At 43.6% G+C, this 62,282-nt stretch overlaps 2 protein-coding genes and 1 pseudogene across 4 annotated transcripts; all 3 read left to right on the forward strand.

Annotated features, from left to right (window-relative positions):
- Window positions 1-4,841: 4,841 nt before the first annotated feature.
- Window positions 4,842-22,286, forward strand: LOC129835753 (oocyte zinc finger protein XlCOF6-like). 3 transcript variants are annotated; one of them, XM_055901518.1, is made up of 4 exons: window positions 9,706-10,154; window positions 11,147-11,596; window positions 15,559-17,303; window positions 20,800-22,286. In XM_055901518.1, exons 1-3 carry the CDS (start codon window positions 9,989-9,991, stop codon window positions 17,262-17,264), a joined length of 2,322 nt encoding a protein of 773 aa, XP_055757493.1. In that variant the 5' UTR covers window positions 9,706-9,988; the 3' UTR covers window positions 17,265-17,303; window positions 20,800-22,286. The 3 variants fall into 3 exon arrangements, with proteins under 3 accessions (XP_055757491.1, XP_055757493.1, XP_055757490.1); XM_055901516.1 differs by lacking the exons at window positions 9,706-10,154; window positions 20,800-22,286 and adding an exon at window positions 4,842-5,124 and having other exon boundaries at window positions 15,559-17,830; XM_055901515.1 differs by lacking the exon at window positions 20,800-22,286 and having other exon boundaries at window positions 15,559-17,830.
- Window positions 22,287-22,694: 408 nt separating this feature from the next.
- On the forward strand, window positions 22,695-46,581 carry LOC129835783 (oocyte zinc finger protein XlCOF6-like; annotated as a pseudogene).
- A 106-nt stretch (window positions 46,582-46,687) lies between these two features.
- Window positions 46,688-60,268, forward strand: LOC129835755 (oocyte zinc finger protein XlCOF6-like). The gene is made up of 3 exons (XM_055901519.1): window positions 46,688-47,013; window positions 48,056-48,505; window positions 57,969-60,268. Exons 1-3 carry the CDS (start codon window positions 46,848-46,850, stop codon window positions 59,594-59,596), a joined length of 2,244 nt encoding a protein of 747 aa, XP_055757494.1. The 5' UTR covers window positions 46,688-46,847; the 3' UTR covers window positions 59,597-60,268.
- The last annotated feature ends 2,014 nt before the right edge of the window (window positions 60,269-62,282 follow it).

Consider the following 62,282-nt stretch of genomic DNA (forward strand, 5'->3'; position numbering starts at 1 on the left):
AAGGAGCTGCTTCCTGTGCTTGGCCCTCCTATGTTGAACATAATAAACAGCTCTCTATCCACCGGATGTGTACCAAACTCACTAAAAGTGGCAGTGATAAAGCCTCTCTTGAAAAAGCCAAACCTTGACCCGGAAAATATAAAAAACTATCGGCCTATATCGAATCTTCCATTCCTCTCAAAAATTTTACAAAAAGCTGTTGCGCAGCAACTCACTGCCTTTCTGAAGACAAACAATGTATACGAAATGCTTCAGTCTGGTTTTAGACCCCATCATAGCACTGAGACTGCACTTGTGAAGGTGGTAAATGACCTTTTAATGGCGTCAGACCGAGGCTCTGCATCTGTCCTCGTGCTACTAGACCTTAGTGCTGCCTTTGACACCATCGATCACCACATTCTTTTGGAGAGACTGGAAACCCAAATTGGTCTACACGGACAAGTTCTGGCCTGGTTTAGATCTTACCTGTCGGAAAGATATCAGTTTGTCTCTGTGAATGGTCTGTCCTCTGACAAATCAACTGTACATTTTGGTGTTCCTCAAGGTTCCGTTTTAGGACCACTATTGTTTTCACTATATATTTTACCTCTTGGGGATGTTATTCGAAAACATAATGTTAACTTTCACTGCTACGCGGATGACACACAGCTGTATATTTCAATGAAACATGGTGAAGCCCCAAAATTGCCCTCGCTAGAAGCCTGTGTTTCAGACATAAGGAAGTGGATGGCTGAAAACTTTCTACTTTTAAACTCGGACAAAACAGAGATGCTTGTTCTAGGTCCCAAGAAACAAAGAGATCTTCTGTTAAATCTGACAATTCATCTTGATGGTTGTAAAGTCGTCTCAAATAAAACTGTGAAGGACCTCGGCGTTACTCTTGACCCTGATCTCTCTTTTGACGAACATATCAAGACTGTTTCAAGGACAGCTTTTTTCCATCTACGTAACATTGCAAAAATCAGAAATTTTCTGTCCAAAAATGATGCAGAAAAATTAATCCATGCATTTGTTACTTCTAGGTTAGACTACTGCAATGCTCTACTTTCCGGCTACCCGGATAAAGCACTAAATAAACTTCAGTTAGTGCTAAATACGGCTGCTAGAATCCTGACTAGAACCAAGAAATTTGATCATATTACTCCAGTGCTAGCTTCCCTACACTGGCTTCCCGTTAAGGCAAGGGCTGATTTCAAGGTTTTACTGTTAACCTATAAAGCGTTACATGGGCTTGCTCCTACCTATCTTTCCGAGTTGGTCCTGCCGTACATACCTACACGTACGCTACGGTCACAAGACGCAGGCTTCCTAATTGTCCCTAAAATTTCTAAGCAAACAGCTGGAGGCAGGGCTTTCTCCTATAGATCTCCATTTTTATGGAACAGTCTGCCTACCCATGTGAGAGACGCAGACTCGGTCTCAACCTTTAAGTCTTTACTGAAGACTTATCTCTTCAGTAGGTCATATGATTGAGTGTAGTCTGGCCCAGGAGTGTGAAGGTGAACGGAAAGGCTCTGGAGCAACGAACCGCCCTTGCTGTCTCTCCAGGGCCGGTTCCCCTCTCTCCACTGGGATTCTCTGCCTCTAACCCTGTTACTGGGGCTGAGTCACTGGCTTGCTGGTGCTCTTTCATGCCGTCCCTAGGAGGGGTGCGTCACTTGAGTGGGTTGAGTTACTGACGTGAACTTCCTGTCTGGGTTGGCGCCCCCCCTTGGTTGTGCTGTGGTGGAGACCTTTGTGGGCTATACTTGGCCTTGTCTCAGGATTGTAAGTTGGTGGTTGAGGATATCCCTCTAGTGGTGTGGGGGCTGTGCTTTGGCAGAGTGGGTGGGGTTATATCCTTCCTGTTTGGCCCTGTCCGGGGGTTTCTTCGGATGGGGCCACAGTGTCTCCTGACCGCTCCTGTCTCAGCCTCCAGTATTTATGCTGCAGTAGTTTATGTGTCGGGGGGCTAGGGTCAGTTGGTTATACCTGGAGTACTTCTCCTGTCTTATCCAGTGTCCTGTGTGAATTTAAGTATGCTCTCTCTAATTCTCTCGTTCTCTCTTTCTCTCTGAGAACCTGAGCCCTAGGACCATACGTCAGGACTACCGGGCATGCTGACACCTTGCTGTCCCCAGTCCGCCCGGCCTTGCTGCTATTCCAGTTTCAACTGTTTCTGCCTGCGGTTACGAAACCCCTACCTGTCCCAGACCTGCTGTTTTCAACTCTTAATGATCGGCTATGAAAAGCCAACTGAGATTTATTCCTGATTATTATTTGACCATGCTTGTCATTTATGAACATTTTGAAAATCTTGGCTCTCTCTAATTTTCTCCTTCTCTCTTTCTCTCGGAGGACCTGAGCCCTAGGACCATACGTCGGGACTACCGGCCGTGGTGACTCCTTGCTGCCCCCAGTCCGCCTGGCCTTGCTGCTATCCCAGTTTCAACTCTTCTGCCTGCGGTTATGGAACCCCTACCTGTCCCAGACCTGCTGTTTTCAACTCTTAATGATCGGCTATGAAAAGCCAACTGAGATTTATTCCTGATTATTATTTGACCATGCTTGTCATTTATGAACATTTTGAAAATCTTGGCTCTCTCTAATTTTCTCCTTCTCTCTTTCTTTCTCTCGGAGGACCTGGGCCCTAGGACCATGCGTCGGGACTGCCGCCCGTGGTGACTCCTTGCTGTCCCCAGTCCGCCTGGCCTTGCTGCTATTCCAGTTTCAGCTGTTCTGCCTGCGGTTATGGAACCGCCACCTGTCCCAGACCTGTTGTTTTTCAACTCTTAATGATCAGCTATGAAAAGCCAACTGAAAATTATTCATGATTATTATTTGACCATGCTTGTCACTTATGAACATTTTTGAACATCTTGGCATAGTTCTGTTATAATCTCCACCCGGCACAGCCAGAAGAGGACTGGCCACCCCTCATAGCCTGGTTCCTCTCTAGGTTTCTTCCTAGGTTTTGGCCTTTCTAGGGAGTTTTTCCTAGCCACCGTGCTTCTACACCTGCATTCTAGCTGTTTGGGGTTTTAGGCTGGGTTTCTGTACAGCACTTCGAGATATTATCTGATGTACGAAGGGCTATATAAAATAAAATTGATTGATTGATTGAACTGTTGGCGATAGTAGTTGTCCTCCAGTGGAGGACCTACAACCTCTCAGAATTGTGCCATTTATAGATATCCATGAGGCTGAACACAATTTGCCCAGCACCGTCCGGGTTAGGGGAGGGTTTGGCCGGCCGGGATGTCCTTGTCTCATCATGCTCTAGCAACTCCTTGTGGCGGGCTGATGTAATATGCCAGGGAGATGTGTATACTGTGGCTAAGAAAGTAATACTAAGTGTATGTTGTGTAGTAAGCTGTTAGTAGCCCATGTGCCTCAACCTAATAATTTGGTTTATTTTCACCTCTTAATTTCTCCTACTGTTCTGACTTGATGGTGCACATGTAGCCAATAGCCTGTTTTAGAGAAATGTAATCATTGAATATTGTAAGAGCTTTCATTGTGTGCTTATAGGCCCCCTTTATTCATCCTACGGTTCTGACTTGGTGTACATGGAGAATACTGTAAGAACGGCCCGTATTCTGAATTCTGTCGCTGTACATTTCAAAAGTGCTGAACAAATAGTTTTTGACTACGTCCTAGCTCGCTCATTAATGTCTTAATCGAAATTACAGATGGCCTCTTAACCGCTCATCGTTCCCTTATGCCATAGTTTGTACATCTCAATTGTCAGTAGAAACCACATTTATTTAAGCAAGTCAGCCATATCAGCATTGTTTTTTTTAAAGACAGTAAATGAGGCTGAATGAACTGTTTCGCTGCCAGACAAGGCTCCGCTGATAGCCAGGTGTAGCAGTGGTAAGGATTTACTCCATGTTGCTGGGAGGAAAGCTCTGCTGTTGGGACAGCTTTATGTAGGCCCTAACAGTTTGTGGGCTCCGTTATAGTGCAATTAATGTATTGTTTAGTGTTGTGTTGTGGCTTTTCTGGCATACATTAAAAAAAAATAAAAAATGGTTTGCCCCACCAAGATTTCCATGATAAAATCACCACTGTATGCTCAGATTCCCTGTCTGCATTGAATAGTTTATCATCTGGCAAGTCTAGTAGGAGTGACCTACTATTGGAGGTATTAATGTTATTATGAAGAATTGAGAGACTGGGTGTAGTAGTGAGATTCTATTCTGCTGGGTTTCAGACAAATTCGGGTGTGGAAGGGAATGAAATTGTAGACCAGATTGCCAAAATAACGTTAAAACTAGATACAATTGATATTAATGTTCCACAGGGTAAAGGTGAAGCAAAATGTAAGTTCCCGAGCCATTTTGATAGATGTGTGGCAGAAGAGATGGGACTCTGAGCCCAAGGGCCTGCATTTATATGCCCTCCGCAGAAAAGTCGGTAGACCAAGATTCAAAAGTCAGATTAGGAAGGAAGAAGTGGTGTTGTTCGATTGAGTCTAGGACATTTGTATATTGAACTCGTCAATACATCTGGTTGGCAAGCATGTGAATAGTTTGTGTCTGGAGTGTATAGTCAATGAAATGCTGGTGCATGCATTGTTATATTGTTTTAAGTATATTGAAGTGTAGGGTCATTGAGATTGGGGGGTTGGAAGGGATTTGGGGGATGGAGGAGGGTCTATTAGAAGTTAGTAGGGCTCTTTTTTTATTTTCTCAGAAGTACGTACTCAGTACTCAGAAGTTAGGTAGAAATGTGGAGCTAATGTCATTAAACCGTGATTGACCTCACACTCCAGCATAGTAGGTGGCAGGATGGACATTCAACGTTTGTTTGCGGACGCACAGTATATATTTGAAGAAGAAGAAAAATGTAAAAACACGGAAGTAGAATTGGAAACAAGTTTGTTTTGATTTTGAATGTTATTTTTGTGGAGTAAAGAAAGACCTAGCTAGCTGAACTAAACTAAATAGGCTACCCAACTGCCAGTCGTCTGTAATATGTCTAAACTACAGTTGTTTCGTGTGTTTTTAAATGAGCGCTTAACGACGGCTGCTGTGGAGATTTTCGGGGAAGTTGAGAAAACGGTAGTAGAGTACCAGGAGGAGAACGATCGGCTACGGAGACTGCTGCTGATCACACCGGAGATACAACTATGTCGAATAGGTTAGTATGAAGTTTTACCTATATCTAGCTATAGTTGTAGAGAATGAATAAACTGTTTAGGTGATCACCATTTCAACAATGTAATAAGTAGCCTATAACTCAATTTATTGTTGCCGACTTGTGTTCTTTTCATTACTAAATGTGGAAAAAGTCAAGGGGTCTGAATACTTCCCGAATGCTCAGACCCCTTTTTGTTTTTCAACATTTTGTTTTGTTACAGCCTTATTCTAAAACTGATTCATTATTTTTTCCCCTCATCGATCTACACGAAATACCCCGTAATAACAAAGCCAAAATAGGTTTTTAGAAATGTTTGCAAATGTTTTAAATATAAAAAACAGAAATACCTTATTTGCATAAGTATTCAGACCCTTTGCTATGAGACAAGAACTTGAGCTCAGGTGCATCCTGTTTCCATTGATCATCCTTGAGATGTTTCTACAACTTGATTAGAGTCCACCTGTGGTAAATTCAATTGATTGGACATGATTTGGAAAGGCACACACCTGTCTATATAAGGTCCCACAGTTGACAGTGCATTTCAGAGCGAAAACCAAGCCATGAGGTCGAAGGAATTGTCCGTAGAGCTCCGAGACAGGATTGTGTCTGGGGAAGGGTACCAAAAAATGTCTGCAGCATTGAAGGAAGAACACAGTGGCCTCCATCATTCTTAAATGGAAGAAGTTTGGAACCACCAAGACACTTCCTAGAGCTGGCCGCCCGGCCAAACTGAGCAATCGGGGAAGAAGGGCCTTGGTCAGGGAGGTCACCAAGAACCCGATGGTCGCTTTGACAGAGCTGCATTGAATGTGTCGTAGCTGAATCAGTATTAGTTAGGTAACATAGTTAAATAATATGTTTTATTTACTTTCATAATATGCAGAATATCAGAAAGGGAGAAGGGCTCCACTATGTCTGTACGCTAGTCACTCCCTTCTTTTCCCATTGGGGGGAGGAGTATGGCAGTGTCTGGAACCATTGTATTACCCCTCTGATGTGTTGATGAATCTTGAGATAGTATATGACCTAGAGGTTCACTCCCCTTAGTGAGCTTCTCCAGGGTGGGGAGGAGAGGGGGTGTATTTAAGATGGGAGTATCTAGAATTGACAATTGATATATTGCCATTGAATGAGGTAATGTTTTGGTCCTAAGTGGTACCAAGAAAGAGATTAGAATCTCGTCTAAAGAGACCAAACTGAACGATAATTTATAGCTAATGCTATTTGGCTATGGGATACTCCTCTTTCAAGTAAAAGGCCCTTTGTAATGTTCCTAAGATCTGTGGTTCGTCATGTGAGTTGAGAGGGGTGTATCTTGGCTATAAAAGATACTAAGAATTGTTTTGTAAGGACTCTCAGAGAATTCATTTATAGACACAGAATTGATCTGAGAGTCAAAGGGCGATGGTGAAGCTCATATAATTGAAGATGGACTTTAAAATATAACTCTGACTTGTGTGTGGTTTGCTCTTTCATCATTTAGTAATACAGGAAATTACCACGACAAAGGTCCCCAAGAATCAAGTGGCCTCCATCATTCTTAAATGTAAGAAGTTTGAAACCACGACTCTTCATAGAGCTGGACGCCCGGCTAAACTGAGCAATCGGGGGAGAAGGCCCTTGGTGAGGGAGGTGACCAAGAACCCGATGGTCACTCTGACAGAGCTCCAGAGTTCTGCGGTAGAGATGGGAAAACCGTGCAGAAGAACAACCATCTCTCCAGCACTCCACCAATCAGGTCTTTATGGTAGAGTGGCCAGACGGAAGCCCCTCCTCAGTAAAAGGCACATGACAGCCCGCTTGGAGTTTGCCAAAAGGCACCTAAAGGACTCTCAGATCATGAGAAACACGATTCTCTGGTCTGATGAAACCAAGATTGAACTCTTTGGCCTGAATGCCAAGCGTTACGTCTGGAGGAGACTTGGCACCATCCCTACGGTGAAGCATGGTGGTGGCAGCATCATGCTGTGGGGATGTTTTTCAGCGGCAGGGACTGGGAGACTAGTCAGGATCGAGGTAAAGATGAACGGAGTGAAATACAGAGAGATCCTTGATGAAAACCTGCTCCAGAGCTCTCAGGCTCTCGGACTGGGGCGAAGGTACACCTTCCAAAAGGACAATGACCCTAAGTACTCAGCCAAGACAATGCAGGAGTGGCTTCGGAACAAGTCTCTGAATGGCCTTGAGTGGCCCAGCACGAGCCTGGACTTGAACCCGATCGAACATCTCTGGAGAGACCTGAAAATACCTGTGCAGCGACACTCCCCATCCAACCTGACAGGGCTTGATATGATCTGCAGAGAAGAATGAGAGAAACTCCCCAAATACAGGTGTGCCAAGCTTGGAGCGTCATACCCAAGAAGACTCAAGACTGTAATTGCTGCCAAAGGTGCTTCAACAAAGTACTGAGTAAAGGGTCTGAATACTTATGTAAATGCGATATTTCCGTTTAAAAATGTTATACATTTGCCACAAATTCTAAAAACCTGTTTTTCTTTGTCATTTTGGGGTAACGGGTGTAGATTGAGGGGGAAAAAACTATTTAATACATTTTAGAATAAGGTTGTAACGTAACAAAATATGAAAAAAGTCAAGGGGTCTGAATACTTTCTGAAAGCACTGTGTGTGTGTGTGTGTGTGTGTGTGTGTGTGCGCGTGTGTGCGTGCGTGCGTGCGTGCGTGCGTGTTTTACCAGTCAAAAGTTTAGACACCTACTCATTCCAGGGTTGTTCTTAATTGTTACTATTTTCTACATTGTAGAATAATAGTGAAGACATCTAAACTTTGGGCTCCCATGTGGCGCAGCGGTCTAAGGCACTGCATCTCTGTGCTAGAGGTGTCACTACAGACCCTGGTTCGATCCTGGGCTGTATCACAACCGGCCATGATCGGGAGTCCAATAGAACAGCACACAATTGGCACAACGTCGTCCGGGTTTGGCCTGGGGTAGGCCTTCATTGTAAAACAAGAATTTGTTCTTAACTGACTTGCCTAGTTAAATTAAAAGGAAATAGCACATATGGAATCATGTACTAACCAAAAATGTGTTAAACAAATCAAAATGTTATTTTTTTTTTTGAGATTCTTCAAAGTAGCCACCCTTTGCCTTGATGAAAGCTTTGCAAACTCTTGCCATTCTCTCAACCAGCTTCATGAGGTAGTCACCTGGAATGCATTTCAATTAACAGGTGTGCCTTATTAAAAGTTAATTTGTGGAATTTCTTTCCTTAATGCGTTCGAGCCAATCAGTTGTATTGTGACAAGGTGGGGGGGGGGGGGGGGGGGGGGTGGTATAGCCCTATTTGGTGAAAGACCTAGTCCATATTATGGCAAGAACAGCTCAAATAAGCAAAGAGAATTCTTTCTGCTCATTCTGCCTTGTTGGCGCACACTGTTGAGTTTTAGTCACATTATATTTTTATACTATTCAGCTACCATTCTAAAATGTCATAAGAAATTAGGTGGTGTTTTTTGGACTAACAGTAATGGTTATGTTATGTACAATACTAATGAATCATTATGTGATCTTCCAAGACATTGATTCAGCTTTGATCTAACTTTATTAAACGAGCACCATAGTGAGAAGTGATGGAGTACGTCACTCTCGCAGCACCACACCCCTGCAGTCTGCTGCACCAAAACAAATAATTGAAGCGCACCTAGCTTACTCTTTTGCCTGCGCAAACATTTGGTGATGCAGAAACTACAGACCACAAAATCTGGGAATATTTGGCCAAGGAAACATTTGTGGTTGGTCTTAGGGAATGTAAAAAGGCTAATTAGGAAGGGAGACTTTTTAAAACGGGATTGAGTGAAGTAGCAGCAAATGTGTTAATATGAGCAACTAATGAACATGGAGATAGCCTCACGAGTTTGATGAACTTACCTTATATCTTTCAGTCTAATACGGCCATTTACTTACTGTCGTAGATCTTCATCAGAACAACATATTTTGTAATTCGTTAGGCCTACTGTCCTCTTCAAGTTTAGCTGGAGCAAAGATAATGGATATACTGACAAGATACAGTGGGGCAAAAAAGTATTTAGTCAGCCATCAATTGTGCAAGTTCTCCCACTTAAAAAGATGAGAGACCTGTAATTTTCATCATAGGTACACTTCAGCTATGACAGACGAAATGAGGGGGAAAAATCCAGAAAATCACATTGTAGGATTTTGAATGAATTTATTTGCAAATTATGATGATGATGATGAATTGATTATTCGACATCATCCTATACTGATGATAACCACTGTTTGTCTACATGTAGTTATAATTCCCCTTTACTACTGAGGGCAGTGGAGGCTGGTATTATTGAGAAAGCTAAACTTTGATAGGTGTTTTTGGATGGGTCAAACTGACCATGTCCATTTCAAGCTTAAATATATTTTTGTAAGTTAAGAATATTTAAGGACGTTAGCTGGCTAATTCAGGGACATGCTTTGAAGTATCCACCCTTGGTCTGTAGGCTGGCTGCCTTGCACAATAATAAACCCCCATCCATCTGGCGACGCTGTTGTATGTTTCCGGGTTCGAGTAGAACCAAGGAGTTTAAAAACGTTCCTTGACTAGAACACGGAAGTAGAATTGGAGATGAACGTAATGATGAGATGCTCATGTCACTCAGTCCAGACAATGGGAGTCGTTGTCCCAAAAGTGGGAATGCAGGCGACAAGATTAGGTTCGAAATAAACCCATAGAAACCATCGGGTTTATTTTGGCGAGAGTGGAACCTCTCGCTTCGCCTGATCCTCTCTGAGGTGACATTGTTTTGATATTGAACGTTATTTTTTTTGGAGTAAAGAAAGACCTAGCTAGCTACTGACTGAACTAAATAGGCTACCCAACTCCCAGTCGTCTGAAAAATGTCTAAACTACAGTTGTTGCGTGTGTTTTTAAATGAGCGCTTAACGGCGGCTGCTGTGGAGATTTTCGGGGCAGTTGAGAAAACGGTAGTGGAGTACCAGGAGGAGAATGATCGGCTACGGAGACTGTTGGGGATCACACCGGAGATAAAACAATGTAGAATAGGTTCGTATAAAGATCAATTAGTAAACTGCTTAGGTAAATAGAAATCACAATTTCGACCAAATGTTTTTAATTAGATGTTCTACCTACCTAACTACTGTATATATTGGGCTACAGGCCTCCAGCAATCAAGATTTTATCTGCGAATGTGTAATTTACAAGATTAAATAAACCATTGAAGCCATTTACAATTATAATGTAGGCCTATGATTATATAGTTGTCTGCATATTTCATTACTTATCTAAAGCCTTCAAATCTAATTGTATTTGTCACATGCTTCGTAAACAGGGATAAACTAACAGTGAAAAGCTTACTTATGTCCCTCCAACAACGCAGGGATAGAAATATAACACGAATAATAAATACGCAATCAGGGTTCTCCCCAAAGAATGCGAGAGGCGCTGCGCCATCTTGTGGACTGAATGCTCCACTATGTAAAATGTGTTATCATATTAGGACATGTTTTGCTTTAGATTGCAGGACATGGCAGTTACAGGTGTAAGAAAACGCTAAAATCTCTGAGTCCAGAGTGGGGCACCGCCCTCGTACTCAGTAGCACCACCTTGTTAAAAAATCCTGTGGAGAAACCTGACAATGAGTAAGGATACTGTTGTATACACGGGGTACCGGTATGACTATATACACGGGGTACCGGTATGGCTATATACACAGGGTGCCAGTATGACTATATACACGGGGTACCAGTACCGAGTCGATGTGGCATGCTTCTATGAGTAGGAATTTTAGTTTTTTCTGAATATGTGTGTTAAGTTTTGTTTTGTCCTCTACATTTGTGTTTCCATTTAATACTACAGTGAATGTCAATGTTTGTACATCTGTTTTTTTGTATTGGAACATCGTAAACAGATAATAATAAAAAAATATATCTTTTTTTTTGTCTGCGTCAACAAAAGCATTTAGAAATGGCATTGTGCACTCAGGCATGTCTAAAGTCTATATAGGTAACCTCTGCTCCTCCTCTCCTTCCCTCCAGACTCCCTGCAGCTCTCTGTCTCTGAAGAGGAGGTTCCCCCTGAGCAGCAGCACTGTGAGCAGGAGTGGAGCCCCAGTCTGGGGCAGGAGGACCCAGAGACCATACAGATTAAAGAGGAACAGGAGGAAGTCAGAACCAGTCAGGAGGAAGAGCAGCTTCAAGGGCTCTTTGATACCAAAGACTCCTTATCCACTCCTTCCTGTGTGAAAAGTGAATGTGATCAGGAGGACCCACGTCAAGAAGCCGTACTAGCTGAACACCCAACTCTCAGTCCACTGAAAACATCTAAACTACAGTTGTTTCGTGTGTTTTTAAATGAATGTTTAACGGCATCTGCTGCTGTGGAGATTTTTGGTGCGGTTGAGGAAACTGTAGCAGAGTACCAGGAAGAGAATGATCTGCTACGGAGACTGCTGCGGATCACACCAGAGATAAAACTACGTAGAATAGGTTTGTATGTAGATCTACTGATAGTCAGCAATAATTCTAGTAAGTTAATAAACTGTTTAGTCTTTATGATTACCATTTCAACATTTTTATTTTATTTTTTATTTTACTCCCTGCACGATGGAGGATATCCCTACCGGCCATACCCTCCCTAACCCGGACGACGCAAGGCCAATTATGCGTCGCCCCACGGACCTCCCGGGCGCGGCCGGCTGCGACAGAGCATGGGCGCGAACCCAGAATCTCTGGTGGCACAGCTAGCGCTGCGATGCAGTGCCCTAGACCACTGCGCCACCCGGGAGGCCCGCCATTTCAACATTTAGTAGAAGTGGTTTTAGCCCCGACGTGGCTGTGCTTTCTCTTTGCTTGGACAGCAGCTCCACACATTTCTGTTGCCATTCTGACTCCAGTGCCACATTGGTGCTAAACCGTTCCTTTTGATTAGCTGAGGATGAGGATTTGGTCAAGTGTGATACGCTCCGTCTATACTGAACAAAAATGTCAACGCAACATGCAACAGTTTCAAAGATTTTACTGAGTTAAAATTTATATACAGAAATCAGTCAATTGATATAAATTAATTAGGCCCTAATCTATGGATTTCACATGACTGGGAATATAGGCATACATCTGTTGGTCACAGATATCCTTTAAAACTAACTACAGGCGTGGTTTAAAAAACAAGTCAGTATCTGGTGTGACCATTTGCCTCATGCAGTGCGACATATCTCCTTCACATAGAGTTGATCAGGCTGTTGATTGTGGCCTGTGGAATGTTGTCCCACTCCGCTTGAATGGCTCTGTGAAGTCGCTGGATATTTTGGGGGGAACTGGAACACGCTGTCTTACGCGTCGATCCAGAGCATCCCAAACATGCTCAATGGGAGACATGTCTGGTGAGTTTGCAGGCCATGGAAGAACTGGGACATTTTCAGCTTCCAGGAATTGTGTACAGAGCCTTGCAACATGGGGCCGTGCATTATCATGCTGAAACATGAGGTGATGGCGGCAGATGAATGGCACAACAATGGGCCTCAGGATCTCGTCACGGTATTTCTGTGCAATCAAATTGCCATAGATAAAATGCAATTTTGTTTGTTGTCCGTTGCTTATGCCTGCCCATACCATAACCCCACCGCCACCATTGGGCACTCTGTCTCTCCCAACGACACCATACACGTTGTCTGCGGTTGTGAGGCCGGTTGGACGTACTGCCAAATTCTCTAAAATGATGTTGGAGGTGGCTTATGGCAGAGAAATTAGCATTTAATTCTCTGGCAACAGCTCTGGTGGACATTCCTGCAGTCAATATGCCATTTGCATGCTCCCTCAACTTGAGACATCTGTGGCATTGGGTTTGTGTGACACAACTGCACATTTTATAGTGGCCTTTTATTGTCCCCAACACAAGGTGCACCTGTGTAATGATTATGCTGTTTAATCAGCTTCTTGATATAGCACACCTGTCAGGTAGATGGACTATCTTGGCAAAGGAGAAATGCTCACTAACAGGGATGTAAACAAATTTGTGAAAACATTTTGAGAGAAATAAGCTTTTTGTGCATATGGACAATTTCTAGGATCTTTTGTTTCAGCTCATGAAACATGGGACCAACACTTTACATGTTGTGTTTATATTTTGGTTCAGTGTAGGAACAATTGATCTTTGATTGCTATACAGTTTTGGAAACCTTGAACACTAAACTTAATTATCATCCAAAATAACTTTACAAATACCAACCAAAAAAAACTGTTTTTGCTTTGTCATAATGGGATATTATGTGTAGATTGATGAGGAAAATGTAATCAATTTTAGAATAAGGCTGTAATGTAACAATATGTGTAAAAAGTGAAGGGGTCTGAATACTTTCCGAGCAGTCATCCTTCCAGGTCTCTATGCTGCTACCATTATATCTCTCTGGGAAAATGGGGGGTTAGAAAGGAACCATATAAGGAGTAGAGGGGGAGGGGGTTAGAAAGGAACCATATAAGGAGTAGAGGGGGAGGGGGTTAGCAAGGAACCATATAAGGAGTAGAGGGGGAGGGGGTTAGAAAGGAACCATATAAGGAGTAGAGGGGGAGGGGGTTAGCAAGGAACCATATAAGGAGTAGAGGGGGAGGGGGTTAGCAAGGAACCATATAAGGAGTAGAGGGGGAGGGGGTTAGAAAGGAACCATATAAGGAGTAGAGGGGGAGGGGGTTAGCAAGGAACCATATAAGGAGTAGAGGGGGAGGGGGTTAGAAAGGAACCATATAAGGAGAAGAGGGGGAGGGGGTTAGAAAGGAACCATATAAGGAGTAGAGGGGGAGGGGGTTAGAAAGGAACCATATAAGGAGAAGAGGGGGAGGGGGTTAGAAAGGAACCATATAAGGAGTAGAGGGGGGTTGAAAGGAAACATATAAGGAGAAGTGAGGGTTTTGAAAGGTGCAAACTCGAGACCTTTGACTGCGAAAGTAATCTCCACTAAGAAACGATTGGTGACCAATGTTCTAGACGATTCTGTGCTTTCAGTTTGTGGCACTTAACAGGTGTCCACATACTTTTGGTCATGTAGTGTACTCAACAGGTGTCCACATACTTTTGGTCATGTAGTGTACTCAACAGGTGTCCACATACTTTTGGTCATGTAGTGTACCTTGCTAGCATTAGTCATGTTGTGGTGCTGGTTGGCTATTTCAATTGGTGTAAATCGCTCTTGTATATGCTGTTTATGTAATGTAGATGTACCTACACTCTTGTACTGTTCATTTAGTACATTTACCTACATTTAGCATGTCTACGAACCAATTAGCCTGTTTGGTTCACTGGGATGTGACTGGACCAATGCCTGTTGTATTGTATAGCAGGTACCTCACCTGCGCAAGCTTGTACAGTGTTTTTAACGGGGGCATAAAATATAGCAATATCAATCAAATGTATTTATAAAGCCCTTTTTACATCAGAAGATGTCACAAAGTGCTTATACAGAAACCCAGCCTAAAACCCCAAACAGCAAGCAATGCAGATGTAGAAGCACAGTGGCTAGGGAAAACTCCCTAGAAAGGCAGGAACCTAGGAAGAAACCTAGAGAGGAACCAGGCTCTGAGAGGTGACCAGTCCATCTGGCTGTTCTTCAATATGTTAAAACATTCATAGATTACCAGCAGGGTCAAATAATAAGCACAGTGGTTATAGAGGGTGAAACAGGTCAGCACCTCAGGAGTAAATGTCAGTTGTCAGTTGGCAAACCGCAGGTCCGGGGCAAGGTAGCACGTCTGTTGAACAAGTCAGGGTTTATAGCCACAGAAAAAAGAAAAAAAGAAATTGGATCAGCAGCACGACCAGGTGGACTTGAGGACGGGGACAGCCTCATGCCTCTTCCCATCCATTAAACCCTCCTTAACCCGGACATCCGCCTCATCCCTGTTCTAATCAGACATGCTGTAGTGGTTGCTAAGCTTAACCTAAGGTTCTTATGCCAATCATGGTCCTTCGATCCTCTACAACACACTATTTTTCAGTTGTGCAAGGATTGTTAAGGGTTAGACGGTGTCGGGGGAACTTTTGTACACATTAGCTACAGTGTGTTCAATAGTAGGCATGTTAACCCACCACCTATATGGCTTGTGTGAAGGAAAGCAAATACCTAGCTAGCTATCTGCACTCTGGCTGTATAGATCATAGAGATCCATGCTAAGGAAGCAAATACCTAGCTAGCTATCTGCACTCTGGCTGTATAGATCATAGAGATCCATGCTAAGGAAGCAAATACCTAGCTAGCTATCGGCACTCAGGCTGTATAGATCATAGAGATCCATGCTAAGGAAGCAAATACCTAGCTAGCTATCTGCACTCAGGCTGTATAGATCATAGAGATCCATGCTAAGGAAGAACATTGAAATTAAAAGTCATAGAGATCTATAATTCATGATTGATTCCAAATTCTGTTATAAATAACGTCTGCTCCTCCTCTCCGTCCCTTCAGACTCCCTGCAGCTCTCTGTCTCTGAAGAGGAGGTTCCCTCTGAGGAGCAGCACTGTGAGCAGGATTGGAGCCCCAATCTGGGGCAGGAGGACCCAGAGTCCACACAGATTAAAGAGGAACAGGAGGAAGTCAGGACCAGTCAGGAGGAAGAGCAGCTTCAAGGGCTCTTTGATACCAAAGACTCCATATCCACTACTTCCTGTGTGAAAAGTGAATGTGATCAGGAGGACCCACTTCAGTCCTTGAGTCTTCCCCAAACCAAGACTGTGGAGAACAGAGAGAGAGACTCTAACCCAGTGGATCTCAAATCTTTTGTCACTGTGACCCACATTAAGGGTGTCTACATTCCCTGTGACCCTCCAGATAATCAAAACATTGTCTGCAACCACAGTTCAGCTGTAAGCAGTGACCCAGTAGGACTTGACGACAGCCCACCATTGGATCCCAGCGCATTATTTGATCCCAGCCCAACATTGGGGGAACACTGTTCCAAACCCAGCACCACGTCTAGAAAAATTCACCACTGCCGTGACTGTGGTAAAACGATTCCTCTGAAAGCTGACCTGCAGAGGCATATGACTCTCCCCAAGAAGAGACCCAGTGAATGCTGCTTCTGCAATAAACAGAACAATTCCACCTGTAAACTGAAGGCCCATGTCCGACTCTGTCATGGTGGGAAACCCTATATATGCCCTGTTTGTAGCAAGACCTTCAAATACAAAGGAGATCTGTCCAGGCACATGAGGATTCACAAAGGAGAGAAACCCTTTATCTGTGGTGACTGTGGGAAAAGCTTCAATCAGAAGGGGAACCTAACTGAACATGTACTGATTCACACAGGAGAGAAACCATTTAGCTGTGGTGACTGTGGGAAAAGCTTCAGTCAGAAGGGACACCTTACTGTTCATAAACTGACTCACACAGGTGAGAAACCCTTTAGCTGTGGTGACTGTGGGAAAAGTTTTAGTCAGAAGGGGAACCTAAGCATTCATAAACTGACACACACGGGAGAGAAACCATTTAGCTGTGGTGACTGTGGGAAAAGCTTTGGACTCAAGCGGCACCTAACCATGCATAAACTGACTCACACAGGAGAGAAACCATTTAGCTGTGGAGACTGCGGGAAAAGCTTCAGTAAGAAGGGACATCTTACTGTTCATAAACTGACTCACACAGGAGAGAAACCATTTATTTGTGGTGACTGTGGGAAAAGCTTCAGGCATAAAGGGTCCCTTAAGATACATATATTGTCTCACACAGGAGAGAAACTCTTTAGCTGCGGTGACTGTGGGAAAAGCTTCAATAAGAGGGGGAACCTAAACATGCATTTACGGACTCACACAGGAGAGAATTCATTTAGCTGTGGAGACTGTGGGAAAAGCTTCAATCAGAGGGTGAACCTAACCACGCATATACGGACTCACAGCAGAGATAATTCCTTTCTCTGTGGTGACTGTGGGGAAAACTTTGATGAGAAGGGGCACCTAACTGAACATATACGGACTCATACAGGAGAGAAACCATACAGGTGTGGTGACTGTGGGAAAAGCTTTTATCAGAAGGCGGACCTAAGGAGGCATATACTGACTCACACAGGAGAGAAACCTCATGGCTGCTCCGTCTGTGGTAAAGGATTCACTCATAAATCTCATCTGCTGAGGCATGTCGATAAAATCCACAAAGGAAGAAAACAGGACAGAAACTGAAAGAGCAAAGAGCATTAGGACAAAGAGATTGTCTGTCAGGTAAGTGAATAAAAAGGCAGGATGTGGACAAATCTCTTAGGAAGCAACAGTGAGTTATGGCCCTCATCAAATATGCAGACGACATGGCTCTGGTTGCTTGCCTGGAGGTCAAGTCCATCTCCAGCTACTCCCAGTTCATTGACTGCCTCTTGACGTGGTTTGACAATAGCTTCCTTGACCTTAACGTCACCAAGACTAAAAAACTGTGCCTTGGAGGAAAGAAAGCTGGGGAAATGGAAGCCCTTCTCTCGAGGAAAGACGTGGAGCAAGTGACACATTTTAAATACTTGGGAACAATTTTCGGCCACAAACTTAGCTTCCAGTAAAACACTGACCTCATCTACAAAAAGGCAAGGCCATTTCTTTCCCTACTTAAGATAGTATGACGTTTTAATGCCAGCAAACTCACACTGATCGTGGTATACAAATCCCTGATTGAGTGTTCTCAATTACAATTCGTAATTCGTGCCAACGACACATTTGCATTCAGTTTAAACTTAATGGACATTAAAGTTTGTCTTATCCTGCTTATTTTAAAGCTATCTTAACTCTGGATCATTCATGCTTTGGGTTACAGAAATATAGATTTGCGATCAATTGACTTTTGCAAAACATTGTATGTAAATCAAATTTGACAGTAAGTAATTATACACAAAGTCCAAAGGAAATTCGACTTCCACTTTTATGCCAACTCCTCCTAAAAGAGACATATATATATATATATATACAGTGGGGCAAAAAAGCCATAATTTGCAAATAAATTCATAAAAAATCCTACAATGTGATTTTCTGGATTTTTTTCTCCTAATTTTGTCTGTCATAGTTGAAGTGTACCTATGATGACAATTACAGGCCTCTCTCATCTTTTTAAGTGGGAGAACTTGCACAATTGGTGGCTGACTAAATACTTTTTTGCCCCACTGTATATATATACAGTCGTATGAAAAAGTTTGGGCACCCCTGACAATTTCCATGTTTTCCCTTTATAAATAATTGGGTGTTTGGATCAGCAATTTCATTTTGATCTATCAAATAACTGATGGACACAGTAATATTTCAGTAGTGAAATTAGGTTTATTGGATTAACAGAAAATGTGCAATATGCATCAAAACAAAATTAGACAGGTGCATAAATTTGGGCACCCCAATAAAAGAAATCACATCAATATTTGTTACAGCCTCCTTTTGCTAAAATAACAGCCTCTAGATGCTTCCTATAGCCTCTAATGAGTGTCTGGATTCTGGATGAAGGTATTTCGGAACATTCCTCCTTACAAAACATCTCCAGTTCAGTTAGGTTTGATGGTTGCCGAGCATGGACAGCCCGCTTCAAATCATCCCACAGATTCTCAATGATATTCAGGTCTGGAGACTGGGATGGCCATTCCAGAACATTGTACTTGTTCCTCTGCATAAATGCCCGGGTAGATTTTGAGCAGTGTTTTGGGTCGTTGTCTTGTTGAAATATCCAGCGCCGGCGTAACTTCAACTTTGTGACTGATTCTTCAACATTATTCCCAAGAATCTGCTGATATTGAGTGGAATCCATGCGACCCTCAACTTTAACAAGATTCCCAGTACCGGCACTGGCCACACAGCCCCACAGCATGATGGAACACCCACCAAATTTGACTGTGGGTAGCAAGTGTTTTTCTTGGAACGCTGTGTTCTTTTGCCGCCATGCATAACGTCCCTTGTTATGACCAAATAACTCAATCTTTGTTTCATCAGTCCACAGCACCTTATTCCAAAATGAAGCTGGCTTGTCCAAATGTGCGTTTGCATACCTCAAGCGACTCTGTTTGTGGCGTGTGCAGAAAAGGCTTCTTCTGCATCACTCTCCCAAACAGCTTCTCCTTGTGCAAAGTGCGCTGAATTGTTGAACGATGCACAGTGACACCATCTGCAGCAAGATGAGGTTGTAGGTCTTTGGAGGTGGTCTGTGGGCTGTTTTTGACCGTTCTCACCATCCTTCGCCTTTGCCTCTCCGATATTTTACTTGGCCTGCCACTTCTGGCCTTAACAAGAACTGTGCCTGTGGTCTTCCATTTCCTCACTATGTTCCTCACAGTGGACACTGACAGCTTAAATCTCAGCGATAGCTTCTTGTAGCCTTCCTCTAAACCATAATGTTGAACAATCTTTGTTTTCAGGTCATGTGAGAGTTGTTTTGAGGCCCCGATGTTGCCACTCTTCAGAGGAGAGTCAAAGAGAACAACAACTTGCAATTGGCCACCTTAAATACCTTTTCTCATGATTGGATGCACTTGTCTATGAAGTTCAAGGCTGAATGAGCTCACCAAACCAATTGTGTGTTCCAATTAATCAGTGCTAAGTAGTTACAGGTATTCAAATCAACAGAATGACAAGGGTGCCCACATTTTTGCATATCCTATTTTTCACATCTGATTTAATTTCATACAACTTAATATTGCTACACTAAAAATCTTTGTCTGGACAATACCCCAGTACTCAGCTTTTATTAGAAAATGAATGGCATGCCACTGTGATCATTTTCTGTGACGACAGAGTAAATTTATATGCTGCCTCAGAGGGGTGCCCAAACTTTTTCATACGACTGTATATATATGAGGTTGGAGCGGGGGGGCTGCCGTACTACACCACCCTTGGAGCAGTTGTTGTGGGGTGGTTAAGTGCCTTGCTCAAGGGCACAACAGCATCTATGCTTTTTTAAATATTTGCTCTGAAAGCTGACCTGCAGAGGCATATGACTCTCCCCAAGAAGGGACCCAGTGAATGCAGCTTCTGCAAAAAACGCTACAACTCTACCTGTCAACTGAATGTCAATGTCCGTATCTGTCATGGTGGGGATTCCCTGCCCTGTTCGTGGAAAGACCTTCAAAATACAAAGGATATATTTCCAGGCATATGAGGATTCACACAGGAGAGAAAACATTTAGCTGTGGTGACTGTGGGAAAAGCTTCAGTCAGAAGGGCGACCTAGGGAAGCATAAACTGACTCACATAGGAGATAAACAACATGGTTGCTCAGTCTGTGGTAAAATATTCAATTGTATGGCTCATTTGCTAAAGAATGTAAATTACGTCCACAAAGAAAGAAATCAGTACAAAAATATATTTTGTCAGAAGATGGGTGTCCCTGTTTGTATTAGTCCTTGATTAGAAACCAAAAGTGTTTTGTCCCTCCAGGACGGACACAGGCAGTTCTATTAATCTGGCCCGGGTGCCCGTGTAGGTGTTTTACACCGAGTGAAAGTTGATTGTATTGGTTCTGTAACCGGGCTGCCTCCCTTGTGTGACTCAGGTGCCCCGATCAAAGCCCACGGAGAAGTCGGCGCAAAGCAAAGTGATGTAGAAGCACATGGAATAATGATTCTGTGTTTTCATATGCAAAAGTCATTTATTTTAAGCTTTTATCTGCCAATGAATTAAGGTTGATTATTCTAACATTTATTTGATGTTTCTGTTTCTGGACGATGCACCATGCTGCTTTGTTCACAACATGACCGAGCAGCACAGATGACTGTTCCATTTGAGAAGGGATCTCCACCCTCCCCGCTTTCGACCTGATGACGTAACGGCATGTGCCCCGTGGCTCAGCATAACTGAATCCTGCCCATTGAACAGCCCTGGTGTACAGTACACAGTACAATTTTATTTATTTATTTTTTATTTTACCGTTATTTTACCAGGTAAGTTGACTGAGAACACGTTCTCATTTGCAGCAACGACCTGGGGAGTAGTTACAGGGGAGAGGAGGGGGATGAATGAGCCAATTGTAAACTGGGGATTATTAGGTGACCATGATGGTTTGAGGGCCAGATTGGGAATTTAGCCAGGACACCGGGGTTAACACCCCTACTCTTACGATAAGTGCCATGGGATCTTTAATGACCTCAGAGAGTCAGGACACCCGTTTAACGTCCCATCCGAAAGACGGCACCCTACACAGGGCAGTGTCCCCAATCACTGCCCTGGGGCATTAGGATATTTTTTTTAGACCAGAGGAAATAGTGCCTCCTACTGGCCCTCCAACACCACTTCCAGCAGCATCTGATCTCCCATCCAGGGACTGACCAGGACCAACCCTGCTTAGCTTCAGAAGCAAGCCAGCAGTGGTATACAGGGTGGTATGCTGCTGGCAACAATGACATGCTTACCTCTTGGTTTACCTCTTGACAACAACAATATAAAATAAAAAAGTTAGTACAAAAATATATGCTAAATACAGTAACAATGGAATAACAGTAGAATAACAGTCAATTAACAATAGAATAACACCATAATAACAGTAGAATAACAATAGAACAGTAGAATAACAATAGAACAGTATGATAACAATAAATTAACAATAGATTAACAGTAGAACAACAATAGATTAACAGTAGAACAACAATAGAATAACAGTAGAATAACAATAGAAAGGTAGAATAACAATATAATAACAGTAGAATAACAGTAGAGTAACAATGGAACAGTAGAATAACAATAGAATAACAATAGAACAGTATAATAACATTAGAACAGTAGAATAACAATAGAACAGTAGAATAACAATAGAATAACAATAGAACAGTAGAATAACATTAGAACAGTAGAATAACAATAGAACAGTAGAATAACAGTAGAACAGTAGAATAACAATAGAACAGTAGAATAACATTAGAACAATAGAACAGTATAATAACAATAGAACAGTAGAATAACAATAGAACAGTAGAATAACAAGGCCGTGATGCAGCCGATCAGAATGTTCTCAATTGTGCAGAAGTTGAAGTGGCTGTTGCTCCTTCTTGACCATGTGGTGGTGTTGTGGTTCCGTGTCAGGTTCTCAGTGATGTGAACGCCAAGAACCTTGAAACTAAGGCGGGATGTGGACAACAGTCTTAGGAAAGCAAATCAACTCTGGATCATTCATGCAGTTGGGTAGAGATAAATAAATGTGTGATGGATTTACTTTTTGTGTAAACGTTCTATGTAAATAAAGTTTGATTTGAATGACGAGGTACTGGTCAAAAAGTAGTTCACTGTTTTATGAGAATCTTACAGATTTGCTTTTCAACGTCTGTTGATTTTCATGTTGTTAGAAAGGGGAATATCTGGTCATTTGTTTTGGAATGTCTCTCAGGGTATTGAGATCATGTTTGACGGATGTTATTGATTCATTAAAAATGGTAGTGATACTTTCCAGAAAATGTATTTCTAATCATTTCCCCTGAGGTGCCTTATTGCTATTATAAACTGGTTACCAACGTAATTAGAGCAATAAAAATAAATGTTTTGTCATACCGGTGGTTTACGGTCTGATATACCACGGCTGTTAGCCAATCATCATTCAGGGCTCGAATCACCCAGTTTATATTACAAAGTAGGTTCAATAACTTTGATAAACAACCAAAAATAATGACTGATAATCAGGTCGATTGAGAAAGCTAAAGTTTGATATGTGTTTTTGGTTTAGTCAAATTGACCAAGCCCATTTCAAGCTTATATTGTCTTTTAAGCAAGTTAGCTGGCTAACTCGGGGACATGCTTTGTAGTATACACCTCTGGTCTGTAGGCTGGCTGCCTTGCACAATAGTAAACCCCCATCCAGCTGGCGACGCTGTTGTGCGTTTCCGGGTTCCAGAAGAACCAAGGAGTTTAAAAACGTTCCTCGACTAGAACACGGAAGTAGAATTGGAGATGAACGTAATGATGAGATGCTCATGTCACTCAGTCCAGACAATAGAAGTCGTTGTCCCAAAAGTGGGAATGCAGGCGACAAGATTAGGTTCGAAATAAACCCATAGAAACCATCGGGTTTATTTTGGCGAGAGTGGAACCTCTCGCTTCGCCTGATCCTCTCTGAGGTGACATTGTTTTGATTTTGAACGTTATTTTTGTGGAGTAAAGAAAGACCTAGCTAGCTACTGACTGAACTAAATAGGCTACCCTACTCCCAGTCGTCTGAAATATGTCTAAACTACAGTTGTTGCGTGTGTTTTTAAATGAGCGCTTAACGGCGGCTGCTGTGGAGATTTTCGGGGCAGTTGAGAAAACGGTAGTGGAATACCAGGAGGAGAATGATCGGCTACGGAGACTGTTGGGAATCACACCGGAGATAAAACTATGTAGAATAGGTTCGTATATAGATCTACTGATAGTTAGCTATAGTTCTACTCAATTAGTAAACTGCTTAGGTAAATAGGCAAATTATGAAATAGTTGTCTGCATATTTGATTACTTATCTAAAGCCTTCACATTTGATTGTATTTGTCACATGCTTCATAAACTAACAGTGAAATGGTTACTTATGTCCCTCCAACAACGCAAAGAGAAAAATGTATAAAGATAACACGAATAATAAATACGCAATCAGGGTTCTTCCCAAAGAATGCGAGAGGCGCTGCGCCATCTTGTGGACTGAATGCTCCACTATGTAAAATGTGTTATCATATTAGGACATGTTTTGCTTTAGATTGCAGGACATGGCAGTTACAGGTGTAAGAAAACGCTAAAATCTCTGAGTCCAGAGTGGGGCACCGCCCTCGTACTCAGTAGCACCACCTTGTTAAAAAATCCTGTGGAGAAACCTGACAATGAGTAAGGATACTGTTGTATACACGGGGTACCGGTATGACTATATACACGGGGTACCGGTATGGCTATATACACAGGGTGCCAGTATAACTATATACACAGGGTGCCAGTATAACTATATACACAGGGTATCAGTATGACTATATACACAGGGTACCAGTATAGCTATATACACAGGGTACCAGTATAGCTATATACACAGGGTACCAGTATAGCTATATACACAGGGTACCAGTATAGCTATATACACAGGGTACCAGTATAGCTATATACACAGGGTACCAGTATAACTGTATACACAGGGTACCAGTACCGAGTCGATGTGGCATGCTTATGACTTTCCACTGACTGTTCATAATATTTTAGTTTTTTCTGACTATGAAAGTTACGTTTGTCCTCTACATTTGTGTTTCCATTCAACACTGCAGTGAATGTCAATGTTTGTATATCTGTTTTTTCGTATTGGAACAAATATAAAATGTTTTTTGTCTGAGTCAACAAAAGCATTTTGAAATGGCATTGTGCACTCAGGCATGTCTAAAGTCTATAGGTAACCTCTGCTCCTCCTCTCCTTCCCTCCAGACTCCCTGCAGCTCTCTGTCTCTGAAGAGGAGGTTCCCCCTGAGCAGCAGCACTGTGAGCAGGAGTGGAGCCCCAGTCTGGGGCAGAAGGACCCAGAGACCACACAGATTAAAGAGGAACAGGAGGAAGTCAGGACCAGTCAGGAGGAAGAGCAGCTTCAAGGGCGCTTTGATACCAAAGACTCCATATCCACTACTTCCTGTGTGAAAAGTGAATGTGATCAGGAGGACCCATGTCAAGAAGCCGTACTAGCTGAATACCCAACTCTCAGTCCACTGAAAACATCTAAACTACAGTTGTTTCGTGTGTTTTTAAATGAGCGTTTAACGGCATCTGCTGCTGTGGAGATTTTTGGTGCGGTTGAGGAAACTGTAGCAGAGTACCAGGAAGAGAATGATCTGCTACGGAGACTGCTGCGGATCACACCAGAGATACAACTATGTAGAATAGGTTTGTATGTAGATCTACTGATAGTTTGCAATAGTTCTAGTAAATGAATAAACTGTTTAGGCTTTGTGATCACCATTTCAACATTTAAAAAAAATATTTTTTATTTTTTTATTTTACGCAACATGCAACAGTTTCAAAGATTTTACTGAGTTAAAATATATATACAGAAATCAGTCAATTGATATAAATTAATTAGGCCCTAATCTATGGATTTCACATGACTGGGAATATAGATATGCATCTGTTGGTCACAGATATCCTTTAAAACAAACTACAGGCGTGGTTTAAAAAAACAAGTCAGTATCTGGTGTGACCATTTGCCTCATGCAGTGCGACACATCTCCTTCACATAGAGTTGATCAGGCTGTTGATTGTGGCCTGTGGAATGTTGTCCCACTCCGCTTGAATGGCTCTGTGAAGTCGCTGGATATTGGCGGTGTAGTATCCTTAAAGGCTTCTTAGAATTACGACTCATGAGACTTACATACGGTTTAGTATTTAATTGTAACTTAGATTTACATCATTTTATGCACCTGGCTTAAAACTTTTCCTGAAGCTTTCTTAATCATGGTAATATAGGCAGACATAGGAAATAGCTACGGATAGCGGAATGCAAACCCCCGTCTTGAGTCAATACTGCCATCTATTGGTAAACATAATATACCAGGTTACTACATTCCCCCCCTTTAAAGCTAATAACCCAATTTCATTCCTTTCTGAGCTATGCTATATTCTTATTTACATTTTTACAAAAATGATCTCTTTTAGGATCTGAAAAAGTCTGGCGGACGTCTCTCTCTAATGGAGCGTCTCAGAGGTGGTGTAGCTTGTGCCACCAGATCTTCACCCCTTGATGGTGAAACAAAGTCCTTTTGTGGAGACTTCACAGGAGGAGGTCGTCCAGGACTGGTGGTCTCAGGAAGTTGAGCATTGTTGGTCTCAGGTGGTTTGTCCAACTGCAACTCTGGGGAACGTTCCAATGTCCTGTCCTGCTCGTTTAAGAATTGATCCAGATCTCCGGATGGAACTGGAATTCGAGCTCGGATCTGATCCACATGTCTCCTTAGTCTTTGTCCACTTCCGATAATCACAGTATAAGATACTGGTCCTGAGCAATCCTCAATGGTAGCTGGAATCCATTTAGGACCAAACCCATAGTTTCTTGTATAGACATCATCTCCAGGTGAGAAACTTCTGAGTTTGGCTCTGGTGTCATGATTACATTTTTGATTCCATTGCTTTTGTTGTATTTTCATTTTCAGCTCTGGTCTGATGAGATCCAAGGTTGACCTTAACCTCCTTGACATCAACATTTCTGCAGGTGACAACCCAGTCGTAGCTTGAGGAGTAATCCTGTAGCTAAACAAGAATCTTGACACCTTTGTTTCAATGCTGGGCCCTTGCATCTTCCTCATCCCCTCCAAGGTCTGAACTGCACGTTCTGCTAATCCGTTTGAAGATGGGTGAAAAGGGGCCGACGTTACATGCTGAATACCATTTTGTTTCATGAAACTTGTGAATTCAGTGCTTGTAAAACAAGTAGCATTGTCACTAACCAACATTTGAGGCAATCCCATAACACTGAAGCTTTGTCTCAACTTCTCAATCGTGGCGTACGTTGTTGACGTGTTCATGGGGTAAACATCCATCCACTTTGAATGAGAATCAATCAGCACAAGGAACATTTTTCCTAGGAAAGGTCCAGCGTAGTCCACATGTAATCGTGTCCATGGTTTTTCTGGCCATTCCCAAGGATGTAATGGCGCGGTGGGGGGTGACTTCCTGTTACTCTGACAATCCTCACACCGGCTAACCTCATTTTCCACATCGTGGTCCATCTTTGGCCACCAGACATATGACCTCGCTAGGCCTTTCATCCTCGACATACCTGGATGCGACTGATGCAACAACTTCAGTAGCAACCCCCGCCCTTGTGGTGGGATAACTACTCTTGAACCCCACAGAACACATCCATCTCGAACACTCAATGCCAAGCGGCGAGTGTAGTAAGGCATGATCTGAGGCTCTGTCACTGTAGGCCATCCTTTCAGGATAAATTCATGCACTTGTGATAACGTCACATCCTTTGAAGTCCATTGCCTGATTTGTGCTGTGTTCACCGGTGCATCATCCAACACGTCGATCATCAAAACCTGGTCATTTTCTTCTTCCTGAATGATGATTTCTGGAACGGGCAGCCTACTCAGAGCATCAGCATTCCCATGGTATCTACCTGGTTTGTAAATGATTCTGTACTCGTAGGCCCTGAGCCACACATTCCAACGTTGAACTCTTGGAGAGACCATTTGTGGTACTGGCTTTTGTTCATGGAACAGAGAGATCAGAGGCTTATGATCCGTCACAATAGTGAATGTTCTCCCGTACAAGTACTTGTGGAATCTCTGTATTCCGAATATGACAGCCAGTCCTTCCTTGTCCAGCTGAGAGTACTTTTTCTCCGCTGGCGACAACGTTCTTGACATGAACCCGATAGGTTTCTCTGCACCATTCTCCATCCGGTGGGATAGCACCGCCCCCACACCATACGCTGAGGCATCACACGATAAGATCTCTGTCTGATGAGTAATGCACTAGCACTTCAGCTGATTGCAGTAACACCTTTGACTTTGCAAAAGCTTCTTCCTGACTTTCTGACCATTTCCAGGCCACATCCTTCCTTAACAGTTGATGTAGAGGAGCTAAGAGGGTAGAGAGGTTCGGGAGGAAGCGATTGTAATAGTTCAGTAAGCCTAGATAGGCTTTCAGCTCTGTAACGTTTGTCGGAGCTGGAGCTTCCACAACAGCCCTCACTTTAGCTTTGACAGTGTGTAACCCCTTGGCATCCACCTTGTGACCCAGGTACTGCACTTCATCAGCTAACAGTGTACATTTGCTCCTCTTCAACCGGAGACCGGCGTCCTCCATCCTCCTCAAAACTTCACCTAAGTTTCTGAGATGTTCCTCCTTCGTGACTCCCGTGACAAGAATGTCGTCGAGGTAAACTGCTACCTTGGGTATCCCCTGCAGAATTCCCTCCATAGTTCTTTGGAAGATAGCTGGTGCAGAAGACACCCCGAAAGGCAAGCGTTTATAGGTAAACATCCCTCGTGGGTGTTTATGGTCAAGTACTTCTGTGAAGCTTTATCCATTAGCACTTGCTGATATGCGTGACTCATGTCCAGTTTTGTAAACTGTTGCCCTCCGGTTAACGTTGAAAGCAAATCCTCCACTTTGGGTATGGGGTACTGCTCCAGAGAAGAAACTCTATTTACAGTCAGCTTGTAGTCACCGCATAATCTGATTGAACCATCTGGTTTTAGTATGGGAACAACTGGTGCTGCCCACTCAGAAAACTTGACAGGTACAATTATATCCTCTGCTAAGAGTCTGTCAATTTCCACATCCACTTTAGGCTTCATGGCATATGGAACTGATCTTGGCCTATAGAATCTGGGAGTAGCATCAGCAGCAACATGAATGGTAGCTTGGACCCCTTTTAATGTCCCTAGCTCTTCTTTGAAAACACCCTCATGCTTTGAAAGCACCTGCTGTAATGTCAATGTCTCTGTGGTGACATGTTTGATTTCATCCCAGTTCAATTTTATTTCCTCCAACCACCCTCTTCCTAGTAAGCTGGGGCCAGTACCTTCCACTACTAAGAGAGGCAGATTTCTCTTTTGTCCATGATATTCCACTTGAACATCCGCCACTCCAATCACAGTGATCTTCTCCCCTGTGTACGTTTTGAGTTTAATGGGGGTGTCTCTCAGTTTAGGCACTTCAACGGTTTTCCACTTGCTATAGAATTGGGACCTGTTCATCAGAGTGACACTACATCCTGTGTCTAGTTCAAACGGTACCTTCAATCCATTTATTCCCATTTCCACAATGAAAGGCTCCACCTTTTTCATATTCGCCCCCTGTACACTGTACATTGAGAATGCTTGCTCTGCGTCTGCGCACTCACTTTCACTTTCTCTCACTTGATTAGAGCGGTAGCTAGAACGTCTGGAGGTATTCGGTTTTCTATCCGTCCTCTTTTCTGCATCCCGTGGCTTTTTTTTATTGCGGCACGCCCTCGCAATGTGACCTATTATCCCACATGCATAACACTTTTCGTTTTTGAATTTACAGTCAAACGCTGCGTGTTTGCCTTTGCAACGATAACAGTCTCTATTGGCTGCTGCACCACGGCTTTCTGTTCTTTGAAATTCTACCCGCTCAGCGCTGCTCTCTTTTATTGTGTGGCACGCAGTTGCGCCCCTTGCCTGCAAATCCAGTGCATTTCTATTTGCGGACTCCATGGCCTGGGCCAGTTTGAGTGCATTCTCAAATGTGAGATTAGGCTCTGATAACAATCGTATTTGTATCCTGTCATCATTAATCCCACACACCAGCCGATCGCGTAGCATTTGCGATAGTGTATTCCCATAGTTACAGTCCAATGCTAGTTTTCTCAACTCAGCCACATATTCCCCCACTGATTCGATAGGTTTTCTCATGCGTGAATCAAACTTGAATCTTTGTACTATTTCACTGGGTTTGGGGTTGAAGTGATTTTTTAATAACTCGACTAAATCTATGAATGACTTTTCTCCTGGTTTATCTGGGCTCAACAGGTTTCTCATTAAGCTGTACGTCTGTGCACCGACAACGCTTATGAGTATGGATTTCTGTTTAGCGGCATCAGTTATTTCATTAGCAGCAAAGAAATGTTCCATTATTTCACAGTACTCCTCCCATTCCTGATTTTTAGGATCAAATGGTGGTAGCGAGCCTATTGTTGCCAAAGCCATCTTTTCCGATTCGTTCTCCCCTCACACAGTCAATAATTTGTCCTACCGGTATCCAGGGAATCAATCCTTCAGAATCTTCCACCGTTCACTTGAGTCTCACCTCCCGCGTCGCACGCCAAACACTCCGTTAACTTCGTGGCAAAAAAAATCCAACGCAGTTTTCCATAGTTATCCTCATCGCCAAATATGTAGTATCCTTAAAGGCTTCTTAGAATTACGACTCATGAGACTTACATACGGTTTAGTATTTAATTGTAACTTAGATTTACATCATTTTATGCACCTGGCTTAAAACTTTTCCTGAAGCTTTCTTAATCATGGTAATATAGGCAGACATAGGAAATAGCGGAATGCAAACCCCCGTCTTGAGTCAATACTGCCATCTATTGGTAAACATAATATACCAGGTTACTACAGGCGGGAACTGGAACACGCTGTCGTACGCGTCGATCCAGAGCATCCCAAACATGCTCAATGGGAGACATGTCTGGTGAGTTTGCAGGCCATGGAAGAACTGGGACATTTTCAGCTTCCAGGAATTGTGTACAGATCCTTGCAACATGGGGCCGTGCATTATCATGCTGAAACATGAGGTGATGGCGGCGGATGAATGGCACAACAATGGGCCTCAGGATCTCGTCACGGTATTTCTGTGCATTCAAATTGCCAAAGATAAAATGCAATTTTGTTTGTTGTCCGTTGCTTATGCCTGCCCATACCATAACCACACCGCCGCCATTGGGCACTCTGTTCACAATGTTGACATCAGCAAACCACTCTCCCAACGACACCATACACGTTGTCTGCGGTTGTGAGGCCGGTTGGACGTACTGCCAAATTCTCTAAAATTATGTTGGAGGTGGCTTATGGCAGAGAAATTAGCATTTAATTCTCTGGCAACAGCTCTGGTGGACATTCCTGCAGTCAGCATGCCATTTGCATGCTCCCTCAACTTGAGACATCTGTGGCATTGGATTCGTGTGACACAACTGCACATTTTATAGTGGCCTTTTATTGTCCCCAACACAAGGTGCACCTGTGTAATGATTATGCTGTTTAATCAGCTTCTTGATATAGCACACCTGTTGGATGGATGGACTATCTTGGCAAAGGAGAAATGCTCACTAACAGGGATGTAAACAAATTTGTGAAAACATTTTGAGAGAAATAAGCTTTTTGTGCATATGGACAATTTCTGGGATCTTTTATTTCAGCTCATGAAACATGGGACCAACACTTTACATGTTGCGTTTATATTTTTGTTCAGTGTAGGAACAATTGATCTTTGATTGCTATACAGATTTGGAAACCTTGAACACTAAACTTAATTATCATCCAAAATAACTTTACAAATACCAACCAAAAAAACCTGTTTTTGCTTTGTCATAATGGGATATTATGTGTAGATTGATGAGGAAAATGTAATCAATTTTAGAATAAGGCTGTAATGTAACAATATGTGTAAAAAGTGAAGGGGTCTGAATACTTTCCAAGCAGTCATCCTTCCAGGTCTCTATGCTGCTACCATTATATCTCTCTGGGAAAATGGGGGGTTAGAAAGGAACCATATAAGGAGAAGTGGGGGGTTAGAAAGGAACCATATAAGGAGTAGAGGGGGAGGGGGTTAGAAAGGAACCATATAAGGAGAAGAGGGGGAGGGGGTTAGAAAGGAACCATATAAGGAGTAGAGGGGGAGGGGGTTAGAAAGGAACCATATAAGGAGAAGTGGGGGGTTAGAAAGGAACCATATAAGGAGTAGAGGGGGAGGGGGTTAGAAAGGAACCATATAAGGAGTAGAGGGGGAGGGGGTTAGAAAGGAACCATATAAGGAGTAGAGGGGGAGGGGGTTAGAAAGGAACCATATAAGGAGTAGAGGGGGAGGGGGTTAGAAAGGAACCATATAAGGAGAAGAGGGGGAGGGGGTTAGAAAGGAACCATATAAGGAGTAGAGGGGGGGGGGTTAGAAAGGAACCATATAAGGAGAAGTGAGGGTTAGAAAGGAACCATATAAGGAGTAGAGGGGGGGGGGGGGTTGAAAGGTACCATATAAGGAGAAGAGGGGGGGTTTTGAAAGGAACCATAAAAAGAGAATTGGGGGGGGGGGGGGGGGGGGGGGGTTGAAAGGAACCATATAAGGAGAAGTGAGGGTTTTGAAAGGTGCAAACTCGAGACCTTTGACTGCGAAAGTGATCTCCACTAAGAAACGATTGGTGACCACTGTTCTAGACGATTCTGTGCTTCCAGTTTGTGGCAACAGTTTGGGGACGGATGTTTCGTGCTTCTGCAGGACAATTCCCTAGAGCACAAGTGAGGTCCGTACAGAAATGGTTTGTCAAGATCAGTGTGGAAGAACTTCCCTGGCCTGCACAGAGCCCTGACCTCAACCACATCGAACAATTTTGGGATGAATTGGGACGCCAACCGTGAGCCAGGCCTAATCGCCCAACATCAGTGCCCAACCTCACTAATGCACCTGTGGCTGAATGAAGGCAAATCCCACCATCAATGTTCCAACATCTAGTGGAAAGCCTTCCCAGAAAAGTGCAGGCTGTTACAGCAGCAAAGTGCAGGCTGTTACAGCAGCAAAGTGCAGGCTGTTACAGCAGCAAAGGGAACCAACTACAGCAGTAGTGCTCAGTAGTACTCACCAGTAGTGTACCTTTGCTGTTCTGATGGTTTATTGAGCATGTAGCTAAACTATAGGCTGTTACAGCAGCAAAGGGGGGACCAACTACATATTAATGCTCATGATTTTAGAATGAGATGTTCGACAAGCAGGTGTCCACATACTTTTGGTCATGTAGTGTACTCAACAGGTGTCCACATACTTTTGGTCATGTAGTGTACCTTGCTGTTCTGATGGTTTATTGAGCGTGCAGCTAAACTAAAGTTCCAAGAGATCTTTGTCTTGTGAATTTGTCAAGTAGCGTCTGTTGTAAATAATTGTGTTGAGCTTGTTAGCTAACTCATACACTTCCGCTAGTGTTTAGCGTTAGCATTTGCATTAAGAATGAATGGGCATTTAGCATGCTAGCTAGCGATATTAGCCTTGTTAGCATTAGTCATTTTGTGGTGCTGGTTGGCTATTTCAATTGATGTAAATCGCTCTTGTATATGCTGTTTATGTAATTTAGATGTACCTACACTCTTGTACTGTTCATTTAGTACATTTACCTACATTTAGCATGTCTACGAACCAATTAACCTGTTTGGTTCACTGGAATGTGACTGGACCAATGCCTGTTGTATTGTATAGCAGGTACCTCACCTGCGCAAGCTTGTACAGTGTTTTTAACGGGGGCATAAAATATAGCAATATCAATCAAATGTATTTATAAAGCCCTTTTTACATCAGAAGATGTCACAAAGTGCTTATACAGAAACCCAGCCTAAAACCCCAAACAGCAAGCAATGCAGATGTAGAAGCACAGTGGCTAGGGAAAACTCCCTAGAAAGGCCAAAACCTAGGAAGAAACCTAGAGAGGAACCAGGCTCTGAGAGGTGGCCAGTCCATCTGGCTGTTCTTCAATATGTTAAAACATTCATAGATTACCAGCAGGGTCAAATAATAAGCACAGTGGTTATAGAGGGTGAAACAGGTCAGCACCTCAGGAGTAAATGTCAGTTGTCAGTTGGCAAACCGCAGGTCCGGGGCAAGGTAGCACGTCTGTTGAACAAGTCAGGGTTTATAGCCACAGAAAAAAACAACAGAAATTGGATCAGCAGCACGACCAGGTGGACTTGAGGACGGGGACAGCCTCATCCCTCTTCCCATCAATTAAACCCTCCTTAACCCGGACATCCGCCTCATCCCTGTTCTAATCAGACATGCTGTAGTGGTTGCTAAGCTTAACCTAAGGTTCTTATGCCAATCATGGTCCTTCGATCCTCTACAACACACTCTTTTTCAGTTGTGCAAGGATTGTTAAGGGTTAGACGGTGTCGGTGGAACTTTTGTACACATTAGCTACAGTGTGTTCAATAGTAGGCATGTTAACCCACCACCTATATGGCTTGTGTGAAGGAAAGCAAATACCTAGCTAGCTATCTGCACTCTGGCTGTATAGATCATAGAGATCCATGCTAAGGAAGCAAATACCTAGCTAGCTATCTGCACTCTGGCTGTATAGATCATAGAGATCCATGCTAAGGAAGCAAATACCTAGCTAGCTATCTGCACTCAGGCTGTATAGATCATAGAGATCCATGCTAAGGAAGCAAATACCTAGCTAGCTATCTGCACTCAGGCTGTATAGATCATAGAGATCCATGCTAAGGAAGAACATTGAAATTAAAAGTCATAGAGATCTATAATTCATGATTGATTCCAAATTCTGTTATAAATAACGTCTGCTCCTCCTCTCCGTCCCTTCAGACTCCCTGCAGCTCTCTGTCTCTGAAGAGGAGGTTCCCTCTGAGGAGCAGCACTGTGAGCAGGATTGGAGCCCCAATCTGGGGCAGGAGGACCCAGAGTCCACACATATTAAAGAGGAACAGGAGGAAGTCAGGACCAGTCAGGAGGAAGAGCAGCTTCAAGGGCTCTTTGATACCAAAGACTCCATATCCACTACTTCCTGTGTGAAAAGTGAATGTGATCAGGAGGACCCACTTCAGTCCTTGAGTCTTCCCCAAACCAAGACTGTGGAGAACAGAGAGAGAGACTCTAAACCAGTGGATCTCAAATCTTTTGTCACTGTGACCCACATTAAGGGTGTCTACATTCCCTGTGACCCTCCAGATAATCAAAACATTGTCTGCAACCACAGTTCAGCTGTAAGCAGTGACCCAGTAGGACTTGACGACAGCCCACCATTGGATCCCAGCGCATTATTTGATCCCAGCCCAACATTGGGGGAACACTGTTCCAAACCCAGCACCACGTCTAGAAAAATTCACCAGTGCCGTGACTGTGGTAAAACGATTCCTCTGAAAGCTGACCTGCAGAGGCATATGACTCTCCCCAAGAAGAGACCCAGTGAATGCTGCTTCTGCAATAAACAGAACAATTCCACCTGTAAACTGAAGGCCCATGTCAGACTCTGTCATGGTGGGAAACCCTATATATGCCCTGTTTGTAGCAAGACCTTCAAATACAAAGGAGATCTGTCCAGGCACATGAGGATTCACAAAGGAGAGAAACCCTTTATCTGTGGTGACTGTGGGAAAAGCTTCAATCAGAAGGGGAACCTAACTGAACATGTACTGATTCACACAGGAGAGAAACCATTTAGCTGTGGTGACTGTGGGAAAAGCTTCAGTCAGAAGGGACACCTTACTGTTCATAAACTGACTCACACAGGTGAGAAACCCTTTAGCTGTGGTGACTGTGGGAAAAGTTTTAGTCAGAAGGGGAACCTAAGCATTCATAAACTGACACACACGGGAGAGAAACCTTTTAGCTGTGGTGACTGTGGGAAAAGCTTTGGACTCAAGCGGCACCTAACCATGCATAAACTGACTCACACAGGAGAGAAACCATTTAGCTGTGGAGACTGCGGGAAAAGCTTCAGTAAGAAGGGACATCTTACTGTTCATAAACTGACTCACACAGGAGAGAAACCATTTATTTGTGGTGACTGTGGGAAAAGCTTCAGGCATAAAGGGTCCCTTAAGATACATATATTGTCTCACACAGGAGAGAAACTCTTTAGCTGCGGTGACTGAGGGAAAAGCTTCAATAAGAGGGGGAACCTAAACATGCATTTACGGACTCACACAGGAGAGAAATCATTTAGCTGTGGAGACTGTGGGAAAAGCTTCAATCAGAGGGTGAACCTAACCACGCATATACGGACTCACAGCAGAGATAATTCCTTTCTCTGTGGTGACTGTGGGGAAAACTTTGATGAGAAGGGGCACCTAACTGAACATATACGGACTCATACAGGAGAGAAACCATACAGGTGTGGTGACTGTGGGAAAAGCTTTTATCAGAAGGCGGACCTAAGGAGGCATATACTGACTCACACAGGAGAGAAACCTCATGGCTGCTCCGTCTGTGGTAAAGGATTCACTCATAAATCTCATCTGCTGAGGCATGTCGATAAAATCCACAAAGGAAGAAAACAGGACAGAAACTGAAAGAGCAAAGAGCATTAGGACAAAGAGATTGTCTGTCAGGTAAGTGAATAAAAAGGCAGGATGTGGACAAATCTCTTAGGAAGCAACAGTGAGTTATGGCCCTCATCAAATATGCAGATGTCACGACTTCTGCCGAAGTCGTTGCCTCTCCTTGTCCGGGCGGTGTTCGGCGGTCGACTTCACCGGTCTTCTAGCCATCATCGATCCATTTTTCATTTTCCATTGGTTTTGTCTTGTCTTCCCACACACCTGTTGTCAATCCCATTTATTACCTGTTGTGTATTTAACCCTCTGTTTCCCTTCATGTGTTTGTCAGAGATTGTTCGTTGTCAAGTGTTGTGCTGTTTGTGTATAGGTGTGCGATGGGTCTTCGTACCCAGATTTTGTATGATATTTTTCCGTGAGTGTTATGGAGCTAATTACTGGGACTTTTATTAAAGTACTCCATGCTACACTCTATTTTGACTCTCCTGCGCCTGACTTCCTCTGCCACTTATACACGCCGCTGTGACAGAATCTCTGACCAATATATATGAAGTCAGCAGGAGAGGACACGACGGCCATGGAGGTGGAAAAGCGCGTTATGGAACAAGCTAAGGAGATTGACTGTTTGAGCGCCATCATGGATCGTATTGTCCAGAATATGGATCGCTTGGAGAGACAGGGAGTTTCTCCAGCGCCTCCACTGCCACAACTGGGATTTACCGTTAACGCGTTTTCCCCACCTGAACGTAATAAAATCCGTTTACCCCTACCCACGGGTTACAACGGAGATACTGCTGGCTGCCAGGGTTTCCTCCTTAAACTGAACTTATATCTGGCCACGGTCTCCCCAGTACCATCCGACCGGGAGAAGAGTTCCGCCCTCGTCTCATGCCTCACCGGGAGAGCCCGGGAGTGGGCCAGCGCTGTGTGTAGAGAGGAGAATGCGGCGTTGGACCATTTTGAGGAGTTCACCCGTTATTTCAGGAGAGTATTCGACCATCCTCCCGAAGGAAAAACGGCGGGTGAGCTTCTCTATCATCTGAGGCAGGGGACGAGGAGTGCCCAGGAGTTTGCTTTGGAGTTTAGGACCTTGGCTGCCGGCGCTGGATGGAGCGACAGGGCCCTGATCGACCATTACCATTGTAGCCTACGTGAGGACGTCCGTCGGGAGCTGGCCTGTAGAGACACCACCCTTAACTTCGACCAGCTGGTGGACATGTCCATCAGGCTGGACAACATACTGGCTACTCGTGGACGTCTAGATCGGGGTCTGGTTGTTCCATCCTCCCGCACCCTCTCTCCCGAACCAATGGAATTGGGAGGGACGGTGCGTCGGGAGACCGGAGGGGGTACCCGCTCGAGCACCATCTATGATCGCAGAGATCACACTGCTGATCGGTGTCGGGTTGGTTCCTCTGGGAATAGAGAAGGCAGGCAGGGCACTCTGGCATCACCCCAGGTGAGTAGGCACCATACTCATCCAGAGCCCTCTGTTGCACTTATGTTTGTCTCTGTCACCTTTCCGGATTTTTCCCTTCATTCCCAGTATAAGGCGCTAGTAGATTCAGGCGCGGCTGGGAATTTCATTAATAAAAATTTTGCTCATAGTTTAGGGATTCCTGTTGTTTCTGTTGATATGCCTTTCCCTATTCATGCTTTAGATAGTCGACCAATAGGGTCAGGGTTTATCAGGGAGGTCACCGCACCTTTGTCTATGATAACGCAGGGAGGTCACAAGGAAAAGATTAGTCTTTTTCTTATTGATTCCCCTGCGTATTCTGTGGTGTTAGGCCTACCCTGGTTAACTACTCATAATCCCACTGTTTCTTGGCCACAGAGGGCTCTCACGGGGTGGTCGCGAGAGTGCTCAGGTAGGTGTGTAGGGGTTTCCGTTGGTGCTACTACGGTGGAAAGTCCAGACCAGGTTTCCACCGTGCGCATTCCCCCAGAATATGCCGATTTGGCACTCGCCTTCTGTAAAAAGAAGGCGACTCAATTACCACCCCATCGACAGGGGGATTGTGCGATAGATCTCCTGGTAGACGCTGCATATCCCAGGAGTCATGTGTATCCTCTGTCGCAAGCGGAGACAGTGGCTATGAATAATTATATCTCTGAATCCCTGCGTCAGGGGTTCATTCAGCCATCCATTTCACCCGCCTCTTCGAGTTTCTTTTTTGTGAAGAAGAAGGATGGCGGTTTACGCCCGTGCATTGATTATCGAGACCTTAATAAAATCACGGTAAAATATAGTTACCCGCTACCTTTGATTAATACAGTAATGGAGTCAATGCGCGGGGCCCGCTTCTTCACAAAATTGGATCTCAGGAGTGCGTACAATCTGGTGCGTATTAGGAAGGGTGATGAGTGGAAGACGGCATTTAGCACCACCTCAGGTCATTATGAGTACCTGGTCATGCCATATGGGTTGATGAATGCTCCATCAGTCTTCCAATCGTTTGTAGATGAGATCTTCAGGGACCTGAATGGGCAGGGTGTAGTGGTGTATATCGATGATATTTTGATATACTCTGCTACACGCGCTGAGCATGTGTCCTTGGTGCGCAGGGTGCTTGGTCGCCTGTTGGAGCATGATTTATATGTCAAGGCTGAGAAATGCTTGTTCTTCCAACAATCCATCTCCTTCCTAGGGCATCAGATTTCCACTTCAGGAGTGGAAATGGAGAGCGACCGCATTACAGCCGTGCGTAATTGGCCGACTCCAACCACGGTAAAGGAGGTGCAGCGTTTTTTAGGGTTTGCCAATTACTACCGGAGATTTATCCGGGGTTTTGGTCAGGTTGCAGCTCCCATTACCTCACTGCTAAAGGGGGGAGCGGTGCGCTTGCAGTGGTCGGTCGAGGCGAATAGGGCTTTTGGTAAACTGAAGGCTCTGTTTACCTCGGCGCCTGTGTTGGCTCATCCGGATCCCTCTTTGCCATTCATAGTAGAGGTGGACGCATCCGAAGCTGGGATAGGAGCAGTGCTCTCTCAGCGTTCGGGTGTGCCACCGAAGCTTCGCCCCTGTGCTTTTTTCTCGAAGAAGCTCAGCCCGGCGGAGCGTAACTATGATGTGGGGGACCGAGAGCTGTTAGCTGTCGTAAAAGCCTTGAAGGTGTGGAGGCATTGGCTTGAGGGGGCTAATCACCCTTTTCTCATCTGGACTGATCACCGCAATCTGGAGTACATCCGGCAGGCGAAGAGACTAAATCCTCGCCAGGCAAGGTGGGCCATGTTTTTCACTCGTTTTGTGTTTACGCTTACTTACAGACCAGGCTCCCAGAACGTCAAGGCAGACGCATTGTCTCGGCTGTATGACACAGAGGAGCGACCCATGGATCCCACTCCCATACTCCCAGAGTCGTGTTTGGTGGCGCCAGTAGTGTGGGAGCTGGACGCGGACATTGAGCGGGCGTCACGTGCAGAGCCCTCTCCTCCTGAGTGTCCAGCTGGTCGTCTGTACGTTCCGTCTGCTGTCCGTGACCGATTGATCTATTGGGCTCACACATCACCCTCCTCTGGTCATCCTGGGATAGGTCGGACGATGCGCTGTCTTGATGGGAGGTACTGGTGGCCCACTTTAGCTAAGGACGTGAGGATTTATGTTTCCTCCTGTTCGGTGTGCGCCCAGTGCAAGGCTCCTAGACACCTGCCTAGAGGTAAGCTTTTACCTTTACCCGTTCCTCAACGGCCGTGGTCGCACCTGTCAGTGGATTTTGTGACTGATCTTCCACCTTCACAGGGTTACACCACGATCCTGGTCGTTGTGGATCGGTTCTCTAAGTCCTGTCGTCTTATCCCTTTGCCCGGTCTCCCTACGGCCTTACAAACTGCGGAGGCTCTGTTTACACATGTTTTCCGGCATTATGGGGTGCCTGAGGATATAGTGTCTGATCGGGGTTCCCAGTTCACGTCAAGGGTCTGGAAGGCGTTCATGGAACGTCTGGGGATCTCGGTTAGTCTTACCTCAGGTTTTCACCCCGAGAGTAATGGGCAGGTGGAGAGAGTTAACCAGGATGTGGGCAGGTTTCTGCGGTCCTATTGCCAGGACCGGCCAGGGGAGTGGGCGAAGTTCGTGCCCTGGGCAGAGATAGCCCAGAACTCGCTACGTCACTCCTCCACTAACCTCACCCCTTTTCAATGTGTATTAGGTTATCAGCCGGTTCTGGCTCCTTGGCATCAGAGTCAGACCGAAGCTCCTGCGGTGGACAATTGGTTTCGGCACGCTGAGGAAACTTGGGAGGCAGCCCACGTCCACCTTCAGCGTGCCATAAGGCGCCAGAAAATTGGCGCAGACCGTCGCCGCAGTGAGGCCCCGGTGTTCGTACCAGGGGACAGGGTCTGGCTCTCGACCCGAAACCTGCCCCTCCGCCTGCTCTGCCGGAAGCTGTGTCCGCGGTTTGTGGGGCCGTTTAAAGTCCTGAGGAGAGTGAACGAGGTATGTTATAGATTACAACTGCCCATTAATTACCGTATTAACCCCTCGTTCCATGTGTCTCTCCTCAGGCCGGTGGTGGCTGGCCCGCTCCAGGAGGCTGAAGTGCGTGAAGTTCCTCCGCCTCCTCTAGACATCGAGGGGGTCCCGGCGTACGCTATTCGATCCATTTTGGATTCGAGACGTCGGGCGAGGGGCCTTCAGTACCTCGTGGACTGGGAGGGGTACGGGCCGGAGGAGAGATGCTGGGTTCCGGTGGAGGACGTTTTAGATCCTTCCATGTTAAAAGAATTCCACCGCCTCCATCCGGATCGCCCTGCACCTCGCCCTCCGGGTCGTCCCCGAGGCCGGTGTCGACGCACTGCTGGAGCCGCGCGTCAGGGGGGGGGTACTGTCACGACTTCTGCCGAAGTCGTTGCCTCTCCTTGTCCGGGCGGTGTTCGGCGGTCGACTTCACCGGTCTTCTAGCCATCATCGATCCATTTTTCATTTTCCATTGGTTTTGTCTTGTCTTCCCACACACCTGTTGTCAATCCCATTTATTACCTGTTGTGTATTTAACCCTCTGTTTCCCTTCATGTGTTTGTCAGAGATTGTTCGTTGTCAAGTGTTGTGCTGTTTGTGTATAGGTGTGCGATGGGTCTTCGTACCCAGATTTTGTATGATATTTTTCCGTGAGTGTTATGGAGCTAATTACTGGGACTTTTATTAAAGTACTCCATGCTACACTCTATTTTGACTCTCCTGCGCCTGACTTCCTCTGCCACTTATACACGCCGCTGTGACAGCAGACGACATGGCTCTGGTTGCTTGCCTGGAGGTCAAGTCCATCTCCAGCTACTCCCAGTTCATTGACTGCCTCTTGACGTGGTTTGACAATAGCTTCCTTGACCTTAACGTCACCAAGACTAAAAAACTGTGCCTTGGAGGAAAGAAAGCTGGGGAAATGGAAGCCCTTCTCTCGAGGAAAGACGTGGAGCAAGTGACACATTTTAAATACTTGGGAACAATTTTCGGCCACAAACTTAGCTTCCAGTAAAACACTGACCTCATCTACAAAAAGGCAAGGCCATTTCTTTCCCTACTTAAGATAGTATGACGTTTTAATGCCAGCAAACTCACACTGATCGTGGTATACAAATCCCTGATTGAGTGTTCTCAATTACAATTCGTAATTCGTGCCAACGACACATTTGCATTCAGTTTAAACTTAATGGACATTAAAGTTTGTCTTATCCTGCTTATTTTAAAGCTATCTTAACTCTGGATCATTCATGCTTTGGGTTACAGAAATATAGATTTGCGATCAATTGACTTTTGCAAAACATTGTATGTAAATCAAATTTGACAGTAAGTAATTATACACAAAGTCCAAAGGAAATTCGACTTCCACTTTTATGCCAACTCCTCCTAAAAGAGACATATATATATATATATATACAGTGGGGCAAAAAAGCCATAATTTGCAAATAAATTCATAAAAAATCCTACAATGTGATTTTCTGGATTTTTTTCTCCTAATTTTGTCTGTCATAGTTGAAGTGTACCTATGATGACAATTACAGGCCTCTCTCATCTTTTTAAGTGGGAGAACTTGCACAATTGGTGGCTGACTAAATACTTTTTTGCCCCACTGTATATATATACAGTCGTATGAAAAAGTTTGGGCACCCCTGACAATTTCCATGTTTTCCCTTTATAAATAATTGGGTGTTTGGATCAGCAATTTCATTTTGATCTATCAAATAACTGATGGACACAGTAATATTTCAGTAGTGAAATTAGGTTTATTGGATTAACAGAAAATGTGCAATATGCATCAAAACAAAATTAGACAGGTGCATAAATTTGGGCACCCCAATAAAAGAAATCACATCAATATTTGTTACAGCCTCCTTTTGCTAAAATAACAGCCTCTAGATGCTTCCTATAGCCTCTAATGAGTGTCTGGATTCTGGATGAAGGTATTTCGGAACATTCCTCCTTACAAAACATCTCCAGTTCAGTTAGGTTTGATGGTTGCCGAGCATGGACAGCCCGCTTCAAATCATCCCACAGATTCTCAATGATATTCAGGTCTGGAGACTGGGATGGCCATTCCAGAACATTGTACTTGTTCCTCTGCATAAATGCCCGGGTAGATTTTGAGCAGTGTTTTGGGTCGTTGTCTTGTTGAAATATCCAGCGCCGGCGTAACTTCAACTTTGTGACTGATTCTTCAACATTATTCCCAAGAATCTGCTGATATTGAGTGGAATCCATGCGACCCTCAACTTTAACAAGATTCCCAGTACCGGCACTGGCCACACAGCCCCACAGCATGATGGAACACCCACCAAATTTGACTGTGGGTAGCAAGTGTTTTTCTTGGAACGCTGTGTTCTTTTGCCGCCATGCATAACGTCCCTTGTTATGACCAAATAACTCAATCTTTGTTTCATCAGTCCACAGCACCTTATTCCAAAATGAAGCTGGCTTGTCCAAATGTGCGTTTGCATACCTCAAGCGACTCTGTTTGTGGCGTGTGCAGAAAAGGCTTCTTCTGCATCACTCTCCCAAACAGCTTCTCCTTGTGCAAAGTGCGCTGAATTGTTGAACGATGCACAGTGACACCATCTGCAGCAAGATGAGGTTGTAGGTCTTTGGAGGTGGTCTGTGGGCTGTTTTTGACCGTTCTCACCATCCTTCGCCTTTGCCTCTCCGATATTTTACTTGGCCTGCCACTTCTGGCCTTAACAAGAACTGTGCCTGTGGTCTTCCATTTCCTCACTATGTTCCTCACAGTGGACACTGACAGCTTAAATCTCTGCGATAGCTTTTTGTAGCCTTCCTCTAAACCATAATGTTGAACAATCTTTGTTTTCAGGTCATGTGAGAGTTGTTTTGAGGCCCCGATGTTGCCACTCTTCAGAGGAGAGTCAAAGAGAACAACAACTTGCAATTGGCCACCTTAAATACCTTTTCTCATGATTGGATGAACTTGTCTATGAAGTTCAAGGCTGAATGAGCTCACCAAACCAATTGTGTGTTCCAATTAATCAGTGCTAAGTAGTTACAGGTATTCAAATCAACAGAATGACAAGGGTGCCCACATTTTTGCATATCCTATTTTTCACATCTGATTTAATTTCATACAACTTAATATTGCTACACTAAAAATCTTTGTCTGGACAATACCCCAGTACTCAGCTTTTATTAGAAAATGAATGGCATGCCACTGTGATCATTTTCTGTGACGACAGAGTAAATTTATATGCTGCCTCAGAGGGGTGCCCAAACTTTTTCATACGACTGTATATATATGAGGTTGGAGCGGGGGGGCTGCCGTACTACACCACCCTTGGAGCAGTTGTTGTGGGGTGGTTAAGTGCCTTGCTCAAGGGCACAACAGCATCTATGCTTTTTTAAATATTTGCTCTGAAAGCTGACCTGCAGAGGCATATGACTCTCCCCAAGAAGGGACCCAGTGAATGCAGCTTCTGCAAAAAACGCTACAACTCTACCTGTCAACTGAATGTCAATGTCCGTATCTGTCATGGTGGGGATTCCCTGCCCTGTTCGTGGAAAGACCTTCAAAATACAAAGGATATATTTCCAGGCATATGAGGATTCACACAGGAGAGAAAACATTTAGCTGTGGTGACTGTGGGAAAAGCTTCAGTCAGAAGGGCGACCTAGGGAAGCATAAACTGACTCACATAGGAGATAAACAACATGGTTGCTCAGTCTGTGGTAAAATATTCAATTGTATGGCTCATCTGCTAAAGAATGTAAATTACGTCCACAAAGAAAGAAATCAGTACAAAAATATATTTTGTCAGAAGATGGGTGTCCCTGTTTGTATTAGTCCTTGATTAGAAACCAAAAGTGTTTTGTCCCTCCAGGACGGACACAGGCAGTTCTATTAATCTGGCCCGGGTGCCCGTGTAGGTGTTTTACACCGAGTGAAAGTTGATTGTATTGGTTCTGTAACCGGGCTGCCTCCCTTGTGTGACTCAGGTGCCCCGATCAAAGCCCACGGAGAAGTCGGCGCAAAGCAAAGTGATGTAGAAGCACATGGAATAATGATTCTGTGTTTTCATATGCAAAAGTCATTTATTTTAAGCTTTTATCTGCCAATGAATTAAGGTTGATTATTCTAACATTTATTTGATGTTTCTGTTTCTGGACGATGCACCATGCTGCTTTGTTCACAACATGACCGAGCAGCACAGATGACTGTTCCATTTGAGAAGGGATCTCCACCCTCCCCGCTTTCGACCTGATGACGTAACGGCATGTGCCCCGTGGCTCAGCATAACTGAATCCTGCCCATTGAACAGCCCTGGTGTACAGTACACAGTACAATTTTATTTATTTATTTTTTATTTTACCGTTATTTTACCAGGTAAGTTGACTGAGAACACGTTCTCATTTGCAGCAACGACCTGGGGAGTAGTTACAGGGGAGAGGAGGGGGATGAATGAGCCAATTGTAAACTGGGGATTATTAGGTGACCATGATGGTTTGAGGGCCAGATTGGGAATTTAGCCAGGACACCGGGGTTAACACCCCTACTCTTACGATAAGTGCCATGGGATCTTTAATGACCTCAGAGAGTCAGGACACCCGTTTAACGTCCCATCCGAAAGACGGCACCCTACACAGGGCAGTGTCCCCAATCACTGCCCTGGGGCATTAGGATATTTTTTTTAGACCAGAGGAAATAGTGCCTCCTACTGGCCCTCCAACACCACTTCCAGCAGCATCTGATCTCCCATCCAGGGACTGACCAGGACCAACCCTGCTTAGCTTCAGAAGCAAGCCAGCAGTGGTATACAGGGTGGTATGCTGCTGGCAACAATGACATGCTTACCTCTTGGTTTACCTCTTGACAACAACAATATAAAATAAAAAAGTTAGTACAAAAATATATGCTAAATACAGTAACAATGGAATAACAGTAGAATAACAGTCAATTAACAATAGAATAACACCATAATAACAGTAGAATAACAATAGAACAGTAGAATAACAATAGAACAGTATGATAACAATAAATTAACAATAGATTAACAGTAGAACAACAATAGATTAACAGTAGAACAACAATAGAATAACAGTAGAATAACAATAGAAAGGTAGAATAACAATATAATAACAGTAGAATAACAGTAGAGTAACAATGGAACAGTAGAATAACAATAGAATAACAATAGAACAGTATAATAACATTAGAACAGTAGAATAACAATAGAACAGTAGAATAACAATAGAATAACAATAGAACAGTAGAATAACATTAGAACAGTAGAATAACAATAGAACAGTAGAATAACAGTAGAACAGTAGAATAACAATAGAACAGTAGAATAACATTAGAACAATAGAACAGTATAATAACAATAGAACAGTAGAATAACAATAGAACAGTAGAATAACAAGGCCGTGATGCAGCCGATCAGAATGTTCTCAATTGTGCAGAAGTTGAAGTGGCTGTTGCTCCTTCTTGACCATGTGGTGGTGTTGTGGTTCCGTGTCAGGTTCTCAGTGATGTGAACGCCAAGAACCTTGAAACTAAGGCGGGATGTGGACAACAGTCTTAGGAAAGCAAATCAACTCTGGATCATTCATGCAGTTGGGTAGAGATAAATAAATGTGTGATGGATTTACTTTTTGTGTAAACGTTCTATGTAAATAAAGTTTGATTTGAATGACGAGGTACTGGTCAAAAAGTAGTTCACTGTTTTATGAGAATCTTACAGATTTGCTTTTCAACGTCTGTTGATTTTCATGTTGTTAGAAAGGGGAATATCTGGTCATTTGTTTTGGAATGTCTCTCAGGGTATTGAGATCATGTTTGACGGATGTTATTGATTCATTAAAAATGGTAGTGATACTTTCCAGAAAATGTATTTCTAATCATTTCCCCTGAGGTGCCTTATTGCTATTATAAACTGGTTACCAACGTAATTAGAGCAATAAAAATAAATGTTTTGTCATACCGGTGGTTTACGGTCTGATATACCACGGCTGTTAGCCAATCATCATTCAGGGCTCGAATCACCCAGTTTATATTACAAAGTAGGTTCAATAACTTTGATAAACAACCAAAAATAATGACTGATAATCAGGTCGATTGAGAAAGCTAAAGTTTGATATGTGTTTTTGGTTTAGTCAAATTGACCAAGCCCATTTCAAGCTTATATTGTCTTTTAAGCAAGTTAGCTGGCTAACTCGGGGACATGCTTTGTAGTATACACCTCTGGTCTGTAGGCTGGCTGCCTTGCACAATAGTAAACCCCCATCCAGCTGGCGACGCTGTTGTGCGTTTCCGGGTTCCAGAAGAACCAAGGAGTTTAAAAACGTTCCTCGACTAGAACACGGAAGTAGAATTGGAGATGAACGTAATGATGAGATGCTCATGTCACTCAGTCCAGACAATAGAAGTCGTTGTCCCAAAAGTGGGAATGCAGGCGACAAGATTAGGTTCGAAATAAACCCAAAGAAACCATCGGGTTTATTTTGGCGAGAGTGGAACCTCTCGCTTCGCCTGATCCTCTCTGAGGTGACATTGTTTTGATTTTGAACGTTATTTTTGTGGAGTAAAGAAAGACCTAGCTAGCTACTGACTGAACTAAATAGGCTACCCTACTCCCAGTCGTCTGAAATATGTCTAAACTACAGTTGTTGCGTGTGTTTTTAAATGAGCGCTTAACGGCGGCTGCTGTGGAGATTTTCGGGGCAGTTGAGAAAACGGTAGTGGAATACCAGGAGGAGAATGATCGGCTACGGAGACTGTTGGGAATCACACCGGAGATAAAACTATGTAGAATAGGTTCGTATATAGATCTACTGATAGTTAGCTATAGTTCTACTCAATTAGTAAACTGCTTAGGTAAATAGGCAAATTATGAAATAGTTGTCTGCATATTTGATTACTTATCTAAAGCCTTCACATTTGATTGTATTTGTCACATGCTTCATAAACTAACAGTGAAATGGTTACTTATGTCCCTCCAACAACGCAAAGAGAAAAATGTATAAAGATAACACGAATAATAAATACGCAATCAGGGTTCTTCCCAAAGAATGCGAGAGGCGCTGCGCCATCTTGTGGACTGAATGCTCCACTATGTAAAATGTGTTATCATATTAGGACATGTTTTGCTTTAGATTGCAGGACATGGCAGTTACAGGTGTAAGAAAACGCTAAAATCTCTGAGTCCAGAGTGGGGCACCGCCCTCGTACTCAGTAGCACCACCTTGTTAAAAAATCCTGTGGAGAAACCTGACAATGAGTAAGGATACTGTTGTATACACGGGGTACCGGTATGACTATATACACGGGGTACCGGTATGGCTATATACACAGGGTGCCAGTATAACTATATACACAGGGTGCCAGTATAACTATATACACAGGGTATCAGTATGACTATATACACAGGGTACCAGTATAGCTATATACACAGGGTACCAGTATAGCTATATACACAGGGTACCAGTATAGCTATATACACAGGGTACCAGTATAGCTATATACACAGGGTACCAGTATAGCTATATACACAGGGTACCAGTATAACTGTATACACAGGGTACCAGTACCGAGTCGATGTGGCATGCTTATGACTTTCCACTGACTGTTCATAATATTTTAGTTTTTTCTGACTATGAAAGTTACGTTTGTCCTCTACATTTGTGTTTCCATTCAACACTGCAGTGAATGTCAATGTTTGTATATCTGTTTTTTCGTATTGGAACAAATATAAAATGTTTTTTGTCTGAGTCAACAAAAGCATTTTGAAATGGCATTGTGCACTCAGGCATGTCTAAAGTCTATAGGTAACCTCTGCTCCTCCTCTCCTTCCCTCCAGACTCCCTGCAGCTCTCTGTCTCTGAAGAGGAGGTTCCCCCTGAGCAGCAGCACTGTGAGCAGGAGTGGAGCCCCAGTCTGGGGCAGAAGGACCCAGAGACCACACAGATTAAAGAGGAACAGGAGGAAGTCAGGACCAGTCAGGAGGAAGAGCAGCTTCAAGGGCGCTTTGATACCAAAGACTCCATATCCACTACTTCCTGTGTGAAAAGTGAATGTGATCAGGAGGACCCATGTCAAGAAGCCGTACTAGCTGAATACCCAACTCTCAGTCCACTGAAAACATCTAAACTACAGTTGTTTCGTGTGTTTTTAAATGAGCGTTTAACGGCATCTGCTGCTGTGGAGATTTTTGGTGCGGTTGAGGAAACTGTAGCAGAGTACCAGGAAGAGAATGATCTGCTACGGAGACTGCTGCGGATCACACCAGAGATACAACTATGTAGAATAGGTTTGTATGTAGATCTACTGATAGTTTGCAATAGTTCTAGTAAATGAATAAACTGTTTAGGCTTTGTGATCACCATTTCAACATTTAAAAAAAATATTTTTTATTTTTTTATTTTACGCAACATGCAACAGTTTCAAAGATTTTACTGAGTTAAAATATATATACAGAAATCAGTCAATTGATATAAATTAATTAGGCCCTAATCTATGGATTTCACATGACTGGGAATATAGATATGCATCTGTTGGTCACAGATATCCTTTAAAACAAACTACAGGCGTGGTTTAAAAAAACAAGTCAGTATCTGGTGTGACCATTTGCCTCATGCAGTGCGACACATCTCCTTCACATAGAGTTGATCAGGCTGTTGATTGTGGCCTGTGGAATGTTGTCCCACTCCGCTTGAATGGCTCTGTGAAGTCGCTGGATATTGGCGGTGTAGTATCCTTAAAGGCTTCTTAGAATTACGACTCATGAGACTTACATACGGTTTAGTATTTAATTGTAACTTAGATTTACATCATTTTATGCACCTGGCTTAAAACTTTTCCTGAAGCTTTCTTAATCATGGTAATATAGGCAGACATAGGAAATAGCTACGGATAGCGGAATGCAAACCCCCGTCTTGAGTCAATACTGCCATCTATTGGTAAACATAATATACCAGGTTACTACATTCCCCCCCTTTAAAGCTAATAACCCAATTTCATTCCTTTCTGAGCTATGCTATATTCTTATTTACATTTTTACAAAAATGATCTCTTTTAGGATCTGAAAAAGTCTGGCGGACGTCTCTCTCTAATGGAGCGTCTCAGAGGTGGTGTAGCTTGTGCCACCAGATCTTCACCCCTTGATGGTGAAACAAAGTCCTTTTGTGGAGACTTCACAGGAGGAGGTCGTCCAGGACTGGTGGTCTCAGGAAGTTGAGCATTGTTGGTCTCAGGTGGTTTGTCCAACTGCAACTCTGGGGAACGTTCCAATGTCCTGTCCTGCTCGTTTAAGAATTGATCCAGATCTCCGGATGGAACTGGAATTCGAGCTCGGATCTGATCCACATGTCTCCTTAGTCTTTGTCCACTTCCGATAATCACAGTATAAGATACTGGTCCTGAGCAATCCTCAATGGTAGCTGGAATCCATTTAGGACCAAACCCATAGTTTCTTGTATAGACATCATCTCCAGGTGAGAAACTTCTGAGTTTGGCTCTGGTGTCATGATTACATTTTTGATTCCATTGCTTTTGTTGTATTTTCATTTTCAGCTCTGGTCTGATGAGATCCAAGGTTGACCTTAACCTCCTTGACATCAACATTTCTGCAGGTGACAACCCAGTCGTAGCTTGAGGAGTAATCCTGTAGCTAAACAAGAATCTTGACACCTTTGTTTCAATGCTGGGCCCTTGCATCTTCCTCATCCCCTCCAAGGTCTGAACTGCACGTTCTGCTAATCCGTTTGAAGATGGGTGAAAAGGGGCCGACGTTACATGCTGAATACCATTTTGTTTCATGAAACTTGTGAATTCAGTGCTTGTAAAACAAGTAGCATTGTCACTAACCAACATTTGAGGCAATCCCATAACACTGAAGCTTTGTCTCAACTTCTCAATCGTGGCGTACGTTGTTGACGTGTTCATGGGGTAAACATCCATCCACTTTGAATGAGAATCAATCAGCACAAGGAACATTTTTCCTAGGAAAGGTCCAGCGTAGTCCACATGTAATCGTGTCCATGGTTTTTCTGGCCATTCCCAAGGATGTAATGGCGCGGTGGGGGGTGACTTCCTGTTACTCTGACAATCCTCACACCGGCTAACCTCATTTTCCACATCGTGGTCCATCTTTGGCCACCAGACATATGACCTCGCTAGGCCTTTCATCCTCGACATACCTGGATGCGACTGATGCAACAACTTCAGTAGCAACCCCCGCCCTTGTGGTGGGATAACTACTCTTGAACCCCACAGAACACATCCATCTCGAACACTCAATGCCAAGCGGCGAGTGTAGTAAGGCATGATCTGAGGCTCTGTCACTGTAGGCCATCCTTTCAGGATAAATTCATGCACTTGTGATAACGTCACATCCTTTGAAGTCCATTGCCTGATTTGTGCTGTGTTCACCGGTGCATCATCCAACACGTCGATCATCAAAACCTGGTCATTTTCTTCTTCCTGAATGATGATTTCTGGAACGGGCAGCCTACTCAGAGCATCAGCATTCCCATGGTATCTACCTGGTTTGTAAATGATTCTGTACTCGTAGGCCCTGAGCCACACATTCCAACGTTGAACTCTTGGAGAGACCATTTGTGGTACTGGCTTTTGTTCATGGAACAGAGAGATCAGAGGCTTATGATCCGTCACAATAGTGAATGTTCTCCCGTACAAGTACTTGTGGAATCTCTGTATTCCGAATATGACAGCCAGTCCTTCCTTGTCCAGCTGAGAGTACTTTTTCTCCGCTGGCGACAACGTTCTTGACATGAACCCGATAGGTTTCTCTGCACCATTCTCCATCTGGTGGGATAGCACCGCCCCCACACCATACGCTGAGGCATCACACGATAAGATAAGATCTCTGTCTGATGAGTAATGCACTAGCACTTCAGCTGATTGCAGTAACACCTTTGACTTTGCAAAAGCTTCTTCCTGACTTTCTGACCATTTCCAGGCCACATCCTTCCTTAACAGTTGATGTAGAGGAGCTAAGAGGGTAGAGAGGTTCGGGAGGAAGCGATTGTAATAGTTCAGTAAGCCTAGATAGGCTTTCAGCTCTGTAACGTTTGTCGGAGCTGGAGCTTCCACAACAGCCCTCACTTTAGCTTTGACAGTGTGTAACCCCTTGGCATCCACCTTGTGACCCAGGTACTGCACTTCATCAGCTAACAGTGTACATTTGCTCCTCTTCAACCGGAGACCGGCGTCCTCCATCCTCCTCAAAACTTCACCTAAGTTTCTGAGATGTTCCTCCTTCGTGACTCCCGTGACAAGAATGTCGTCGAGGTAAACTGCTACCTTGGGTATCCCCTGCAGAATTCCCTCCATAGTTCTTTGGAAGATAGCTGGTGCAGAAGACACCCCGAAAGGCAAGCGTTTATAGGTAAACATCCCTCGGTGGGTGTTTATGGTCAAGTACTTCTGTGAAGCTTTATCCATTAGCACTTGCTGATATGCGTGACTCATGTCCAGTTTTGTAAACTGTTGCCCTCCGGTTAACGTTGAAAGCAAATCCTCCACTTTGGGTATGGGGTACTGCTCCAGAGAAGAAACTCTATTTACAGTCAGCTTGTAGTCACCGCATAATCTGATTGAACCATCTGGTTTTAGTATGGGAACAACTGGTGCTGCCCACTCAGAAAACTTGACAGGTACAATTATATCCTCTGCTAAGAGTCTGTCAATTTCCACATCCACTTTAGGCTTCATGGCATATGGAACTGATCTTGGCCTATAGAATCTGGGAGTAGCATCAGCAGCAACATGAATGGTAGCTTGGAACCCTTTTAATGTCCCTAGCTCTTCTTTGAAAACACCCTCATGCTTTGAAAGCACCTGCTGTAATGTCAATGTCTCTGTGGTGACATGTTTGATTTCATCCCAGTTCAATTTTATTTCCTCCAACCACCCTCTTCCTAGTAAGCTGGGGCCAGTACCTTCCACTACTAAGAGAGGCAGATTTCTCTTTTGTCCATGATATTCCACTTGAACATCCGCCACTCCAATCACAGTGATCTTCTCCCCTGTGTACGTTTTGAGTTTAATGGGGGTGTCTCTCAGTTTAGGCACTTCAACGGTTTTCCACTTGCTATAGAATTGGGACCTGTTCATCAGAGTGACACTACATCCTGTGTCTAGTTCAAACGGTACCTTCAATCCATTTATTCCCATTTCCACAATGAAAGGCTCCACCTTTTTCATATTCGCCCCCTGTACACTGTACATTGAGAATGCTTGCTCTGCGTCTGCGCACTCACTTTCACTTTCTCTCACTTGATTAGAGCGGTAGCTAGAACGTCTGGAGGTATTCGGTTTTCTATCCGTCCTCTTTTCTGCATCCCGTGGCTTTTTTTTATTGCGGCACGCCCTCGCAATGTGACCTATTATCCCACATGCATAACACTTTTCGTTTTTGAATTTACAGTCAAACGCTGCGTGTTTGCCTTTGCAACGATAACAGTCTCTATTGGCTGCTGCACCACGGCTTTCTGTTCTTTGAAATTCTACCCGCTCAGCGCTGCTCTCTTTTATTGTGTGGCACGCAGTTGCGCCCCTTGCCTGCAAATCCAGTGCATTTCTATTTGCGGACTCCATGGCCTGGGCCAGTTTGAGTGCATTCTCAAATGTGAGATTAGGCTCTGATAACAATCGTATTTGTATCCTGTCATCATTAATCCCACACACCAGCCGATCGCGTAGCATTTGCGATAGTGTATTCCCATAGTTACAGTCCAATGCTAGTTTTCTCAACTCAGCCACATATTCCCCCACTGATTCGATAGGTTTTCTCATGCGTGAATCAAACTTGAATCTTTGTACTATTTCACTGGGTTTGGGGTTGACGTGATTTTTTAATAACTCGACTAAATCTATGAATGACTTTTCTCCTGGTTTATCTGGGCTCAACAGGTTTCTCATTAAGCTGTACGTCTGTGCACCGACAACGCTTATGAGTATGGATTTCTGTTTAGCGGCATCAGTTATTTCATTAGCAGCAAAGAAATGTTCCATTATTTCACAGTACTCCTCCCATTCCTGATTTTTAGGATCAAATGGTGGTAGCGAGCCTATTGTTGCCAAAGCCATCTTTTCCGATTCGTTCTCCCCTCACACAGTCAATAATTTGTCCTACCGGTATCCAGGGAATCAATCCTTCAGAATCTTCCACCGTTCACTTGAGTCTCACCTCCCGCGTCGCACGCCAAACACTCCGTTAACTTCGTGGCAAAAAAAATCCAACGCAGTTTTCCATAGTTATCCTCATCGCCAAATATGTAGTATCCTTAAAGGCTTCTTAGAATTACGACTCATGAGACTTACATACGGTTTAGTATTTAATTGTAACTTAGATTTACATCATTTTATGCACCTGGCTTAAAACTTTTCCTGAAGCTTTCTTAATCATGGTAATATAGGCAGACATAGGAAATAGCTACGGATAGCGGAATGCAAACCCCCGTCTTGAGTCAATACTGCCATCTATTGGTAAACATAATATACCAGGTTACTACAGGCGGGAACTGGAACACGCTGTCGTACGCGTCGATCCAGAGCATCCCAAACATGCTCAATGGGAGACATGTCTGGTGAGTTTGCAGGCCATGGAAGAACTGGGACATTTTCAGCTTCCAGGAATTGTGTACAGATCCTTGCAACATGGGGCCGTGCATTATCATGCTGAAACATGAGGTGATGGCGGCGGATGAATGGCACAACAATGGGCCTCAGGATCTCGTCACGGTATTTCTGTGCATTCAAATTGCCAAAGATAAAATGCAATTTTGTTTGTTGTCCGTTGCTTATGCCTGCCCATACCATAACCACACCGCCGCCATTGGGCACTCTGTTCACAATGTTGACATCAGCAAACCACTCTCCCAACGACACCATACACGTTGTCTGCGGTTGTGAGGCCGGTTGGACGTACTGCCAAATTCTCTAAAATTATGTTGGAGGTGGCTTATGGCAGAGAAATTAGCATTTAATTCTCTGGCAACAGCTCTGGTGGACATTCCTGCAGTCAGCATGCCATTTGCATGCTCCCTCAACTTGAGACATCTGTGGCATTGGATTCGTGTGACACAACTGCACATTTTATAGTGGCCTTTTATTGTCCCCAACACAAGGTGCACCTGTGTAATGATTATGCTGTTTAATCAGCTTCTTGATATAGCACACCTGTCAGGTAGATGGACTATCTTGGCAAAGGAGAAATGCTCACTAACAGGGATGTAAACAAATTTGTGAAAACATTTTGAGAGAAATAAGCTTTTTGTGCATATGGACAATTTCTGGGATCTTTTGTTTCAGCTCATGAAACATGGTACCAACACTTTACATGTTGTGTTTATATTTTTGTTCAGTGTAGGAACAATTGATCTTTGATTGCTATACAGATTTGGAAACCTTGAACACTAAACTTAATTATCATCCAAAATAACTTTACAAATACCAACCAAAAAAACTGTCTTTGCTTTGTCATAATGGGATATTATGTGTAGATTGATGAGGAAAATGTAATCAATTTTAGAATAAGGCTGTAATGTAACAATATGTGTAAAAAGTGAAGGGGTCTGAATACTTTCCAAGCAGTCATCCTTCCAGGTCTCTATGCTGCTACCAGTATATCTCTCTGGGAAAATGGGGGGTTAGAAAGGAACCATATAAGGAGTAGAGGGGGAGGGGGTTAGAAAGGAACCATATAAGGAGTAGAGGGGGAGGGGGTTAGCAAGGAACCATATAAGGAGTAGAGGGGGAGGGGGTTAGAAAGGAACCATATAAGGAGAAGAGGGGGAGGGGGTTAGAAAGGAACCATATAAGGAGTAGAGGGGGAGGGGGTTAGAAAGGAACCATATAAGGAGTAGAGGGGGAGGGGGTTAGCAAGGAACCATATAAGGAGTAGAGGGGGAGGGGGTTAGAAAGGAACCATATAAGGAGAAGAGGGGGAAGGGGTTAGAAAGGAACCATATAAGGAGTAGAGGGGGGTTGAAAGGAAACATATAAGGAGAAGTGAGGGTTTTGAAAGGTGCAAACTCGAGACCTTTGACTGCGAAAGTAATCTCCACTAAGAAACGATTGGTGACCACTGTTCTAGACGATTCTGTGCTTTCAGTTTGTGGCACTTAACAGGTGTCCACATACTTTTGGTCATGTAGTGTACTCAACAGGTGTCCACATACTTTTGGTCATGTAGTGTACTCATCAGGTGTCCACATACTTTTGGTCATGTAGTGTACCTTGCTGTTCTGATGGTTTATTGAGCGTGCAGCTAAACTAAAGTTCCAAGAGATCTTTGTCTTGTGAATTTGTCAAGTAGCGTCTGTTGTAATTAATTGTGTTGAGCTTTTTAGCTAGCTCATACACTTCCGCTAGTGTTTAGCGTTAGCATTTGCATTAAGAATGAATGGGCATTTAGCATGCTAAGTAGCGATGTTAGCCTTGTTAGCATTAGTCATGTTGTGGTGCTGGTTGGCTATTTCAATTGGTGTAAATCGCTCTTGTATATGCTGTTTATGTAATGTAGATGTACCTACACTCTTGTACTGTTCATTTAGTACATTTACCTACATTTAGCATGTCTACGAACCAATTAACCTGTTTGGTTCACTGGGATGTGACTGGACCAATGCCTGTTGTATTGTATAGCAGGTACCTCACCTGCGCAAGCTTGTACAGTGTTTTTAACGGGGGCATAAAATATAGCAATATCAATCAAATGTATTTATAAAGCCCTTTTTACATCAGAAGATGTCACAAAGTGCTTATACAGAAACCCAGCCTAAAACCCCAAACAGCAAGCAATGCAGGTGTAGAAGCACGGTGGCTAGGAAAAACTCCCTAGAAAGGCCAAAACCTAGGAAGAAACCTAGAGAGGAACCAGGCTCTGAGAGGTGGCCAGTCCATCTGGCTGTTCTTCAATATGTTAAAACATTCATAGATTACCAGCAGGGTCAAATAATAAGCACAGTGGTTATAGAGGGTGAAACAGGTCAGCACCTCAGGAGTAAATGTCAGTTGACTTTTCATAGCCGATCATTCAAAGGTCGAGACAGCAAGCTCGGTAGAGAGGAAGAGAGAGGGTCGAAAACCGCAGGTCCGGGGCAAGGTAGCACGTCTGGTGAACACGTCAGGGTTTATTGCCACAGACAAAACAACAGAAATTGGATCAGCAGCACGACCAGGTGGACTGAGGACAGGAACAGCCTCATCCCTGTTCCCATCCATTAAACTCCCCTTAACCTGGACATCTCTTCCCATTAAACCCTCCTTAACCTGGACTTCTCTTCCCATTAAACCCTCCTTAACCTGGACATCTCTTCCCATTAAATCCTCCTTAACCTGGACATCTCTTCCCATTAAACCCTCCTTAACCTGGACATCTCTTCCCATTAAATCCCCTTTAACCTGGACATCTCTTCCCATTAAACCCTCCTTAACCTGGACATCTCTTCCCATTAAACCCTCCTTAACCTGGACATCTCTTCCCATTAAACTCCCCTTTAACCTGGACATCTCTTCCCATTAAACCCTCCTTAACCTGGACATCTCTTCCCATTAAACCCTCCTTAACCTGGACATCTCTTCCCATTAAACCCTCCTTAACCTGGACATCTCTTCCCATTAAACCCTCCTTAACCTGGACATCTCTTCCCATTAAACCCTCCTTAACCTGGACATCTCTTCCCATTAAACCCTCCTTAACCTGGACATCTCTTCCCATTAAACTCCCCTTAACCTGGACATCTCTTCCCATTAAACCCTCCTTAACCTGGACATCTCCTTCTATTAAACCCTCCTTAACCTGGACATCTCTTCCCATTAAACCCCCCTTAACCTGGACATCTCTTCCCATTAAACCCTCCTTAACCTGGACATCTCTTCCCATTAAACCCTCCTTAACCTGGACATCTCCTTCTATTAAACCCTGAATTAACCTGGACATCTCTTCCCATTAAACCCTCCTTAACCTGGACATCTCTTCCCATTAAACCCTCCTTAACCTGGACATCTCCTTCTATTAAACCCTGAATTAACCTGGACATCTCTTCCCATTAAACCCTCCTTAACCTGGACATCTCTTCCCATTGAACCCTCCTTAACCTGGACATCTCTTCCCATTAAACCTTCCTTAACCTGGACATCTCCTTCCATTAAACCCTCCTTAACCCGGACATCCGCCTCATCCCTGTTCTAATCAGACATGCTGTAGTGGTTGCTAAGCTTAAACTAAGGTTCTTATGCCAATCATGGTCCTTCGATCCTCTATAACACACTATTTTTCAGTTGTGCAAGGATTGTTAAGGGTTAGACGGTGTCGGGGGAACTTTTGCACACATTAGCTACAGTGTGTTCAATAGTAGGCATGTTAACCCACAACCTATATGGCTTGTGTGAAGGAAAGCAAATACATAGATAGCTATCTGCACTCTGGCTGTATAGATCATAGAGATCCATGCTAAGGAAGCAAATACCTAGCTAGCTATCTGCACTCTGGCTGTATAGATCATAGAGATCCATGCTAAGGAAGCAAATACCTAGCTAGCTATCTGTACTCAGGCTGTATATTTCATAGAGATCCATGCTAAGGAAGCAAATACCTAGCTAGCTATCTGCACTCAGGCTGTATAGATCATAGAGATCCATGCTAAGGAAGAACATTGAAATTGAATGTCATAGAGATCTATAATTCATGAGTGATTCCAAATTCTGTTATAAATAACGTCTGCTCCTCCTCTCCCTCCCTCCAGACTCCCTGCAGCTCTCTGTCTCTGAAGAGGAGGTTCCCCCTGAGCAGCAGCACTGTGAGCAGGATTGGAGCCCCAGTCTGGGGCAGGAGGACCCAGAGACCACAAAGATTAAAGAGGAACAGGAGGAAGTCAGGACCAGTCAGGAGGAAGAGCAGCTTCAAGGGCTCTTTGTTACCAAAGACTCCATATTCACTCCTTCCTGTGTGAAAAGTGAACGTGATCAGGAGGACCCACTTCAGTCCTTGACCCACATTAAGGGTTTCTACATTCCGTGTGACCCTCCAGATAATCAAAACATTGTCTGCAGCCACAGTTCAGCTGTAACCAATGACCCAGTAGGGCTTGACAACAGCCCACCATTGGATCCCAGCCCATTATTGGATCCCAGCCCATTATTGGGGGAACACTGTTCCAAACCCAGCATCACGTCTAGAAAAATTCACCAGTGCCGTGACTGTGGTAAAACGATTCCTCTGAAAGCTGACCTGCAGAGGCATATGACTCTCCCCAAGAAGAGACCCAGTGAATGCTGCTTCTGCAATAAACAGAACACTTCCACCTGTAAACGGAAGGCCCATGTCCGACTCTGTCATGGTGGGAAACCCTATATCTGCCCTGTTTGTAGCAAGACCTTCAAATACAAAGGAGATCTGTCCAGGCACATGAGGATTCACAAAGGAGAGAAACCCTTTATCTGTGGTGACTGTGGGAAAAGCTTCAATCAGAAGGGGAACCTAACTGAACATGTACTGATTCACACAGGAGAGAAACCATTTAGCTGTGGTGACTGTGGGAAAAGCTTCAGTCAGAAGGGACACCTTACAGTTCATAAACTGACTCACACAGGTGAGAAACCTTTTAGCTGTGGTGACTGTGGGAAAAGTTTTAGTCAGAAGGGGAACCTAAGCATTCATAAACTGACACACACGGGAGAGAAACCATTTAGCTGTGGTGACTGTGGGAAAAGCTTTGGACTCAAGCGGCACCTAACCATGCATAAACTGACTCACACAGGAGAGAAACCATTTAGCTGTGGAGACTGCGGGAAAAGCTTTAATCGCAAGGAGGTCTTAACCATGCATATACGGACTCACACAGGAGAGAAACCATTTATCTGTGGTGAGTGTGGGAAAAGCTTCAGGCATAAAGGGTCCCTTAAGATACATATATTGTCTCACACAGGAGAGAAACTCTTTAGCTGCGGTGACTGTGGGAAAAGCTTCAATAAGAGGGGGAACCTAAACATGCATTTACGGACTCACACAGGAGAGAAACCATTTAGCTGTGGAGACTGTGGGAAAAGCTTCAATCAGAGGGGGAACCTAACCACTCATATACGGACTCACAGCAGAGATAATTCCTTTCGCTGTGGTGACTGTGGGGAAAACTTCGATGAGAAGGGGCACCTAACTGAACATATACGGACTCACACAGGAGAGAAACCATACAGGTGTGGTGACTGTGGGAAAAGCTTTTATCAGAAGGCGGACCTAAAGAGGCATATACTGACTCACACAGGAGAGAAACCTCATGGTTGCTCCGTCTGTGGTAAAGGATTCACTCATAAATCTCATCTGCTGAGGCATGTGGATAAAATCCACAAGGGAAGAAAACAGGACAGAAACTGAAAGAGGAAAGAGCATTAGGACAAAGAGATTGTTTGTCAGGTAAGTGAATAAAAAGGCAGGATGTGGACAAATCTCTTAGGAAGCAACAGTGATATGGCCCTCATCAAATATGCAGACGAAATGGCTCTGGTTGCTTGCCTGAAGGTCAAGTCCATCTCCAGCTACTCCCAGTTCATTGACTGCCTCTTGACGTGGTTTGACAATAGCTTCCTTGACCTTAACGTCACCAAGACTAAAAAACTGTGCCTTGGAGGAAAGAAAGCTGGGGAAATGGAAGCCCTTCTCTCGAGGAAAGACGTGGAGCAAGTGACACATTTTAAATACTTGGGAACAATTTTCGGCCACAAACTTAGCTTCCAGTAAAACACTGACCTCATCTACAAAAAGGCAAGGCCATTTCTTTCCCTACTTAAGATAGTATGACGTTTTAATGCAAGCAAACTCACACTGATCGTGGTATACAAATCCCTGATTGAGTGTTCTCAATTCCAATTCGGGTACCTCTCAGTGATATTTATTGTTTTGTTTCATTCTGACATGTAAATGTTTAATGTGTTTGTTTTATGTGTGTTTTCATCCATTTATTGTAACTCAGAGTGCCAACGACACATTTGCATTCAGTTTAAACTTAATGGACATTAAAGTTTGTCTTATCTGCTTATTTTAAAGCTATCTTAACTCTGGATCATTCATGCTTTGGGTTACAGAAATATAGATTTGCGATCAATTGACTTTTGCAAAACATTGTATGTAAATCAAATTTGACAGTAAGTAATTATACACAAAGTCCAAAGGAAATTCAACTTCCGCTTTTATGCCAACTCCTCTGAAAAGAGACATATATATATATATATACAGTGGGGCAAAAAAGCCATAATTTGCAAATAAATTCATAAAAAATCCTACAATGTGATTTTCTGGATTTTTTCTCCTAATTTTGTCTGTCATAGTTGAAGTGTACCTATGATGACAATTACAGGCCTCTCTCATCTTTTTAAGTGGGAGAACTTGCACAATTGGTGGCTGACTAAATACTTTTTTGCCCCACTGTATGTATATATGTATGTATATATATATATATATATATATATATGAGGTTGGAGCGGGGGGCTGCCGTACTACACCACCCTTGAACAGTTGTTGTGGGGTGGTTAAGTGCCTTGCTCAAGGGCACAACAGCATCTATGCTTTTTTAAATATTTGCTCTGAAAGCTGACCTGCAAAGGCATGTGACTCTCCCCAAGAAGGGACCCAGTGAATGCCGCTTCTGCAAGAAACGCTACAACTCCACCTGTAAACTGAATGTCTATGTCCGTATCTGTCATGGTGGGGATTCCCTGCCCTGTTCGTGGCAAGACCTTCAAAATACAAAGGATATATTTCCAGGCATATGAGGATTCACACAGGAGAGAAAACATTTAGCTGTGGTGACTGTGGGAAAAGCTTCAGTCAGAAGGGCGACCTAGGGAAGCATAAACTGACTCACATAGGAGATAAACAACATGGTTGCTCAGTCTGTGGTAAAATATTCAATTGTATGGCTCATCTGCTAAAGAATGTAAATTACGTCCACAAAGAAAGAAATCAGTACAAAAATATATTTTGTCAGAAGATGGGTGTCCCCTGTTTGAATTAGTCCTTGATTAGAAACCAAAAGTGTTTTGTCCCTCCAGGACGGACACAGGCGGTTCTATTAATCTGGCCCGGGCGCTCGTGTACGTGTTTTACACCGAGTGAAAGTTGATTGTATTGGTTCTGTAACCGGGCTGCCTCCCTTGTGTGACTCAGGTGCCCCGATCAAAGCCCACGGAGAAGTCGGCGCAAAGCAAAGTGATGTAGAAGCACATGGAATAATGATTCTGTGTTTTCATATGCAAAAGTCATTTATTTTAAGCTTTTATATGCCAATGAATTAAGGTTGATTATTCTAACATTTATTTGATGTTTCTGTTTCTGGACGATGCACCATGCTGCTTTGTTCACAACATGACCGAGCAGCACAGATGACTGTTCCATTTGAGAAGGGATCTCCACCCTCCCCGCTTTCGACCTGATGACGTAACGGCATGTGCCCCGTGGCTCAGCATAACTGAATCCTGCCCATTGAACAGCCCTGGTGTACAGTACACAGTACAATGACATGCTTACCTCTTGGTTTACCTCTTGACAACAACAATATAAAATAAAAAATGTAACAGTAGAATAACAATAGAACAGTAGAATAACAATAGAATAACAGTAGAAAGGTAGAATAACAATAGAATAACAGTAGAATAACAATAGAACAGTAGAATAACAGTAGAATAACAGTAGAATAACAATAGAATAACAATAGAATAACAGTAGAATAACAGTAGAACAGTATAATAACAATAGAACAGTAGAATAACAATAGAACAGTAGAATAACAGTAGTGTGACAATGGAACAGTAGAATAACAGTAGAACAGTAGAATAACAATAGAACAGTAGAATAACAATAGAACGGTAGAATAACAATATAATAACAATAGAACAGTAGAATAACAGTAGAATAACAGTGGTGTGACAATGGACCAGTAGAATAACAATAGAATAACATTAGAACGGTAGAATAACAATAGAACAGTAGAATAACAATAGAACAGTAGAATAACATTAGAACAGTAGAATAACAATAGAACAGTAGAATAACAATAGAACAGTAG

Source organism: Salvelinus fontinalis, chromosome 36 (genome assembly GCF_029448725.1).
Source record: "Salvelinus fontinalis isolate EN_2023a chromosome 36, ASM2944872v1, whole genome shotgun sequence".
In the NCBI taxonomy this organism is placed as follows: domain Eukaryota; kingdom Metazoa; phylum Chordata; class Actinopteri; order Salmoniformes; family Salmonidae; genus Salvelinus; species Salvelinus fontinalis.

Bases quoted from the DNA above. Each gene is read 5' to 3' on its own strand.
- LOC129835755 (XM_055901519.1), top strand. From the start codon at position 46,848: ATGTCTAAACTACAGTTGTTGCGTGTGTTTTTAAATGAGCGCTTAACG. The intron at 47,014-48,055 runs GTTCGTATATAG...CCTTCCCTCCAG, and splicing joins GATAAAACTATGTAGAATAG to ACTCCCTGCAGCTCTCTGTC. The intron at 48,506-57,968 runs GTTTGTATGTAG...CCCTCCCTCCAG, and splicing joins GATACAACTATGTAGAATAG to ACTCCCTGCAGCTCTCTGTC.
- LOC129835753 (XM_055901516.1), top strand. From the start codon at position 4,959: ATGTCTAAACTACAGTTGTTTCGTGTGTTTTTAAATGAGCGCTTAACG. The intron at 5,125-11,146 runs GTTAGTATGAAG...CCTTCCCTCCAG, and splicing joins GATACAACTATGTCGAATAG to ACTCCCTGCAGCTCTCTGTC. The intron at 11,597-15,558 runs GTTTGTATGTAG...CCGTCCCTTCAG, and splicing joins GATAAAACTACGTAGAATAG to ACTCCCTGCAGCTCTCTGTC.